Source organism: Mercenaria mercenaria, chromosome 6 (genome assembly GCF_021730395.1).
Source record: "Mercenaria mercenaria strain notata chromosome 6, MADL_Memer_1, whole genome shotgun sequence".
Lineage (NCBI taxonomy): Eukaryota > Metazoa > Mollusca > Bivalvia > Venerida > Veneridae > Mercenaria > Mercenaria mercenaria.
The window spans coordinates 62,461,942-62,522,889 of NC_069366.1; the positions used below are offsets into that span (position 1 = coordinate 62,461,942).

Consider the following 60,948-nt stretch of genomic DNA (forward strand, 5'->3'; position numbering starts at 1 on the left):
AGATGAAATTTGATCATAGATCATAGAAGTAGGCGAACATACGGGGAATATCGGAGATAATAAGATATGAAAGGAGCTAATTCCCCCGCCTTTCATACCTAGAATTATTTTGTAAGAATGTAATTTTGTAAGTGGCGAAAATTGAAAAAGATGAAATTATATCATAGACCATAAAAGAAGGGGAACATACGGGGAAGATAGGAGATAGTAAGAGATGAAATGAGTTAAGTCCCAGGCATTTTCATAGTAAGAGTTATTTTGTAAGAATGTAATTTTGTAAGTGGCGAAATTAAAAAAAAAATGAAATTTTATCGTAGATCATAAAACAAGGGGTATATATGGGGAGGATAGTGAGAAGTTAAGAGGTGAAAGGGGGTTAGTCCCCGCCTTTTAACAGTAAGAATTGTCAGTGGTGATTCGCGAACGAGAAGAAGAAGAAGTCAATGGTGACATCTGAGAAATATGTAATCATCAATAGCATAAGGGGAATATAAGGGAAGTTGGAGCTGGAAGGGCATTAGTCCCCACTCTTCGCAGTAAGGATGTTTTGTAAGAGTATAATTTTGTTAGTGATGAAATGTAAAAATGATGGATACTCATGCATACTTAAAAAAATCTTACAACTCGTGCACATACTGAAAGAGATTGTAAGTAATTCTTAAAATACGTAGGTTCCTGGCAAACTGGACAGAAAATGGGCCGTATATGGTACTTTAGAGCATTTCAATAGTATAAAAACCATATATGGTCATTTAGAGTTAATGCATTCATTTTTTTTTATTATATTGTACCTAGTTTGTCATTATTGTTTATAAATCATGTTTTCTGTACTTGTATATATCTATACAGTGGACTATATTATAAATTGGCTCTGCCAAATATGTCATCCACTATAAATAAAGTCGTTACTTACTCTACTTACTTACTTAGTACAAAGAAGAATAAAATAGTTGCCGATCTATTTATTTTTATAGTTCTTTGCTTAGTATAGCATGTCTTCTTATCAAAAAATATATATATTGACATTTTAATTGTGTCTTCATATAATCTGTTCTGAAAAAAATATCATCCCTTAAAAGTGCTCCTATGAAATAAATTACGTGTATGCAGACATTTTCACAACGAATAAATCTAAAAGCTGGACATTCACACTAAAAATGGTCTAGATCTTTTCTCAATACAATAAGCAATAAAACTAACCCAAAAATATAACTTACACATCCTCGTATGACTCATTATACCAGATTCAATCAACAGCATGGAACTACATTCTGGACTACTTCAGAAAATAAATGTCAAGCTGAGTGTTCAGAGAGATCTACATCTACATCTACGTTGTGCTGCCCAACAATCAATTCTGATTATAACTGGGAGGTGCTTGTCTGGGACAGACTGTTAAAAGATGATAGAGATCTAGATATAATAGCTCTGATTTAAAGTACAGAAAATTTATAAAAGCAACAGTTCCATTCGAAAGTTTTGTCCTAAAATGTGAATGAGAAAATACATTTGACCATTATTTTGGCAAGGCGAATATTCCCTCCACTTCATCAAAGAGAATTAAAGACTACTAACAGTATTTCAGTTATATAACGGCGGGCATCTTGAACCACAATGCACAGAGCTTTGATATTTGGCATGTAATATTGTCTAGTGGACCTCTACCAACAGTGTTCAAATCATGACCGGTCTATACACAATGAAATGTTGATTCTTCAGGTGTATCGGATGAAATATCACTCAATATATAAGCACTTGCTATCAGTCCTTTAAGGGCTTTGATTTGTAAATGTACATGCTTCGTTTTGTCACTCATTGCACATGTATATCAAATTCATAACCAGCAACATATTATATGGTGTAATATGTTTCCAGTATATGTTCACATTCACTACTTTGGTCTTTCCATGCATTTCCACTACTGTCCATGAACAGGCTCAATCAAATAGAGAAAAGTGGAAACTTCACAGGTCGCTCAAACCGAGCCTGCAACATTTTCGTTTTTTGTCGTGTTGAGCGACCTGTGAAGTTTCCACTTTTCTCTATTTTACATGGAAGGCGTGTATTTTATTGCCGAACTGGGGAGTTAGGACAAGTTTTAGGCAGGATGTTTATAAAAGAGTTAACTAGGTAAATATCACAGGTGCTAGACACATAATCAAATATTTTTCTTTATAGGCCTATATATGTATATAAGAAAAATATTTGATTATGTGTCTAGCACCAGTGGTAAATATTGTGATGATAATAAAACCCTATATTTTTGTCACTATTTTTTTTTCTAGGACATAAATATTGCTAAATTTTGGAACATTTCACAAGTACAAATGTTACTTTTGTTTTCCTTTTATTTTTACTTTCCTTTTAATGAACTTAGCTATACCTTACAAATTTATATTTAGATTAAGTACTTTATCGCTGTTCGACAAACTTGGTCGTTAAACAGCTGTTGCAATAATGTTGTTTGTTTGAAATATCCGACTGTTACAGTAAAATAAATTTTCCATTTGCTTGTGTCAAGTACATTTATAAAAAAGTGACACGAACACAAGTTTTGTTTTAAAATATAGTCAGCCCTCCCGTAAAACAGATAATGAACTTTGGATCTTAGACAAAGTATCAAGCAGCATTTTTAGACAAATATGTGAGACTTTTCTATGATACTCGATCACAATAATTACGTTTGTCTGTTATAGGATTTAAAAGTGCTAGCCTGAGTGTTGGCAGGTACCATCTCACCGAAGTGCATTACAGTGCCTTCCCTGTTTTCTGCTCTCCTTTGCTTTTCCTGGTGTGCCTGTTTCTTCATGTTTCTCTGCTCAGTGGTGAGGTTCATGCACTTAAATCATTGTCTAGTAGTCCAGGGATATTGAACTCAAAAATATTTGTCGACGTTGGTCTTTTGAACCTAACACAACTTTAATGGAGGCATATCCGCTTTTGGCTTCGATTCATTCATCAACCGGAAATATGTCATAACCTCCAAGTCGCCCTTTTCAGGACATAATAATGTGATTTTTTTCACTAGCTCTGTATCATGCTATTTACGCTCTGATGCAAGCATAAAATACGAGGATTTCATCTTAAAAATGACAAGGTTTTGTGATCTATTTTTCCAGTCTTCAATTTCCAGTATCCAAGATTTGACAATTTCTTCAACAGATTCTGCAAGATTATTCTTAATCGACTCAGTAAAACTATCCTCCACATCTTCACGGACAGCTAGTACTTTGATAGCAGATTCAAGTGCAGACAATCTGTCTTCTATTTTTGTCTAGCTAGGAATACTAGATTTCTTCAAGTGGGAAAGTGTAGCCCCAATAGACTTAAAATGAAACTTTGTAATTTTACACACCCTACAGAACAGATCTAAATCATTGAGGTTAAGTCTTTTATTTATTTTTTGAAATAATTCTCTACTGCAGAATTTAACATAAAACACGTAACAAATTATGTAATGTTCATTTGTATCCATAAATCTGTCTGTTTTATTTTGTCATGACATTTTGTCAGAAAACAGCTCACAGCTAAGTATCTATCTATCTATCTGCCGTTGACGTCAAACCCCTTGTGGGAACGTAGATGTTTTGAGCGTCAAAATTAAAAAGAGAAAGAATATAGTGATAAAAAATTTAGAGTGGAAGAAACTAAAAATAACTTTGGTGATATTAAAAGGTTAAAACTTAAGTTTGCCAGATAACTAGGGCGAGACCAGTTTCAAGGCTGCAAACTGCAGCACTGAACTGCTCTAGGGTTCATTCTGAATATAGAGGGGACTATTAGGGGATAATACCTATAACTTAGGAAACGGCCGTGTAGCGGAGACAACGGGTAATTGGGGTCAGGTAATTCACGACTGGGATAGCAACCATATCATGCTGAATCTTATAGAAGAATGATAACCAAAAATCTCAGGTAGTGTGATACATTCATACCCGAATATAAATAAAGTTTCTTGTGTCTTGTTTCTTGTACGAAATAAAGGACAATTAGGTTTAGTGGTGTTCAACCTAAACCTAGGATATATCCTTATTTAGTGGCTTGTACCTTTTAGTTGGGTCGAGTAAATCTGTGGACGAAACGGATTTTGCGACAAGCCGTAAACCTTGTCGTAGAGGCTCATGGGAGTGTACAAAATTCAAAATGTCGGCCAGCGAAGGCGAACTCGAGGTAACATGAAATTTTTACCTCGTTTGTGGAAAGATTACATGGTTATTTTTATATCTGTTTGTTAAAGTGAAGTTAAGAAAATCTATGTTGTGCTTAGGTAGAATTTATGCGCACACATCTGAAACATGCCTTTCTGCGATTTGCAAAATTTCAGTTTTGTTCTCGGTTTGCTTATAATTTGACATTGTTTTTTAAAGCAACAAGCACTTTGTTATAGTCGAACTTTTATTTGTCAAAGTTATTATTGTGTGTGGTTGGAAATTATTTGATTCATTAGATGATGTGTAAATATTGAAAAGGCAAAGCCTCTGAGCGAGGAGCTGAAACGACAAAAACTATTCTGCTTAAAAATTCGAGACCTATTCACTGAAAAAGACAAAATTTAGTGTCATTTACTATAAAGTGATATCATACGTTGCAAAATTTATGGAAGCGATTCACGGTGACGTATTACCTGTTTGTGGCGTTCTATGGCTTTATGGTATTTATGACTTTTATCCCATTTTAGGTCATTGCTAATCTTTAAGAAAACATATTTTTTTTACCAACTGGAAATTTCTTGCATTATTTTTGAGTGATGTATATTCGCATCAATGATCGTATCCGCCAACAAAGCATTTCTGTGAGCTGCTTAGGGACACGCACTTGTAAAAAAAAGCAAATGAAATTTTTCAAACATAATTTTTTAAAAATAAAGACACTAGTCTAATGAATAGAGATTGTAATCAAATATAAAATAAAAAAAACAATTTCGACTTGAGAAGTAAACAAAATGGCACCCAAAAGGCGGCGCCCAACGGAAATTTTTCAGTCTCCTTGCCCATTCGCCAATTTTGTTATTGCACAATTGCTGAAGGCGGTACGCCTCGCAATTGCTTAGGCAATTGCTCGCGAGCTATGTCGCTACAACACGACACTGGGATAAGACAGAGTGTGGGCAATATTATCTGTTATAACCATCTTCTCACTCAATGCTATGCATGAGGAGCTGACAGTGACACGTTGGAGGTCACCTTTGTGACCTTTCCACGAATGAATTGACTCGGACTCCATGCTTTCAAGTTTTTTAAAGTGAAACTTGAAGTCCAAAAAATCTTATATTTAGTAGCAATGCAAACTCCGCTAGGTGGCGCTGGCGTAGTGTTTTTCCCGTACTATTTTTGGCTGACCTCATTTTTGGTATCATTTCTTACGGTCGATTTCGCTTATAAAACATGCAAAAAGCTGGGAACCACCGTGCCATATATGGAGAAAAAAGAAGTCCGCAGCGGAAATGGTACCTCTTTGTAAATTATTGGCCAAAAAACATAAACAAATCATTATATAAAGTTTTCATCAAGTCGGAAATTTGTGAAAACGGTGCCTTTCGCGGAAATTTCTGGCTTTAGGAGGTATATCGATCATTGTTCTACTTAAAAAAACATAGTTTCCACGGAAACCACCGTAAAGAGTAGTATTTTGTCATTTTCTGAAGCCTGTGCAGATAGCCAAAACGGCAACTCTTCATGTTCCGAACGTAAAACGCGCACCTGCTACTGACACCGGTACGATTAATTTCATAACATTGAATCGAGTTTGCAGTATTTTATACCATTCAGAATTAGTTGTAAGTGTTTTTACTGGAGTTGTAAATGCAAGTGTACATAAATTACACAATGCAAATAGAAATTAACAAAGTAAACGAGAGAATGCAACAAAATCACGGGTAAAAATTGTCGAGTTGTTTCGTCACCATAAACTTTCGTTCCCATTATGTAACAACTACGCCGTAGTAAATATTTACGCTTTTTACAGCTCTCATGTAGAGTAGAAGCCCGGAACATCATTAGATGTTAAGCGTTGTCGCTTCTTAGGCCCATTTGTATTTGTTTTCCCAATTTGGTACTAAATTATTTTAATTTTGGTTATTATGAATTATCTTTATATTTATTCTATTCCATTTAATTGTCATAATATTGGTATGTCATTCTGACATATATTATATTACTACTATTTACAGTTAAAATTCCTTATAATGGTGTGTTCTTAAAAAGATAAAAAATCACAGCTATTTAGCACAGTCTATACAATATATACTTGTGTATGTACTACCAATTGCGTGTTTGGGCACAGTATCCATCGCTTGAATTAGACTGCGTTACATTTATATAGTAAAAACAAGTTATTTTGGTGTTTGTTTTTGTTGTTGTTTTTTTTTATAATAACATAATTTATCTTCACAGTCATATAGTCTAGATTTTACAAGTTAAGACCATAGCACCTATGCTTGGGTTCAGACTGGCCTGACATTTAAAAATATCTATCAATAAAATTTCTAAAAAGGAACATTGTTCCCTAGAACAGTCTTATCACCCTTTATGTCAATATACAGAACTTTTACTGAAAGGGGCTGTAGCACTTAGCTATGAATTTTGACCGCCCTGACCAGTGCTTATTAGTCCCCTACTGGTTGAAAACCAGTTTTGGGGACTATAGGAATGCTCTTTTCCGTCATTCCGTCATTCCGTCCGCAATTTCGTGTCCGGTCCATAACTCTGTCATCCATGAAGGGATTTTAATATTACTTGGCACAAATGTTCCCCATGATGAGACGACGTGTCATGCGCAAAACCCAGACCCCTAGCTCAAAGGTCAAGGCCACAATAGTAGGTCAAAGGTCAACAGGGCTTTTTTCCTGTCCGGTCCACAACTCTCCCACCCTTGAAGGGATTTTAGTATTACTTGGCACAAATGTTCCCCATGATGAGATGATGTGTCGTGCGCAAATCCCGGACCCCTAGCTCAAAGGGTCAAGGTCACAATTGGGTCAAAGGTCAACAGGGCTTTTTTCCTGTCCGGTCTATAACTCTCCCATCCATGAAGAGATTTTAATATTACTTGGCACAAATGTTCCCCATGAGGAGACGACGTGTCATGCGCAAAACCTGGACCCCTAGCTTAAAGGTCAAGGTCACATTGGAGGTCAAAGGTCAACAAGGTTTTTTTCCTGTCGGTCCATAACTCTCCCATCTATGAAGGGATTTTAATATTACTTGGCACAAATGTACCTCATAATAAGACGATATGTCATGCACAACTTTCAGACCCCTAGCTCAAAGGTCAAGGTCACACTTAGCAGTCAAATGTTAACATAGCATGAACAGGGTCTGTTTCGTGTCCGGTCCATAACTCTGACATTCATTAAGGGATTTTAATATTACTTAGCACAGTGTTCCCATGATGAGACGAGTGTCATGCGCAAATCCCGGACCCTAGCTCAAAGGTCAAGGTCACAATTGGGGTCAAAGGTCAACAGAGTTTTTTTCCTGTCCCGTCATAAACTCTGCCATCCATGAAGGGATTTTAATATTACTTGGCACAAATGTTTCCCATGATGAGACGACATGTCATGCGCAACACCCAGTACCCTAGCTTAAAGGTCAAGGTCACACTTTGAGATCAAAGGTCAAGAGGATTTTTTCCTGTCCGGTCTATAACTTTGTCATGCAAAGCAGGATTTAGATATCAGTTGGCACAAATATTCCCCTGGATGAGACAACATGTCATGCGCAAGAACCAGGTCCCTAGGTCTAAGGTCAAGGTCATATTTAGAAGTCAAAGGTCAAATTCAAGAATGACTTTGTATGGAACATTTCTTCTTCATGCATGGAGGGATTTTGATGTAACTTGGACCAAATGTTCACCACCATGAGGCACCCTTGTTTTTAGAATTACATCCCTTTGTTGTTACTATAAATAGATTTTATTGTAACTTTTTTATTACTGGCAGTAGAGAAAAATCGAGACCACTTTTCTGTGGTACAGCATGCATGTTACATCCAATTTTTAGGTGTATTTTGACCTATCTCTACCTGGTAAAGAGTTTCTTGTGGACTTATATTATTATTATTTTTTTTTTTTTTTTTTTTTTTTTTTTTTTTTTTTAAAGATTAATTTCCCTTTGTTGTTACTATAAATAACTTACATGATAACATTTTTATAATCAGCCAAAAAAATTCAATATGAAAACAACTGTGGGTTTTTATATATGCACATTTTAATCCAAGTGTGTTGTTATAATGTTATAACATATTGTATATGTAGTACAATATTGTTTATACATCATTGACAGATATCAGTTCATTATGTTATACTGCAGTAGAAAAAATTAGGTGCCTTCCAGTAGGGGACTTTGTATTGCATGGCAATACTTCATTCACTTGTTTAGCCTTGATTTGAATTTGAAACTGTTGAGAGTTGGAGCTTCAATTGTACTGGAGGGGAGTGCATTCCATGTGTCAATTACTCTGTGACTGAAAGTATTTTTTCTTGTGTTTGAATTGGCTCTAGGCTTGAATAATTTCTGTGTGTTCCCCCTTGTATTAGTAAGTTCTAACTGTTAGCAATTTGTGGAAGTTTTATCTAGTTCATTCTAGCTTAAACAGTTATAACAACGCATAATACATGGAAGACTATTTAAAATGTTAAATACATCATGTTTTTTACATTTAATTTTACCTTTTCAGTGACAATAAATTGAAAAAATGTTGTTCCCAATCAACACCCCCGCTCAGTCTCATAACACTCTCACTTCAGTGACTGCATGACTCTGTCTGGTATGTGTTATATCATGAATCTAGCATGACCCAGTAATGAAGCCATTTGTGAAATTTACTGAATGTTATGACAAAATAATAAGGTTCCATTAATGTCAAATTGTTAAAATCTTTATCGACTGTTGAAAGGAAAAATGTATTAAGAAATGCTAGAATCAAAATATAGCATGACATAAAGCCATATTAGAATAATCAGTAATACATAATTTTAGTCATTACATTTTCAGCGCTGTTCAACTTGTTCTAGTTGAGTTTTTAATACAATCATTTTTGTTCATGTTACAAAGCATGCATTTTCCATCAGTTCCAGTTAAAACAATTCTTGCAGTCAAACCTGTGCTAAATACCACCCCAGAACAATAGCATCTTTCCAGAAAGACCACTCTGAAAGTCTCCCTGAATATTACTCTTCAGTAAGTTATACTGCATACACAATATATACAACAGCCTGGCTCTTTTAGTAGTTCCCAGGGTGGTCTTTAAAGACAGGTTTGACTGTAAATACATTGGATAAGATTATAATTTTCTCAAGAGTTACTAAATTAACCCCTCTATTGAAAACTGGACTTAAAAACTTAGTTTTGGCTGTGATTGTTTCATCAGATTTTCACACATAAAAAAACACCATAATTTTATATAATTTCCTATGATATTTATTGATAATGCAGCAAATAAAACCTGATCTTAGACAGTATTCCAATGAAAACAACATTCAATAGTTAGTCATAGAGTAACTTTTTTGGGATTTACTTGAATATTTGTGGCCTACTGAAAACACGTTGTCTGATACACTATATTTGTGACCGGAATACGACCAAGGAATAACAGAAAAGGCCTAGGTATATAGACTTTTAGTGCTCTCTTATACTATATATACTACTGGGGTCAAGTATGATTGTTTTTGTGTCAGATTTTTAAATAAATGTCATTGTTTTGGAATCAGGTTGTTTTTCGGGCTAAATTTTTGAAAAACGGCTTTATGAGCCTTAAAACGCCCATATTTGCATGTATATATTTTTTCTAAGTATTGTGGTAACTTTTTTTTTCACTTCCATGTTGTTCTGGGGTACAAACTCTTATGAAAAAATGACATTTTAAGTGTAAAAGTCTGGTTTATAAAAATCTCATTGCATTGCTATATTTAGGCTTTAATAGGCAGAAAACCTGCGTCCGGGAAAACCCTGAAGTAAAATTAAATCATAATTCACTAGTTTATTTAATTTGTTTTCATAGAGAAAACAGTTCACTGCGGTATCTCGCGTTCTGTTTACATCGACACCGGTTGGAGTAACTTCCCTTGATAAATCAGTATCATCGAAGCGCTTTATTATTCTACACAACAACGCTGTTGAATGTTAGTCTGTAAATGATTTGCATTCTATTTGTTTGGCCGGGTAGTGTCGAGTTTACCATCTTCTAGTCAGTCAGGGATTGATTTTATGCTTTGGGAAGGGACTAGTCCAATGCACTGACAACTTGTTTAGGAAGGGACCTAATGGCTTTTGTAAATTTTGGTAGTCTAGTGGGTATCTTATCCTCCACATTTGAAAAATTTATTTGGTTATCTGCTATTGATATGCTACATTGTGTTATATGTCATGTCACATGTTCTTATGGGCCCTGAATTTATCAATAAACTTGAAACTAGTTTATTTCAACACAAATGAAAATTCCCCTTTTCTTAGTTTTTCGTCGTATTTTCCCCCTCCAAAGGGTACCGACCCCCTTCCCCTATAAGTGAAAAAAAATCACTGGGAAACACTTTAACTACTTTTTATGATGAAAATGAGATAAACTGCCTTGATTATAAATATCTATATTTAACGTGAATTGAACACTAATCCTCCATAACGTTATTGGTAACGGCAGTCCAGGTTCGATTTTCAACACTGTCATCTTTTTTTCTTTAAATATGTTAGAAACAAAAATTCCAAATTTGAATAAAAAAAGCGCTGTTATAATTCCCAATTCAACCAGTACTGGACCTTTTCCCAAAATGGAAAAAATGCTGATGTTGACATATTGTTGATTTTTGCCATTTTGAATTGCTTCATTCAGTGTCCGACAAATCCATTGCCTGGAGCCCGTGGGCTACCAGAAATTTTAGTCGGGCTACAAAAAAATTCCCGACGTAAGCTCGCCGGGCAACCATAAATTTAAAGCTTCAGTAGCCCGGTCATTAATTTTGACAATTCACCATGTGAAAAAATTCCAGATTTGACCAGGGGCCCTTTTACAAAAAACCTAGACTAATATGACAGGAATGTGTCTGCGGAACTGGAAACAAACGCAGGTTTATTTTGATGTTTTTAAATTTTTAACTAAACATTGTTTCAGACCCCTTTGATTCTCACATCTCAGTAAGTCGGGTTCGGATAGAGCAAGTTTATACTTTCGGGGTTTAAATTTTTCGGCAACTACAAAAAAATGCTGGGCTACCAGTAAGATTATAAATTTTTCGGACACTGTTCATTGATACAAAATGTTAAATCAATGACACAATGACATCAATTTCTGACAGTTCTTATTTTCTTTCAGCATGTTCAGGCAATTAATTGATCAAAGAAATTATCAATTTCAGGTTGGTGAAATTCTCGGTGAGAGAAAGTCAAGTCGCAGAGGATTAGAGTATTTAGTGAGATGGAAAGACTTTGGTGCTAGTAATGACACATGGGAACCATTGAAAAATCTTTCAAATGCTGCCAGGGCTATAGCCGATTTCCATGCAAAAACTATGGTGAGAATGTGTTGTTTTCCCCTTGCTCTGTTGAATGGTGTCTCATTCCCAAATTTCAAAATAAAAGTATCTTAACATCTGTTTAAACAAGAAATAAACAAACAGTATTTTGTGTAAGGTTAGAAATGGTCCAAAATTTTTATTACCTTTAAAAATATAGTACTCTCTTTAACATTTGACAGCTACTTTAACATATATGATCTGTAACTCTGGAACAGGGGTGTAAAACTCAACTTGCCTGCTCACATTGGCGAGTTAAAAGTGGTTAGGATGAGTGGACCTCTCTGTATACTCAACCGATCGGGCGTGTGCTTTTTACCCCATAACTTTTCCAAAATTAATAGTCAGTTCAAAATTACATATCATTTTTTTATGCCCCCGAAGGGAGGCATATAGTTTTTGAACCGTCTGTCGGTCCGTCGGTCTGTCAGTCTGTCCGCAATTTTCGTGTCTGGTCCATATCTTTGTCATCGATGGATGGATTTTCAAATAACTTGGCATGAATGTGTACCACAGTAAGACGACGTGTCGCGCGCAAGACCCAGGTCCGTAGCTCAAAGGTCAAGGTCACACTTAGACATTAAAGGATAGTGCATTGATGGGCGTGTCCAGTCCATATCTTTGTCATCGATGATGGATTTTGAAATAACTTGGCATGAAGTGTACCACAGTAAGCGACGTGTCGCGCGCAAGATCCAGGTCGTATAAAGGTCAAGGTACCACTTAGACTTTAAAGATGTGCATTGATGGGCTGTCCGTCCATATCTTGTCATCCTGTGGAATTTTGAATAACTGGCATGAAGTGCCTACAGTAAGACGACTGTCGGCGCAGACCCAGGTCCGTAGTCAAAGGTAAGTCACACTTTAGACGTAAAGGATAGTCCTTGAATGGGCGTGTCCGGTACATATCTGTCATCGATGGTGGAATTTTATAATAACTGCTGGTAGCTACAGTATTACCGTGTCTGTGAATCCAGGTGTTTAAAAGTCACACATGTTGATTAAAGCGTGTTTTCAAGATTGCGGTCATTGAGCGGGTGTGGTCATATTTAATTCAACATGGATTAATAATTATCTACAAGAATGGTGCCATAGAGACTGGTCGACGGCAGACAGCTCGTGGTCAAGTCTAACTTAATCGGATAATATTCATTAGCATGGAAAGGCAAGTTGTATCTATGGAGACAGTCTGTTTCAATTCTTTGATCATATAGTTTTAAATCATTTCCATGAACTGTCTAACCAAACACTTATTCAAAATGTTTAATCTACATTGTTTAACAAGCTATAATATTCTAAATATATTATTTATCTACTAATGTATTTTTCTTTTCATTTGCTTTTATTCTCTTTTTAATATCAAAATTATATATGGTCATTTCCAAAACAGGTGTTTTATTTTATTTTATGACTGAAAGTTTTTAAAAAGCTTAAAGTTTCGTATATAAAGAAATCTATGCGAAAATAACACATAAAGGTACAATAGCTCTTTATTTTAGCGTTGGATGGGGCGTGTTCATTGTAACGTTGAGCACGGAAAGAACAAAGAATGCTTTAGTTCATTTGTATCTCAAAGATTCTTCAACTGAAATTTTACGAACGCGCTGAAATACGTGACTGAAATTTACGGGCGCGTAGATTTATTAAAAAGTAATATTTTACGATCGCGCAAATTTATCTATAATATCTTCGAATTGTCATTATTATCGATTAATTCGGCGAATCGGCTTGATATTAAAAATTTCTTACGTTTAGTCTCAAGAAAATGGATGGGGCTTTAGACAAAGCACTCAGCAAATATTTCGTTTCATTTGCTTTCGTAATTGTAGGCGGGACTTAATTTGGCGAATCAGATTGACTGATAATAATTCTTGCGTGGAGGAACACTTGTTTTAAATTATGCCCAGAGGTGTAATTAGGTATCGACACGGTGTATTGTCTTCGTGTTTTGCTAAATATCGGATTATCCATGACACGCTGTGTGTAATATTATTGATCGGTGATAGTCGGCATGATTCTATTGTAACGGTGTTGTTTGATACGATATCCGGTAGTAAAACAGACCGCTATACATGTTTTCCTCGGTTGTTTATTTTACGCAAATTTAAAATTAACTGTGGAATTTTTTTTTCGCCAATTTAATTTTATTTTCGCCAAAAAAGGAATTGGCAAATAGCAGCGGAAACCCTGACAAACTGTGTCTGTAGACGCTTTCAAAATCGATCGCTTACCGATAATGATTGTGCGCTAGACTGTGATTATTATTTTAAACGATGCAATTATTATGCCCCCCTTCGAAGAAGGAGGGGTATATTGTTTTGCAGATGTCGGTCGGTCGGAATGTAGACCAATCAGTTTCCGGATGATAACTCAAGAACGCTTAGGCCTAGGGTCACAAAAGTTGATAGGGAGGTTGGTCATGACCAGCAGATGACCCCTATTGATTTTGAGGTCAGTATGTCAAAGGTCAAGGTCACAGTGACCAGGAACAGTAAAATAGTTTCCGGGCAATAACTCAAGAATGCTTGGGCCTAGTGTCAGGAAAATTGATAGTTAGGTTGGCCATGACCAGCAGATGACCCCTATTGATTTTGAGGTCATTAGGTCAAGGTCACATTGGCCAGGAACAGTTAAACGGTTTCTTCTTGTCCAAAACCATAGGGCCTAGGGCTTTGATATTTGATATGTAGCACAATCTTGTGGTCCTCTACCAAGATTGTTCAGATTATTTCCCTGGGGTCAAATATGCCCCAACCCCTGGGGTTACATGGTTTATATAGACTTATATAGGAAAAAACTTTGAAAAACCTCTTGTCCAAAACCACAGGGCCTAGGGCTTTGATATTTTGTATATGAAATCATCTAGTGGTCCTCTACTAAGATTGTTCAAATTATTCCCCTAGGGTCAAATATGGCTCTGTCCTGGGGGTCACATGGTTTACATAGACATATATAGGGAAAAACTTTGAAAATCTTCTTGTCAAAACCACAAAGCTTTGATATTTTGTAATGTAGCATCATCTAGTGGTTCTCTACCAAGTTTGTTCAAATTATCCCTCTAGGGTCAAATATGGCCCGCCCCAGGGGTCACATGGTTCATATAGACTTATATGGGGAAAAACTTTGAATCTTCATGTCCATAACTTACATCATTCAAATTTGGACCACATGTCTAGTTTTGAGTGGCAAGATGAACCTTGAAATGACCTTTGACCTTGAGCTAGTCTTGAAATTTGGAACATTCAAAAATGGCTCAGTGGATGGGCCAAGATCACTCTGTAATCTCTTGTTAGGTTAATAGGTTAAAGGTCAAGGTCAGATTAAACCAGAATGGTAGAACTTTTGTTTACAGTGAGCATATAATTTCTGTTTCTTGTGCAATTACTGAATGCATCAAGGGGGGCATTTCGTGTTCGACGAGCTCTTGTTTCAAGAAAATCATGTACCGTAAGCCAGTCAAGATTAAATTATTCATCCGAGTTAATGTTACTATCGTCACTATCGTCACTATTTATTTTCCTGTACTTTGTCAAAGCATTATAAACATGATAAAAGTGACAGTATTAGAAATGTCATTAAGTTAGTTGTGGTTTTATTAGGGCAAGTGACTTTTTCACTAAGGGCAAGTAAATTTTACTGGCAACTACTAGTCCTGCAGGGCGAGTGGTGTGGAAAAAAAAATGTCACCCCTGTGACTGTGGAAGCAGTTCTACACTACCTACATTGTCAGTTTTTAGCAAAGTTAAATACATTTGATGAGAACTTTTATTTTAGTAATTATTATCAAATGGTAAAATTTCTAAGTGAAAGCCAAGTAATTATGTGATCCAGCAGTTATTCATCTTACTTATGGGAAAATTGATAGTTTTTTTGTAGCATATCTGAAAATTTACAGTTTTTTTTTTTTGCTGGTGTTTAGTATTCAAAGGTGAAAGTCACAAAGTTTGATTTGATGAAAAATGATTGCAGCTATATCTATAAACAGATATTTAAGTAACATCAGGATCATCAAGCACAATTTTACAGAGTGTTAGCGAGGGTTAAGATTTCAATCAGATATGTGAAGTATGTACAGAACCACAATGTGTACTTGAGGTTTAAGTTTTGCTTTGGTTTCAGTCACAGAAGAAGACTAAGAGACGGAGTAAGTCCCGATCTAGATCCAGAAGTTCCTCAAGAAGGAGACGTTCTAACAGCCGTTCACCAGGCCGAAAATCAACAACAAAAACTACAACAAAGACATCCTCTTCTCCAACAAAGGAAGAGACCAAAACAGAAACAATAACAAGATCTCCTGGAAGATTTGAGAAGACCACAGAAACGCTGACGGTATGTCTCCGCATGTTTCAAAGGAAAAAGTTTTACATGTTTTTTTATCATTTTGGAAGATGGAAATTGTATATAAATTGCAAGTAGACAAGTTGTACAAGGTTTTGTTATTATGGAAATATAAATGTAGGCTTCGGCCTTCATGATGAGATAACAATGCATCTAAATGAAAAATGTGTTTTGTTTGCCAACAAAGCACGCAAAACTAAAAAACTAAAAAATGTATTTATACTAATTGAAAACCACAATTGTTTAATCTTCAACACCTTTGTAAATAAAAGTATGCCCTTCAAGACCTAAATTGGCATGTTTTATCGAGCCCGCTTGCGGTGAGCTTGATACAGTCATCACTTTTGGCAGGTCAATCCATCTGATTTTGTCTGTACCATAACTTTGACATGCATTGACCAATCTGGTTTATATTTGGCATGAATGTTTACCTCAATGAGAAGGAGTGTCCTGCGCAAACCCCATGTTCATATCTCAAAGGTCAAGGTAACAATTGGAGGTCAAAGGTCATATTGAAGTTTGTCTGGAGCATTTCTTCTTCATACATGGTAAGATTTTGATGTAATTTGGCATGAATGTTCACCATTATGAGGAGTGTCATGCGCAAGAATCATGTCCCTAGGTCTAAGGTCAAGGTCTAACTTAGAGGTCAAAGGTGCTGACGGGCTCGACATGAAATGTAGAATGTATTTCTAGTTTGTATTTTTGGCTTCAGTTTTACTCCTATTGCAGTAAAATGGGGACTGAAATATACTGTTAGGAATAGCTGATTGTGGTTTTCATTTACTTTCCAGGAAATTAGTACATTTTGGCAACTGCTTTTATTTTCAGTTATAATGTTGTTAAAATACAAAAAAAACACTAAAGTTTAGTATTAAAACAAAAATGCTTGTCACACTAAATTGACTAAAATGGCCATTTTTAGCTCACCTGTCACAAAGTGACAAGGTGAGCTTTTGTGATCGCGCGGTGTCCGTCGTCCCTCCGTCCGTCCGTCCGTCCGTAAACTTTTGCTTGTGACCACTCTAGAGGTCACATTTTTCATGGAATCTTTATGAAAGTTGGTCAGAATGTTCATCTTGATGATATCTAGGTCAAGTTTGAAACTGGGTCACGTGCCCTCAAAAAATAGGTCAGTAGGTCTAAAAATAGAAAAACCTTGTGACCTCTCTACAGGCCATATATTGCACAAGATCTTCATGAAAATTGGTCAGAACGTTCATCTTGATGATATCTAGGTCAAGTTCGAAACTGGGTCACGTGCCGTCTAAAACTAGGTCAGTAGGTCTAAAAATAGAAAAACCTTGTGACCCCTCTAGAGGCCATATATTTCACAAGATCTTCATGAAAATTGGTCAGAACGTTCACCTTGATGATATCTAGGTCAAGTTCGAAACTGGGTCACGTGCCTTCAAAAACTAGGCCAGTAGGTCTAAAAATAGAAAAACCTTGTGACCTCTCTAGAGGCCATATATTTCACAAGATCTTCATGAAAATTAGTCAGAACGTTCACCTTGATGATATCTAGGTCAGGTTCGAAACTGGGTCATGTGCCATCAAAATCTAGGTCAGTAGTTCAAATAATAGAAAAACCTTGTGACCTCTCTAAAGGCCATATTTTTCATGGGATCTGTATGAAAGTTGGTCTGAATGTTTATCTTGATGATATCTAGGTCAAGTTCGAAACTGGGTCACGTGCCCTCAAAAAATAGGTCAGTAGGTCTAAAAATAGAAAAACCTTGTGACATCTCTAGAGGCCATATATTTCACAAGATCTTCATGAAAATTGGTCAGAATGTTCACTTTGATGATATCTAGGTCAAGTTCGAAACTGGGTCATGTGCGGTCAAAAACAAGGTCAGTAGGTCTAAAAATAGAAAAACCTTGTGACCTCTCTAGAGGCCATATATTTCACAAGATCTTCATGAAAATTGGTCAGAACGTTCACCTTGATGATATCTAGATCAGATTGGAAACTGGGTCACATGCTTCAAAATCTAGGTCAGTAGGTCAAATAATAGAAAAACCTTGTGACCTCTCTAAAGGCCATATTTTTCATGGGATCTGTATGAAAGTTGGTCTGAATGTTCATCTTGATGATATCTAGGTCAAGTTTGAAACTGGGTCACATGCGGTCAAAAACTAGGTCAGTAGGTCTAAAAATAGAAAAACCTTGTGACCTCTCTAGAGGCCAAATATTTCATGAGATCTTCATGAAAATTGGTCAGAATGTTCACCTTGATGATATCAAGGTCAAGTTCGAAAGTGGGTCACATGCCATCAAAAATTAGGTCAGTAGGTCAAATAATAGAAAAACCTTGTGACCTCTCTAGAGGCCATATTTTTCATGGGATCTGTATGATAGTTGGTCTGAATGTTCATCTTGATGATATCTAGGTCAAGTTTGAAAGTGGGTCACTATCATCAAAAACTAGGTCAGTAGGTCAAATAATAGAAAAACCTTGTGACCTCTCTAGAGGCCATATTTTTCACAAGATCTTCATGAAAATTAGTGAGACTGTTCACCTTGATGATATCTAGGTAAAGTTCAAAACAGGATCACGTACCTTCGAAAACTAGGTCAATAGGTCAAATAATAGAAAAACCTTGTGACCTCTCTAGAGACTATATTTTTCAATGGATTTTCATGAAAATTGGTCAGAATTTTTATCTTGATAATATCTGGGTCAAGTTCAAAACTGGGTCACATGAACTCAAAAACTAGGTCACTATGTCAAATAATAGAAAAAACGACGTCATACTCAAAACTGGGTCATGTTGGAAGAGGTGAGCGATTCAGGACCATCATGGTCCTCTTGTTTATTATTGGCCATTGGGAAAAACCGAGACCACTTTTCTGTGGTACAACATGGATGGTACCTCCAATTTTTAGGTGTATTTTGACATATCTGTACCTTGTAAGAATTTTTTTCTTTTTGGTTAAATTTCTTCTCTTTGTTGTTCCTGTCCTTTGTGGACTTAGATATTTTTTCTGAGGACCTTCTTGTCCTCAAGTGCAATGATAACAGGTGAGCGATATAGGGCCATCATGGCCCGCTTGTTTTGTTAATTTCTGAACTTGGTGTGGCCATAACAGATTACTCTTTCATTTGAAGTACATGTAATACTCCTTGAGCATGTTAATTTATAATTATGTATTTAACTTTGTCATTTGGAAATTTGAGATTGGTGGCTTAAAAAAATAATTTCTTGCTCTAGAGTTAAGCCCTTATTGGACTTCGAAAGATTACAACTGCACCAGAACAATATGTATCCAACTCCAGTTTCCATCCAATTTGTGTACATCATCGACATGAAGCACACATGCATATCTGGTGTTATTGATGTGGATCTTGAAATATTACATTTATTTTGGGACATTATGTGCTCAATTTCTTCCTACATTTCTCTGTCCAGTTAAAATGAAACTTGATATATACATCTGATATATGATCATCAGTATGAAGTGAACATGCACATATTTTCAGACTTTCATGTCTGATATTTTCCTCCGGAGATGTAGCCATATGGTGAACTTAATTTATTATTTTGTCAAGCATTTCAGCAGGCATCTCTTACACAATGTTTTGTTGCTCATATAACACGTCAGAGTTTAAAAGGTTTTAGGTATACTTTCCTGATGACAGGCCTAGTCTGTTGCATTTTTGCATAAAGCTCTCTCAGATCTGTTCAAATTGTTCTACATCGGTGCGCACATGTATACACATCTAATAGTAATAGTAATTATTTGGCAGGGATTTTTTACCGTTTAGAAACTGGGGCCCGGGGCCCATTCAGTTGGCAAAAATGGCGCATAAAACCTGAAAATTGGGAAATACAAAAAATAAGTTTTTCCATCACACAAACTTTATTTCAGAATTGTTATTGTTTGATGTCATATTACAAGTCTTTTGTTTTATATTTTTAGCTCACCTGCTTTTGTTATCGCCCTGTGTCCGTCGTCGCCCGTCCGTCGTCGTCAACAATTTGACTGTTAACACTCTAGAGGTCACAATTTTGGCCCAATCCTAATGAAACTTGGTCAGAATGTTACTCAATAAAATCTTGGATGAGTTTGATATTGGGTCATCTGGGGTCAAAAACTAGGTCACCAGGTCAAATCAAAGGAAAAACTTGTTAGAACTCTACAGGTCACAGTTTTGGCCCAATCTTAATGAAAGTTGGTCAGAATGTTACCCTGAATAAAATCTTGGACGAGTTCGATATTGGGTCATCTAGGGTCAAAAACTAGGTTACCAGGCCAAATCAAAGGAAAAGCTTGTTAACACTCTAGAGGTCACAATTTTGACCCAATCTTAATGAAACTTAGTCAGAATGTTACCCTCAATAAAATGTTGGACAAATTTGATATTGGGTCATCTGGGGTCAAAAACTAGGTCACCAGGTCAAATCAAAGGAAAAGCTTGTTAACACTGTAGAGGCAACATTTATGACTTTATCTTCATGAAACTTGGTCAGAATGTTAATCTTGATGATCTCAAGGTCTAGTTTAAAGCAGGGTCATGTAGGATCAAAAACTAGGTCACCAGGTCAAATCAAAGCAAAAGCTAGTTATCACTGTAGAGGGCCACATTTATGACCATATCTTAATGAAACTTGGTCAGAATGTTAATCTTGATGATCTATAGGTCACTTTCAAATCTGGGTCATGTGGGGTCAAAAACTAGGTCATTAGGTGAAATGGAAGGAAAAGCTTGTTAACAGTCTAGAGGTCACAATTTTAGCACAATCTTAATGAAACTTGGTCAGAATGTTAACCTCAATAAAATCTTGGATGATTTTGACATAGGGTCATCTGGGGTCAAAAACTAGGTCACCGGGTCAAATCAAAGGAAAAGCTTGTTAACACTGTAGAGGCCACATTTATTACTGTATCTTCATGAAACTTACTCAGAACGTTAATCTTGATGATCTTTAAGTCAAGTTCGTATCTGGGTCATGTGGGGTCAAAAACAAGGTCACTAGGTCAAATCAAAGGAAAAGCTAGTTAACACTCTAGATGCCACATTTATTACTGTATCTTCATGAAACTTAGTCAGAATGTTAATGTTGATGATCTTTAGGTCAGGTTCGAATCTGGGCCATGTAGGGTCAAAAACTAGGTCACTGGGCCAAATCAAAGGAAAAGCTATTTAACTCTTTAGAGGCCACATTTATGACCATATCTTAATGAAACTTGGTCAGAATGTTAATCTTGATGATCCATAGGCAAATAGATCAGGTGAGCGATACAGGGCCTTCATGGCCCTCTTGTTTGTCTTTTGAAAGTGTCTACTAAATTTTCTGGTATTTCTTCAGCGAGAAACTCGCAGACACTCAACGGTCACTAAAATTTTGGGAAATTTAAACCTAAGAATTGGGAAGATAAGCAAATTTTTGCAGTTGGGATGGGCCCATATTCGGCCCCAAAATCAGCCTTAAAAAATCCCTGTTTGGGTTCATTAAATTTCTTGATGGGTATTAACTGAACTACTGGGTACGTTTCTCAAGCAGAAACTTAAGTGATTCTGTTACTTAATTTTCTCTTTTACTTCCCAGAGATCCATACTTACCCCAAGTTCTACACAGCGCAGTACATATTTGACTAGAACATCAGAGGTGAAGACAACCACAACCAATCGTGACCTAGAACCAGTCAAACCAGCCAAGTCTGCAGACTGTGGATGGCTTCAAGTATGCTGCGTTCCGATGCAGAAGATGAAGGAATGTTGTGCGGGTCTTGTTAGGTCGGATTATCCAGCTATTGTAGTGTGTGCAACCATTGCAATTATTTTCCTCAGCTTTGTATTGGAGAAAAACGTAGAGTAAGTACTTCAGTGGGCTGGTTCCAAGAATATGAATTCAAGGTTAGAGACCAGTCTGGGAATTAAGCCTTGCTGTTGGTCGATTTTAAAATCGTGCTCAGCAACAACCAATCATACGCTGAAGTTTTTAGACTGGTTTTAGACCCTGGCTTCCTAGACAAAAAATTAGCTCATGGAGAAAAGACTGATTGTTATGTAACAGACTTTTAAAGTAGCTCTTCTGGGTGCACAGTAGGTAGAGTGGAAAGCTATAGCTGGAGATGTAACAAGTTAGATGCTTGGGTGAACAGTTTCTGTGACCGTAGAATATGTTATGTCTGGTACAGAATCAAGGAAGACTGATAAAAAGTTAAAACATATGCTGGTACTTGTTCATTGTTTAAGGTTTTATATGCTCAAATTTATTAAATATACCTTTAATTATGAATAACTTAATAAAACAAACATGTTACAAATGTCAGCTTTAAATCTTTTTAAAGTGTGTGGTATTTAATAGTTTTGGAGAAAAAATGCTCAAAAAAAACATATTGTTTGTTATTGTAATAAGATTGATTTTTTATTTTATTTCAGTTTCGAAAAAGTTTGGGCTGCAATTGTTGCATTTTTCACTGGGATATGGGCTTGGCTGACACAGCTTGTCTCAAAGTAGCATTTGACAGATTTATTTGTGCATACAACAGCTAAAAGGCAGCAGTTAATCTCAGACAAACCATTGACCCATTTGGTCATCACTATCAGTCTAACACAATATATGTGTATATGATGTGTATGTAGCCGGAGTAAGACTGTATAAATGTCAGGAAGTTTGCACATATACTGGGCTTTATTTTATCTCTTTATTATGACTTTATTATAGGGCAAGCCCTTGGCTGTAGTTCTGTAAGTACATCCGCAATTAAAAAAGTGCCTTATTTTGCCTGGCATTTTTAGAATGTCTTAAAAATTCCCTGCCCCCCATTTTAATGCCATGCCTTGGCTTTCCTACCGGTCAGGTACATCTAAAACTGGTTATTGGTTGAAATTGCCTTTATTATTGAATACTGTGCAAAAAAGGTACCGATTTTTATTAGGGCACAAAGATTTGTCCACATTTTGTTAACTAAAACATTAAAGGAAAAAACCTTCCAGGTGTGCTTTTGGTGCAAAAGTCTGGCAACTTTCATATTGTGACAATATTGATCAATGTTTAGGAGCTTGCATACAATAGTTAGGTATATGTGTCTGCCATGTGACAAGTGAAATGACCAACTGATGAGACACAGTTAGCCACAGGGTACTGCACAGGGAAAATCATTGTTTTACTTTTTACCATGCAACATTAAGTTTATTTATAGTGTTGTTTATGACATTTTTAATGAAATACATTTTTAGATTCACAATTGACAGATAATTATAAAGTGCAATCTATATTTAGTCTTGCTGTGTGAATAATATTACAAGGAACTTGCTAATGATTTTATGTAGACATTAATTGAACAGTGATGTTTAATTTATTCTTTTAAAAACCTTTTACTAGTGTTTCTACGGTAATTACGGTACTATCAATAAAATATTTTATTACCCATAAGATATATGAATTGCATATAGGAGACATATTTTGTAAATCATTTAAATTTTTTATACTTGCGATGACAGCAGCTTTGTCATTTTATATACAAAGTGCGTTGGTTTACTGCTAGTAATCTGTGTTGAAACTGTAAAGGTCATTTGAACTGTATCAAAATGTCCCCTTTTTTGCTAAAAATATGAATATATATGTTTGCTTTTTTTTCATACATTTTAATGAGTCAGCATTTTAAACAGATCTCGCAATTTTTTTATAAATTTCTCAAAACAAGAAAGATAACAGTGGAGAGTTGCAATTGATACCCATTTCTGGTCGGTATCATGCATTTCACTGTTTTCATCCCTGCATGGTATGTGATCATAAAATAAGTTACTCATTTGCAATTCACCCTCACTGTTGACTGTCTTGTATTGTATAGAAATATGTAATTTTGCAACAAATCAAAACAAGTATTTTGCTTAACTACGCAATATTGTCATTGGCTAGCTTCTCTCGTTCAGTATTGTTTGGTTATTTTTTGTGCATTATCATTTCTTAAGGAAAAGTGCTCAAAAAAAAAAAATTTGTGTATTAGAATTTGACTTTTTGCATTTTTGCTCTTTTTTTTTTTTTTTTTTTTTTCCTGCCAACTGCTTTGATGAACACTATTTGCTTTTCACCTTCATCTTGTATGTTTTGGATTTGTATTTGAAAGAGCACTTAATACCTTTATAATAGGAATCCTTTAAAAGTAATGAAGTTTCATTTGTGACAAAAGATGTAATGACTTTTGACATAACATCGTGTTACCTAGACATGAAATATTTCGAACTACGAGCACATGAATGAGACATTATTTGAACAGTGATTGGGTTCATTGGTAGATATTTTTGGTTATTACAAAAGTGTAGATATTTTTTATTTGTTGTATGCTTGCATGAAATCTTGTATTGCACATTTTAGCTGGAAACATTCTGCTCTGCTACTGCTTTTACAGCACTTGCTTGAATTAAAGTTTTTGATTTTAACATTTTATGTGCATTTGTGTGTATGTGTCAGATAAGTAATGAATTTATATACATGTATCATCATGAATTTCATTAGATTTATTCATAATACAAGACGTCACGTTAATAGGAACCATCACCTGTCCCTCATTGATGTGAGTTCAAAACCTGGCTCAAGGTGTAGCATTCTTCAAGTGTGGAAGCAGTTCGTCCAGCTGGCTTATGAAAGGTTGCTGGTTCTACCTTGGGGTCTGCACTTGCAGTAATTAATGCCAAAAGAGGCACCTTGGGTCTTCCTCCACCATTATAAGCTGGAAAAGTCACTATGGCCTACATTGTGTTGATTTGACTAAATCCAACAAAAACAAAATGAACTGTCTATGTGATGATTCTATTTAATGTGACGAGGCTTGTAAACAAAATACAGCAAGGAACCAAAAGGAGCAATAGCGGAATCTCAGGTTAAGAAAATGTCTGTAAATTTCAGTACAATGATGGTTTTTCTGTTTTAATGTTGTTAAAAAACCCACCCCTCATTGTTTTGTTGTCATGGAAAATCCCACTCACATTACCATTTCATATTTTGGGGTGCAGTATTTCTTCATTGATTCATTATTGTATCAACATTATTTTTGTAACCTTATCAATGTGTACATGTTTTAGTAGAAGTAGAAATGAAATAAACATACTCAAAATGTCACTTCTTTATTTTTGGTAGATGATTGAAAAATGCTAATATAATAGAACCCTACAATAAGACCACCTTATTAAGACAACCCTGCTAATAAGATCACCCATTTCAGTCCCAATTGAGTAAGACACTTTTTGGCATTTCACATCTTTTTAGCTAAGCTACATGTATATGGAGGGCTATCCTACTCAACCTGGCGTTACACTATGTTCCACAGCCATATCTTGGTTAAAGATTTGGTGCACTTTCTTTTTAGTTAAACTATTCAAAGAATGGTAGAGCTATTTGACTCGCTCATGATCCTGATTTGGTTAAGTCTTTGTATGTAAGCTGGTATCTCAGTAACCACTTGTGGGAATGGATTGAAACTTCACACACTTGTTCACTGTGATAAACTGACTTGCATTGCACAGGTTCCATAACTCTATTTTGCTTTTTTACTAAATTATGCCCCTTTTTTGACTAAGAAATGTTTGGTTAAGGTTTTGTAACTATGTAATCTGGTATCCTAAAGTCAGTTGAAAATTGTCAGAGTCAAAAATAATAATTAAGATGAAATTAAGAGATACACATAAAGTTTCATTATCAAACTCAACTGAAACTGAAATTAACCGAGCCCAATCGTTATCCAGTAAAGCATGATATCGGATCAAATGGTGCGGATTGGTGACTTTGGGTAAGAAAATTATATTTTTCTGTCATTTGAAAATCATCGTCGAGGACGGTATATAGCGCAAGATGTGCTCCGAGTATTATGAAATACTCGTTGCAATTCACTTTTTAGCTCACCTGAGCGCAAAGTGCTCAAGGTGAGCTTTTGTGATTGCCCTGGGTCCGTCGTTGTCCGTCCGTCGTCAACAATTTGACTGTTAACACTCTAGAGGTCACAGTTTTGGCCTAATCTTGATGAAACTTGGTCAGAATGTTACCCTCATAAAAATCTTGGACGAGTTCGATATTGGGTCATCTGGGGTCAAAAACTAGGTCACCAGGTCAGATCAAAGGAAAAGCTTGTTAACACTCTAGGGGTCACAATTTTGGCCCAATCTTAATGATACTTGGTCAGAATGTTACCCACAATAAAATCTTGAATGAATTCGATATTGGGTCATCTGGGGTCAAAAACTAGGTCACCAAGTCAAATCAAAGGAAAAGCTTGTTAACACTGTAGAGGCCACATTTATGACCATAGAGGTCACAGTTTTGGCCTAATCTTGATGAAACTTGGTCAGAATGTTACCCTCATAAAAATCTTGGACAAGTTCGATATTGGGTCATCTGGGGTCAAAAACTAGGTCACCAGGTCAGATCAAAGGAAAAGCTTGTTAACACTCTAGAGGTCACAATTTTGGCCCAATCTTAATGAAACTTGGTCAGAATGTTACACTTAATAAAATCTTGGAAGAGTTCGATATTGGGTCATCTGGGGTCAAAAACTAGATCACCGGGTCAAATCAAAGGAAAAGCTTGTTAACACTCTAGAGGTCACAATTTTGACCCAATCTTAATGAAACTTGGTCAGAATGTTAATCTTGATGATCTATAGGTCATGTTCGAATCTGGGTCATGTGGGGTCAAAAACTAGATCACCAGGTCAAATCAAAGGAATAGTTAACACTTTAGAGGCCACATTTATGACCATATCTTAATGAAACTATCTTGATGATCTTTAGGTCGATAGGTCAGGTGAGCGATACAGGGCCTTCATGGCCCTCTTGTTTTAATTACTTTGGAAAACCATGCGAAAATAGCAGGTAAACAACGCCACGGCTCAGAAAACATTATTTTAGTACGTTTTTCCGTGAAAACACAAAATTACCACTTCCACAATATCACTGACACATTTCTGTAACATGTTTTATTATAAATGATGAATTATATTTCTTGGAAGACCAATGTAAGGCGATTCATGACCGTGCTGGTCAGTAACGCAGGGGACACAGGATCAGCGACTGCAAAATACAGTAACATAGGAGCTTGGCGTTTTCTTCTGTGTTCGTTTTCATCAATTTATAAAGGAAACATATCTTTATGCATTGATTTATCTATCAAAACAGTGATAAGTAGTGGCATACAGAGAATAACACGATCAAAAAGGTGTTTAATGTTCCACTCTGATAAGAGTCATGCCACCATAATTATGTTGCTACAAAATTGAAGTATATGGAAATTGAATAGATGAACAAACGGTATATGGTTCTAATTTATCCATGACTGATTCTTAAGGTATACAATTATAATGGTTGTAATGAAAAAGCGTGCCACATTGTGGACATCATTGGGTTCTGTGTTCCATGAAGGTTTACATCAGCTTGCCAGCACTGTATGATTTATAACATCTGTTACACTGGAGAATTTTATCTTTGTGTCTTTTCATATGTCCCTTCAGATTTGATTTTGTTGGGCATGTTTGATATAGCATATGTTACATGAAGCCATAATAATGACGACTCATCCGATTGCTTTGATTAAATTTAGTACTCCTATACATTGTATATAGTTTCGGTTATTATAACCCTGGCACGGAGGTATTCAATTCACCTCTAACAAAGAGGTGGAGCTAGTGTTTACAAGCCGTGATTTTTCGGCGTGCGTATTAAGCACGATTTTATTACCTTATGGTGCCTAAATAATGTACCAATCGGACTGCTCGGTAAGGTATTCTAGGTATTTTCAGCCATAATGGGAGATTTTGTAAGAGTGGCGCTGACTGGAGGAAAGGCTGTAAATGCGTTCGTCATCTATAAACTCTGTAAGTACAGCACCATCGGGTTGTCTGCGTTCCACTTGAACAGGTGTGTGTTACCAAATATTCATCCGCTTATCCAGGGAATCATGTCGCTAAATTCCAACCACCTTGTGTTGTCAATGTGGATATTTCTTATTTTCGTCTTTCATACAAGGAAAATACAATGGTCTACATTATCGTAAAATTGTTAAATAGATAAATCTAGCGAAAATCTCAAAGTAAGCAGTAAATTGTTGGTAATATATCAAGGTACTATTTTTTTTTCTTGAGACGGATTAAACAGCAGGTGATGGATCATTTCCTTAAGTTTTGTTTTTACAAAAAGGTTATTTGTTTTATACAGTCATTAACTCTTACCCTGCATTACAGCAACAATTTCTAACCAGTGCAAATTTGATGATAAGCTGAAGTAGGGTAAGGGTTCATGTCGCTTCCAACAATTCCAGTTATAAAGTATAGAACGTATTTCAATATTGTTTGCTTACTGTTACCATCTTTTAAGCACCAAAGGCTCAAAGATATATATATCTTGTGATCGTTTGGTGTCTGTCATGTGTCCCTCCACAATTTCTAAACACAGTCTTCTTCAGAACTACTGTCCTCATTTATACAAAACTTCACAGAGGCCCCTTTCAACATTGCCAAAAGATTTAAAATACAAGTTTCTGCCCATATATAACTTGTGCTTCAGTTACATTGCGCCGACCATCTTTTTTAAAGATATTTCTTGTTGAGAGAATAACTTGCAAAGCAGTAGTATGATAATCTATTTTTTTTAGACAAATTGAATTATTTCTTCTCAAGAATTGCTAATCCCGTTATTCTTCAGTAAAGATATTGTCGATTTTACTACTGAATAAAGATCGTAGCGAAAAGTCTGTGATTGTCATCAAGGACCCAAAAGCTTTTGCCTTACTTATAGTCTGAAAAAGGAAAATTTACATACTAGTCTAAAGGAGGTAAAATCAAAAGAGTGAAAACCATCTAAGAATTGTCGCGTAACTGGGAACCAGTTCTTACTTGAGGAATTCTTAAAGGTATACGTGCGTGTTCAGTTTTTGACATTTTGGTAGAAACGCATTAAATTAATATATGTGCTAAGGTGAGAAATAAAATTACAATGTGGAATGAAAAGTAGTTCCAAGGAACAGCATTTTAACTCTATCTCGGGAAAAATCTCTCGAAAATGGCTTTCTCGTCATCGTGCTTATAATTTGAAACGGAGCTGGCTTTTATCTGTACATATTTTTTTACTTTATGTAGAAAATATAGACAACAGGATTTAATGCATATTTTTTCTGTTTTAAACATTTTGACCACAGTGCAACGGAATTACTGCCCTTAAAGAAATAGTATTTCATGTAGTTTCAGAAGACTGATTAACTTATGAAAACAACAAATTGCTGCTTAGACTAGAACGGTAACAGGAGAAAATACTTATCGCTGTTTTTGAAAGATAAATGAATAACTGTATGTTTCCCTTAGAAATTGATGAAAACGACCACAGAAGTAAACCTGAAGCTCCTGCGTTACTGCATTTTGCAGTCGCTGATCCTTTAGCTCCTGCGTTACTGATCAGTTCCGTCATGAATCGCCTTATATATTGGCTTTTCAAAACATTCATCTTCTATAGCACCAACTTGTTTCATGATTGTATCAGGAACAACACGGAATTAGAAATATTGTATGTTTATCAAAGAACATACTGGAAATAACGCTTTTTCTGAGTCATGGCATTGTTTACCCGCTATTTTCACATGGTTTTCCGAAGTAATTGAGAAAAAATGCATAGATTTGCTGGAAAACAAATAGCAACGAGTATTCCATAATGTTCAGAGCACATATTGCGCTGTAATTAATATTATCTAAATAACTGAAAAAGACAATTTTCTTACCAAAACCGCTCCATTTAATCCGAGATAATGCGTTACTGATCCGGGTTTTCAAGGTAACGATTGGACTCGGTTATATTGCTTTTTTTTTTTTGCGAACACAGAGCTCGAGACATACAGACACTAAATAGAACAAGAGGGCCAAGATAGCCCTAGGTCGCTCACCTGAGAAACACACCAAAACAAACCATAACAGTGTAAACATGTTTGACCTAGTGATTTCATGGAACAAAATATTCTGACCAATTATTATTAAAATTGGAGCAAAAAGTATAAATAAGTATTTTCTTTGATTTGACCTAGTTTTTGACCCCAGATGACCCATATTTGAACTTGACCTAGATTTCATCAAGGCTATCATTCTGACCAAATTTCTTGAAGATCAATTGAAAAGTACAGCCTCTATCGCCTACATAAGGTTTTTCTTTGATTTGACCTAGTTTTTGACCCCAGACTACCCATATTCGAACTTGAGCTAGATTTTATCAAGGCAACCATTCTGACCAAATTTTATGAAAATCCAGTGTAAAATGCAGTCCCTATAGCATACAAAATGTATTTCCTTGATTTGACCTAGTGACCTAGTTTTTAAACCCAGATGACCCATATTCGAACTTGACCTAGATTTCATCAAGGCTATAATTCTGACAAAATTTCATGAAGATCAGTTGAAAAATACAGCCTCTATCACATACAAAATGTTTTTCTTTGATTTAACCTAGTGACCTATTTTTTGACCCAGATGATCCATATTCGAACTTGATCTAGATTTCATCAAGAAAATCATTCAGACCAAATTTCATGAAGATTAATGGAAAAATACAGCCTCTATCGCATACAGAAGGGTTTTTATACGCCTGAAGGGACGTATTATGTTATGATGCTGGTGTCCGTCTGTCCGTTAGCAATTTCGTGTCCGCTCTGTAACTCTTGAACCCCTTGAAGGATTTCAAGGAAACTTTAAACAAATGTTCACCACACGGAGACGATGTGCAGAGCGCATGTTTTGGATGTCTCGCTTCAAGGTCAAGGTCACAGGAGTCAAAGGTCATATTAGTTTGTTTCGTGTCCGCTCTGTAACTCTTGAACCCCATGAAGGATTTCAAAGAAACTTGACACAAATGTTCACCACACCAAGACAACTTGCAGAGCGCATGTTCCGGATGACTTGCTTCAAGGTCAAGGTAACACTTTGGGGTCAAAAGTCATAATCAGTTTGTTTCGTATCCGCTCTGTAACTCTTGAACTGCTGGAAGGATTTCAAAGAAACTTGGCAGAAATGTTCACCACATTGTAACGATGTGCAGAGCGCATGTTCCGGATGACTCACTTCAAGGTCAAGGTCACACTTAAGGGTCAAAAGTCATATATGACTTTGCTTTGTGTAGATTGCTCTGCATTGCAGTGCTCTTGTTTTTTATTTGACAGATCTCTTTTTTGTACTTACAATAATGTTTTTGGAATTACTTCCCTTTTATGTTACTATAAATAGCTTATTTTGAAATTTTTTTATTATTGGCCGTAGGGAAAAACCGAGACCACTTTTCTGTGGTACAACATGGATGATACCTCCAATTTTAAGGTGTATTTTTACATACCTGTACCTGATAAGGATTTTTTTGTAGACTTTGAATATTTTTTTGTGGACTTAGATTTGTTTTTTGAAGTTTTCCTTTTGTTGTTCCAGTCCTTTGGGGCTACAACAGTCAAGTTCTTAAAATTTTGCTCCCATCCTATGATGTAAGCCTTCGGGCATATATTGCCCTGCTTGGCGGCGTTCTTGTTTTTTATTTGACCTAGTGACCTAATTTTTGACACCAGATGACCCATTTTCAAATTCAACGTAGATTTTATCAAGGCAATCATTCTGATCAAATTTCATGAAGATCATTTGAAAAATACAGCCTCTATCCCATACACAAGGTTTTTCTTTGATTTGACCTAGTGCCCTACTTTTTGACCCCAGATGACCCATTTTCGAACTCGGCCTAGATTTCATCAAGGTTATCATTTTGACTTAATTTCAGGAAGTTCAATTGAAAAAATACAGCCTTTATCACATATACAAGCTTTTCCTTTCATTTGACCTAGTGACCTACTTTTTGACCCCAGATGACCCATTTTCAAATTTGACATAGATTTCATTAAGGCAATCATTCTGACCAAAATTCATGAAGATTAATCGAAAAATACAGCGTCTATCGCATACACAAGGTTTTTTATGATTTGACTTAGTGACCTAGTTTTTGACCCCAGATGACTCATTTTCAAACCCGGCCTAGATTTCAACAAGGTAATCATTCTGACCAAAATTCATGAAGATTAATTGAAAAATACAGCCTCTATCGCATACACAAGGTTTTTCTTTGATTTGACCTAGTGACCTAGTTTTTGATCCCAGATGACCCGTTTTCAAACTCGGTCTAGATTTCATCAAGGTAATCATTCTGATTAAAATTCATGAAGATTAATTGGAAAATACAGTCTCTATCGCATACACAAGGTTTTTCTTTGATTTGACCTAGTTACCTAGTTTTTGACCCCAGATGACCCATTTTCAAACTCGGCCTAGATTTCATCAAGGTTATCAATCTGACCAAATTTCATGAAGATCAGTTGAAAAATACAGCCTCTATCACATACACAAACTAAATGTTGACAGACGACAGACAGACACTCACCTGAGCACCTGAGGAGCTAAAAATGGCGTGAAAAAAATGGTAGTCGCATAATGGCGGATATAAATTTTTTTGTGAACACAGAGCTCGAGGCATATAGACACTAAATAGAAAAATAGTCCGAAAAAAATAAAATGGTAGTCGCATAATGGCGGATACAAATGGTCCTTTTTTTTCGCTCTGTACTGTAGAGCTACTGTATTTTCCTTATTTTCTTAAAACCATTAGCGTAATCATAACCTGCCTTTTTTTTTTGCTGAAATCACATGCCAGATCTATGCTTGACATGAAGGTAGATCTAGCATTTTCAGAACGAAATAACAACATAACAATTTTTTTATGGACACTTAGATCATACACCACCAGTATAATTTGGGGTCTCATTTTTTAGCTGATTTTGCAGTTTGTGACTGAAATTATTTTTCTTGCATCAAACATGATCCCCACTTTTCTTTTGATTTTTATTTAACACTGACAATATTCTTCAAGAAAATTTAGGTTTATAATAGAATCTACAGACATTTGATGTGTGCTGCGGCCATTGGAAATAGGTCACTTTTATGGCATACAGACACTAAATAGAAAAATGTCGCGAAAAAAAATGGTAGTCGCATAATGGCGGACACAAATAGTCCTCAGCTTTTTGGCTCTGTAGAGCTATTTTCCTTATTTTCTTCGCAATTGTTTTGCTAAAATCACATGACAGATCTATGATTGACATGTAGGTAGCATTTTCATAATGAAATAACAATTTGACAACATTTTTCATGGAAACTTAGATCATACACCACTAGTATAATTTGGGATCTCATTTTTTAGCTGATTTTGCAGTTTGTGTGTTTGACTGAAATTATTTTTCTTGCATCAAACATGACCCCCACTTTTCTTTTGATTTTTCTTTAGCACTAACAATATTCTTCAAGAAAATGTAGGTTACAGACATTTAAAATGAGTCCTGGTGTGTGCTGCGGCCATTGGAAATAGGTCAATTTTATATAGAATAAAGAACAAAAACTATTTAGTGTGTTATAAGCTATAAATAGAACAACAACTATTTAGTGTGTTATAACCTCGAATACCTTGCTTTTTTTCACTTACCTCCCTTGAAAAGAGATCTTCAAATTGAAGAACAAACAGCTGTGTAACCTTCCTAAAAAATAAACAGATAAAATAGATATAAACATGAAAATAATGTAGGTTTGTATCATTAATCATTGCAGTCTGTTTCACCTAAAACATTTTGTCAGAGAAAAGAAGGTTTAGGCTGTAGTGATAGTGTCATAGGGCTGATAGGGTACACCAAAGAAGTATAAAATACTTTATTTTTATAGCTCTTTTGGTACACTACTCACTAGCTATCTTGTTTAGCAATACAAACACGGGAAAGGTAACCAGTGGTAACAGTTAAACTCTTGCAAACCCATGATTAATGATTTCCAAAAAAATTATGTTAAAAACAAACAAAAAATTGCTCACATTCGCCTTTTAAACTGATCTAATTGTGTTGCATGGAGGGTATAGTAAATACTGTATAATTTTTAGAATGGGGAAAGTGTGCATGCAGACTGTTTTCCAAAGAGAAAGTAGACAAGCTTTTAACTGTCCTGAGTGGCTGCTTTTTAATTTCTGACATTTTCAGCCACCGTCACGATATAAAACAAACGTTATGCGTCTGATTAGTTTGATTAAAGAGAAAGTACAATTTCAGTAAAAGGAGAAATTTTCAGCATGTCAGTTTTGTACCGTAATAGGAGCGGAAAAATGTGCAGCCCGATACAGGACTCGAACCTGCAACCTTCTGCTTGCAAGTCAGATGCTGTACCAACTGAGCTAATCAGACAATCGATATCATAGACTAATTATATACATTATAATTATACACACTGCTACATTCCTCCCTCTTTTTTTTCACAGACAAACTCAGATTCTTTTGACTAACCCAGCCATTGCTTCACCCTAGCTCTAGGATTCCAAGGCTAGTCACCACACTCACGGCACCAATGTAATAGGAGCGGAAAAAAGTGCAGCCCGATAAAGGACTCGAACCTGTGACCTTCTGCTCGCAAGTCAGATGCTCTACCAACTGAGCTAATCGGACAATCGATATCATAGACTAATTATATACATTATATACACACTGCTACAGTACCATACCTGTCTTGAAAATAACAAACATTACCAAATATATCATTTGACGGCAAAAAGTGAGAATATGAGGAACCCTGAGAATACGAGATACATGTATTTACCTGTAGGATGATTTTGGGTTCTGTAGTAAAGACTAGGTCCTTTTTAAGCAGGCCCATAGGAAGCATTTTCAGATTGGGGGTTGGGGGGGCCACACATTTTGAAAATTAGCCAACCTATAACAGATCCAGATCAAATGAATGCAGTGTAGTATAAAAATCCTCACCTTCTTCTGAGCTTGGAACCGAAAAGGAAACTTTTTTTTTTTTAGTTTAAGATGGGCTAAGCACTATGTACTACTGTGCTAAGCTGCATACTGAAGCACAGTGCATGCTTAGCCATCTAAAACAGTTACAAAACTGCAGTTCACAGCTAAAATTGACTTGCTGTCAAAAAAGTGCTAAGATAATTTCCATAATTGTCAAATTATTATGGGGGTGGGGGCGGCTTCCCTGCTCCACCAAGATACAAGATACAAGAAACTTTATTTAACGTCGGATACATATATAACAAAAACATTAGCTTAAAGCTATTTCCCGACAAACATATGTAAAAATAATATAACTATTAAAAAAGGCTGTAAAAGAAAAGTACATGGTTAAAGCATAGCATAAAAAAAAAAAAGATAAGCATATTGTATTGGGACATGCAAGTAAAAATACAAGTCTATGGGCATAAATAAGGAATTAGTAGTTGACAGTCGGGTATGTGACAAGTGTGAGACAGAAAACCTAATTCCCCAAGTAAAGTACTTATCCCAACCTACCGAAAGAAAGATGTAGAGAGGGAAAAGGGGCCTGAGAGGGTCATACACAGTGCCACACCCGCCTCTGTCATCTACAATGTTATCACAATAAAAACAGATTGGCATCATGCATGAAAGAGAGAGAAAAAAAGATATATATAAAAAAATATATATTAAGAATATACTAAATTATGACTTATATTACTATTTAAATGTAAGTACTTAGTTAAAATGAAAAACTATTGTTAAGATAATGAGTAAATGGATAGATGAAGTAGTGATAAAAAGTTTAAGATATGCTTCACCTGGTTTTGCCAGCTGTATGGCCAGTCCACACGCGCTGAAACTCCACCAGGCGACAGCACAAAAAAGAATAAAAACCAAAAAACATGGAAGCAGACAAACAAATTAAACTGATAAATGCAAAAAAAAAAGTCTTTAGCTGAGGACGAAACTAAGAAGCACACAAATAAATAAAGCAACACAACAAGCCGAACAGCTCCTGTTCCTATGGCCATGTTAAGCCCCTCTTCTTGCAGACTTTATTTATGACCTTGAATTGGGGTAAAAGTTAAACTTGATTCATTTTTAGCTTGACTATTCCAAGAATTGTAGAGCTATTGGACTCGTCCCTGTCGTGTCTCGATTTGTTTAAGTTTTTAGCTCACCTGAGCATGAAGTGCTCAAGGTGAGCTTTTTTGATCGCCCTGTGTCCGTTGTCCGTCTCGTCCGTCCATCTGCCCGTCCGTCCGTCATCAACAATTTGACTGTTAACACTCTAGAGCTCACAATTTTGGCCCAATCTTAATGAAACTTGGTCAGATTGTTACCCTCATAAAAATCTTGGATGAGTTCGATATTGGGTCATCTGGGGTTAAAAACTAGGTCACCAGGTCAAATGAAAGGAAAAGCTTGTTAACACTCTAGAGGTCACAATTTTGGCCCAATCTTAATGAAACTTGGTCAGAATGTTACCCTTAATAAAATCTTGGATGAGTTTGATATTGGGTCATCTGAGGTTAAAAACTAGGTCACTGGGTCAAATCAAAGGAAAAGCTTGTTAACACTCTAGAGGTCACAATTTTGACCCTATCTTAATGAAACTTTGTCAGAATGTTACCCTTAATAAAATCTTGGACGAATTTAATATTGGGTCATCTGGGGTTAAAAACTAGGTCACCAGGTTAGATCAAAGGAAAAGCTTGTTAACACTCTAGAGGTCACAATTTTGGCCCAATCTTAATGAAACTTGGTCAGAATGTTACCCTCAATAAAATCTTGGATGAATTTGATATTGGGTCATCTGGGTTCAAAAACTAGGTCACCAGGACAAATCAAAGGAAAAGATTGTTAACACTATAGAGGCCACATTTATGACTGTATCTTCATAAAAATTGGTCAGAATGTTACTCATGATGATCTTAAAGTCCAGTTTGAATCTGGGTTATGTAGGGTCAAAAACTTGGTCACCAGGTCAAATCAAAGGAAAAGCTAGTTAACACTCTAAGAGGCCACATTTATGACCATATCTTAATGAACTTGGTCAGAATGTTAATCTTGATGATCTATAGGTCATTTTCAAATCTGGGTCAGGTGGGATCAAAAACTAGGTCACCGGATCAAATCAAAGGAAAAGCTAGTTAACACTCTAGAGGCCACATTTATGACTGTATCTTCATGAAACTTAGTCAGAATGTTAATCTTTATGTTCTTTAGGTCAAGTTCGAATCTGGGTCATGTGGGGTCAAAAACTAGGTCACCGGGTCAAATCAAAGGAAAAGCTAGTTAACACTCTAGAGTCCACATTTATGACTGTATCTTCATGAAACTTAGTCAGAATGTCAATCTTGATGATCTTTAGGTCAAGTTCGAACCTGAGTCATATGGGGTCAAAAATTAGATCACCAGGTCAAATCAAAGGAAAAGTTAGTTAACACTTTAGAGGCCACATTTATGACCATATCTTAATGAAACTATCTTGATGATCTTTAGGTCAATAGGTCAGGTGAGCGATACAGGGCCTTCATGGCCCTCTTGTTGTATGTAAGTTGGTATCTCAGTAACCACTTGTGGGAATGGATTGAAACTTCACACACTTATTCACTCTGATAAACTGACTTACACTGCACAGGTTCCATAACTCTATTTTGCTTTTTTTAACAAAATTATTGCCCCTTTTTCCCCTTTTTCGGCTTTGAAATTTTTGGTTAAGGTTTTGTATGTAAGCTGGTACCCTGAAATCCCGAAAATAAGCCGTGGCTTATTTTAAATTTTCGTAAGGATTTGGTGGCTTATTTTCAAGACCGGCTTATTTTTGAGTCCAGCGAACTTTCGAATACATATATCCAGTAACGATTTAAAAACCGGCGTATTTTCGAGTATCATTTTCTTTTTCATACCGGTATTTGATTTTTAGTAAAAACATCGACGCCAGTAAATACTTATACTTCTGACATAATGACCCATAGAAAAAGTTTTGTCTGGCCTAACAAACAAAACACACCTATGTTTCAATCGCCAAACCGTGAACGGGTATGAGTAACTTACATAATACGTGACAAACTCTGCAGTGTGTTATCAATTTTACAGTTTTATAGGCCTTCTTATATAGCGGTAAAATTACATGTACAATGGTGTTTTACAAGTTGTAAAAATGGAAATGCCAAAACAAAATGTTAGGAGCTATACGAGGGAATTTAAACTGAAAGTTGTGTCTCAACACAAAACGTTGTCAGTTGGAAATATTAAAAATAAAGTAATAGACACAGCCCAACATTTTAACATAGAAGAAACTAATGTTAGACGTTGGCTGAAAGCTCAGGCGGACATTAAAAACTCGCCAAAAGGTTCTAAAAGTACTGGTTCGGGACGGAGAGCTTTATTTCCAGACATGGAATCTCAGTTGCATCACGAATTTCTTGAAATTAGACAAGAAGGACTGAAAACAAAAGCTTGGTGGTTCAAATCCCGTGGAAAGGAACTTTGATACAACAAGAGCTGTCACTAATGGTGACAAATGCCCCCGCAGCACCTTGCCCTTTGACCTGGTGACCTTTACCTTTGACCTGGTGACCCCAAAGTCAGTAGGGGTTGTGTACTCAATAAGTTCTATCAGCATGTGAAGTTTGAAGGTCCTGGGTGCAGTGGTTCGCGAGAAAAGTGCCTTCGTGCAAAAAGTTAACATTGTGACGAACGAACGAACTAACGGACGGACAGTTGAAAACTAATATGCCTCCCTTCGGGGGCATAAAAAGGCGAATGGCTTATTTTTGAGTATGGCTTATTTATGAGCCCTTTTTGCCTGTAGTGAAATGGTGGCTTATTATCGAAACCGGCTTATTTTCGGGATTTCAGGGTATCTCAGTACCCACTAATGGGAATGGATTGAAACTTCACACACTTGTTCACTTTCATCATCTAACATGCACTAAGCAGGTCTGATAACTATACTTTGCTTTTTTTTTCAAAATTATGCCCCTTTTTTCACTTAGCAGTTTTTGGTTAAGTTTTTTATGTAAGCTGGTATCTCAGTATCCACTAATGGGAATGGATTGAAGCTTCACACGCTTGTTCACTGTCATGGTCTGACTTGTACTGAGTAGGTCCCATAACTATACTTGGCTTTTTTTCAAATTATGCCCGTTTTTTGACTTAGCAGTTTTTTGTTAAGTTTTTGTATGTAAACTGGTAACTCAGTATCCACTAATGGGAAAGGATCGAAACTTCACACTCTTGTTCACCGTCAAGATATGACATATAGTAAAAAGGTTCAATAATTCTACTTTGCATTTGTACAAAAGTATGCCACTTTTTCAACTTAGCAGTTCTTGCTTAAATTCTTATATGTAAGCTGGTATCTCAGTACCCACTAATAGGAAAGGATTGAAACTGCACAAACTTGTCCACCGTCATGAGCTAATAAACACTGTGCAGGTCCCATAACCCTGTTTTCCATTTTTAGCTCATCTGATTTTTTGAAAAAAAATGATGAGTTATTTCATCACTTGAGCGGTTGTCGGCGTCGGCGTCGGCGTCGGCGTCTGCGTCGGCGTTGCCTGGTTAAGTTTTATGTTTAGGTCAGCTTTTCTCCTAAACTATCAAAGCTATTGCTTTGAAACTTGGAATACTTGTTCACCATCATAAGCTGACCCTGTATAGCAAGAAACATAACTCCATCTTGCATTTTGCAAGATTTATGGCCCCTTTTGTACTTAGAAAATATCAGATTTCTTGGTTAAGTTTTATGTTTAGGTCAACTTTTCTCCTAAACTATCAAAGCTATTGCTTTGAAACTTGGAATACTTGTTCACCATCATAAGCAGACCCTGTACATCAAGAAACATAACTCCATCTTGCTTTTTGCAAGATTTATTGCCCCTTTTGGACTTAGAAAATCAGTTTTCTTGGTTAAGTTTTATGTTTAGGTCAGCTTTTATCCTAAACTATCAAAGCTATTGCTTTAAAACTTGCAACACTTGTTCACCATCATAAGTTGACCCTGTACAGCAAGAAACATAACTCCATCCTGCTTTTTGCAAGATTTATGGCCCCTTTTGGACTTAGAAAATATCAGATTTCTTGGTTAAGTTTTATGTTTAGGTCAACTTTTTCTCTTAAACTATCAAAGCTTTTGCTTTGAAACTTGCAACACTTGTTGACCATCATAAGCTGACCCTGTACAGCATGCAACATAACTCCATCCTGCTTTTTGCAATAATTATTGCCCTTTTTGGACTTAGAAAATAATTTTCTTGGTTGAGTATTATGTTTAAGTCAACTTTTCTCATAAACTATCAAAGCTATTGCTTTAAAACTTGCAACAGTTTTTCACCATCATAAGTGGACACTGAACCTCAAGAAACATAACTCTAACCTGCTTTTTGCAAGAATGATGGCCCTTTTTAGACTTAGAAAATCATGGGTAGGACAATATTTCTATTACACAAAAAAAAATCAGATGAGCGTCAGCACCCGCAAGGCGGTGCTCTTGTTAGCTCATCTGATTTTTTGAAAAAAAATGATGAGTTATTGTCATCACTTGAGCGGTTGTTGGCGTCGGCGTCGGCGTCGGCGTTGCCTGGTTAAGTTTTATGTTTAGGTCAGCTTTTCTCCTAAACTATCAAAGCTATTGCTTTGAAACTTGGAAGACTTGTTCACCATCATAAGCTGACCCTGTATAGCAAGAAACATAACTCCATCTTGCTTTTTGCAAGATTTATGGCCCTTTTTGTACTTAGAAAATATCAGATTTCTTGGTTAAGTTTTATGTTTAGGTCAACTTTTCTCCTAAACTATCAAAGCTATTGCTTTGAAACTTGGAATACTTGTTCACCATCATAAGCAGACCCTGTACATCAAGAAACATAACTCCATCTTGCTTTTTGCAAGAATTATTGCCCCTTTTGGACTTAGAAAATCAGTTTTCTTGGTTAAGTTTTATGTTTAGGTCAACTTTTCTCCTAAACTATCAAAGCTATTGCTTTGAAACTTGCAACACTTGTTCACCATCATAAGCTGACCCTGTACAGCAAGAAACATAACTCCATCCTGCGTTTTGCAAGATTTATGGCCCCTTTTGGACTTAGAAAATATCAGATTTCTTGGTTAAGTTTTATGTTTAGGTCAACTTTTTCTCTTAAACTATCAAAGCTATTGCTTTGAAACTTGCAACACTTGTTCACCATCATAAGCTGACCCTGTACAGCAAGCAACATAACTCCATCCTGCTTTTTGCAATAATTATTGCCCCTTTTGGACTTAGAAAATCATTTTCTTGGTTGAGTATTATGTTTAAGTCAACTTTTCTCATAAACTATCAAAGCTATTGCTTTAAAACTTGCAACAGTTTTTCACAATCATAATTGGACACTGTACATCAAGAAACATAACTCTATCCTGCTTTTTGCAAGAATGATGATCCTTTTTAGACTTAGAAAATCATGGGTAGGACAATATTTCTATTATACAAAAAAATCAGATGAGCGTCAGCACCCGCAAGGCGGTGCTCTTGTTAGCTCATCTGATTTTTTGAAAAAAAATGATGAGTTATTGTCATCACTTGAGCGGGTGTCGGCGTCGGCGTCGGCGTTGCCTGGTTAAGTTTTATGTTTAGGTCAGCTTTTCTCCTAAACTATCAAAGCTATTGCTTTGAAACTTGGAATACTTGTTCACCATCATAAGCTGACCCTGTATAGCAAGAAACATAACTCCATCTTGCATTTTGCAAGATTTATGGCCCCTTTTGTACTTAGAAAATATCAGATTTCTTGGTTAAGTTTTATGTTTAGGTCAACTTTTCTCCTAAACTATCAAAACTATTGCTTTGAAACTTGGAATACTTGTTCACCATCATAAGCTGACCCTGTACATCAAGAAGCATAACTCCATCTTGCTTTTTGCAAGATTTATTGCCCCTTTTGGACTTAGAAAATCAGTTTTCTTGGTTAAGTTTTATGTTTAGGTCAGGTTTTATCCTAAACTATCAAAGCTATTGCTTTAAAACTTGCAACACTTGTTCACCATCATAAGTTGACCCTGTACAGCAAGAAACATAACTCCATCCTGCTTTTTGCAAGATTTATGGCCCCTTTTGGACTTAGAAAATATCAGATTTCTTGGTTAAGTTTTATGTTTAGGTCAACTTTTTCTCTTAAACTACCTAAGCTATTGTTTTGAAACTTGCAACACTTGTTCACCATCATAAGCTGACTCTGTACAGCAAGCAACATAACTCCATCGTGCTTTTTGCAATAATTATTGCCCCTTTTGGACTTAGAAAATCATTTTCTTGGTTGAGTATTATGTTTAAGTCAACTTTTCTCATAAACTATCAAAGCTATTGCTTTAAAACTTGCAACAGTTTTTCACCATCATAAGTGGACACTGTACATCAAGAAACATAACTCTATTCTGCTTTTTGCAAGAATGATGGCCCTTTTTAGACTTAGAAAATCATGGGTAGGGCAATATTTCTAGTACACAAAAAAAATCAGATGAGCGTCAGCACCCGCAAGGCGGTGCTCTTGTTACAAAATTATGCCCCTTTTTGACTTTTGTAATCATTCAATTGACAAGGTTGTTGAATAGTCGAGTATTACGCATTTTTCACAATAACTGCAGCGGGGGCGGGGGGAATATATATATCTAGTGGTTGAAATTTCAACTGAAGAAAGCTAGGGTCCTCTACCAACGGAAGAGCTAATTTGTTTACTTCTGAAGGTCGGGTATATTTTTGAGGCCCAAACAAGGGGTCACCAAATCACGTTGTTTTAAGGTCACTGTCTAACAGTATCATTTACCAGGACAGCAAATTGCAGTTATTCCCCCCCCCCCCCCCCCCCCCCCCCCATATCAGTGGACTGAATATTGGACCCGTTCACAATTGCAATATTGTTTTTACTTTTAATAAGCTACATATTTTCTTCTTTTTACTTGTGTATAATATATATGACTTTACATGCAAAAAAAAAAAAAATGAAAGAAAGCAACTTACTTCAGTTTTTAGCTGGTCTCTATGAAGTATACGGAGAGCTATCCTGCTCGACTCTGGCGTCTTTCCGCGTCCACACCTTATTTAAAGTTTTAATGCCCTTCCTCTTTTTTCTCTTTATCTTTGTAATTATTTGATGGATTTGCTTCGAACATAAAATAGTTATTCCTCATCATCACTCACATCATCTGGCACAAGGCCCATAAGTCTTGCACAGATATTTCATGTATTATCCCCCCTTTTTACTTATAATCTCAGGTTATAGTTTTAATGCACTTTACTCTATCTCTGATATGACTAAAAGGATTTGATTCAAACTTAAATCTTCGCCCATTTTATATTACACAAGGTCCAACTCTGGCACCAAATTTTGATGAATTATGCCCTTTTTACTTAGAATTTTAGTTTAATTGATGAATTATGCCCTTTTTACTTAGAATTTTAGTTTAATTTTGAAGCATTTTCACTATATCTAAGTTATTACAGAAGGGATTAGATTTAGACTTAAATCATCTTCCACGTCATATGACATAAGGGTTATAACTTTAGCACCAGTATTTCATGAATTATGCTCCATTTTTATATAAAATTTCAGACAAAAGTTTTGAAACACTTTTACTCTATATCTGTTATTACCAAACAGATTTAATTCAAATTTGAAACTGTTGTTCCACATGGTTGCCCACTTCGTACAACACAATGTTCATGGTACTTGCACCAGAATGCTATGAGTTATGCCCCCTTTTTGTGCCCCCACCATGAGTGGTAGGGGCATATAGATTTGCTGTTGTCCGTGCGTGTGTCCGTCTGCCTAGCTCAAAAAGTGTTAGATATAAATTGATGAAACCTTGCATGAGTCTTTATCATGATATGAACTTGTGCACCTCCTATTTTTTGTCTGGCTCCGCCCCCTAATTTTAGAGTTATGGCCCCTGAAATAGTCAAAAATGCACATTTTCACCTTGTGACACGCCTAGCTCAAAAAGTATTTGATATAGATTCATGAAACCTTGCTTGAGTCTTAATCATGATATGAACTTGCGCACCTACTATTTTCAGTCTAGGTCTGCGCCCTATTTCTAGAGTTATGGCCCCTGAAATAGTCAAAAATGCACATTTTCACCTTATGACACGCCTAGCTCAAAAAGTATTTGATACAAATTGATGAAACCTTGCATGAGATTTTATCATGATATTAACTTGCGCACCTACTATTTTTTATTTGCAGTTATGGCTCCAGAAATAGTCAAAAAATGCACATTTTCTCCTAATTATGTGCCTCACTCAGAAAGTATTTAATTTAAATTCATGAAACGTTGCTTGAGTCTTTATCATAATGTGACCTTGCACACTTAGCATTCTTCTTGAGAATTTTAGCGTTTATTACAGAGTTATGGCCCTTGAAATAGCCAAAATAGTGGATTTTTTGTTTGTGATGCTCATAGCTCAAAAAGTATATGGTATAGAATAATGAATCCTTTTCATAATTTTTTTTTAGGTTATACACCATTAAGACTGCAAACATTTGAACTATTTCCCCTTATTTGTGACAACTGTACCAGTGGGGGGGGGGGCACCCTGTGTCCTACAGACACATTCTAGTTACTAGAATTTCAGGTTCCAGTTTTGATGCACTTCTGCTTGATCTCATTTATTCTGATTCAAACTTGAAACAGTTGCTCCACATTATCAGCCACGTGATAATTGACACGATGTCATGATGCATTTTTTTCAGAAATTTCCATGAATTATGTCCCTTTTTATACTTATTGAATGTTTTGATAAACTTTTCTGTCTCTGTTATTACTAAATACATTTGACACAGACTTAAGCTGTTGTTAAATATCTTCATCCACATTGGAGTGCTCCAGTTTCCTCAGATGTGTCCAGTTTCACTATCCAGCATCAAAATAGTCAAGCCAGCTGTCTCCTGTGACAGCTCTTGTTTGCTTTTGTTTATCCACCATATCACCCACAACATATGACACAAGATGCATAACCCTGACACCAATATTTTATGAATTATGCCCCCTTTTTATTTAAGACTTATTCTTACTTAGTGTTTTGATACACTTTATCTTTATATCTCTTATAACTAAATGTTTGACACAAACTCATGTTATTGTGCAATATCTCCATCTACCATTGGAGTCATTAAACACTCCAGCTCCAGCTCCATCTTCCTCAGATGTGCCCAGTTTCACTATCCAGCATCGTAATAGTCAAGCGTGATGTCTCCTGTGACAGCTCTTGTTTATTTCTTTGTGCACAAAAAACAAGGGGGAAAAACAACCAAGTGGGGGGAGGGGGGGACCAACCGGGTTTTTTTCCCTAGGGGAAAATCTGACCCTTACACAGGTATGAAATGTTTAAAGTGTATGAGTCCAAAGAAATCCATGTTTACTTTAAATACATCGGTGCATTTCATGCACAAATGGACATTGAAAAAATGTGATTTTTATATTATAGATCTATTAACAATTTTTTTTTCTCTTGCCATGTGACTTAATTGGAAATTGTACATGCACAGGTCACATTGGTTTATCATGAGTGTTTTGTTTTGTTTCAGAAGTGAGATGTGACTGTCTTGGTACTGCTGTTAAAATTGCCTGCTCATTATTGTGTACTGGTAGAAAGTTTAACTGATACCTTACTGTGAAAAAGAGGGAAAATGTTCACTAAATTGGTAAGTTAAGCTTATACAGTCATGTCAATAGAGGATATTTGTTAGTTTCGATTGAATATGGAATATATCTCACTGAGAAGTGAAAAAATGTCAAATATTTTCCAGAGCACGTAGCACGAGTGAAAATGTAAACATTTTCTCACTTCAAGGTGAGATATATTCACGAAAAACAAACAGATTTTGTTTTTATTTTATGCTCAATTACGTTGAGATGTGCATTTTGCAACAGTGTTTAATCTCAGCGTGGGAAACAGACATGTGAAACAGACATGACATCCGATGTGTTATAACATTAGAAAGACGCACACAACATACAGTTCCATTTTATTTTATTTTTTGCTGCATAACATTATGAAATTCTCATTAAGTAAAATAATTTGAATCGAGAAATATACTATAAAGAACAAAGTGCGACTACAATTTTCATCCTGTTTTAAGCAAATAATTTAAAATTCATACACAATCTTTGATGGGGCGGAGCTTTATCTCTCACAGTGTGAAAATATAGATTTCATATTTTCACAGTGTGAGTGATGAGATATAAAAATATTCAACTTATAGAATACAGTTTTTCATGAAATAGCATAAAAGAAATCCTGTTTACACATATAATATTTATATAGGCATTGTAATGCTGAAAGTACTCAAATAGTTTAAGCACCTTCAGATTTAACTACAAGTACGTGTTCTTTTTCCCAGGTAAACTGAAACTTTCTTTTCACAATTTACATGCATGTGTTATATATATTTGAGCTTTGCCATGAGAAACCCAACTAAGTGCATATGTGCATCTGCACAGTTTGGTCAGGATCAATGCTGTTCGCTTTCAAAGCTTATTGCAATTAGAGAAACCATTAGTGAACAGCCTGGATCCTGACCAGACCTCGAGGATGCGCAGGCTGGTCTGGATCAATGCTGGTCGCAAGCACACTATGTTGGTTTACTCATGGTGCCGTTCATTTCAGTTACAGTTATCATGTTAAATGTCAGTCACTTGACTTGAAGAATGGCTTTGCTGTCTAACTAGAACTAACTTATTGTTTTGAAAGAAATCCACTAAGTTTTCTTGCAAAGAGATAAGCAAAATAAGGATAGATCAAAGATGTATGTATTTAATTTCAGTTGGTGTTTGCTGTTGGTGTGTATGTTGGTCTGTATTTGGACCAGCACTACCAGGTAGGTTTAAAGTAAAAATATTTAAAGAAGTACATCTACAATAATAAGTTCTCAGTTTTTACCTGAGATTGATAATTGTTTTCTGTGACTAAAACAACTTTAGTGAAATTGTCCAATTTGGCTTAATCACCACATTGATCTTTTTATACGCCCAAAGGGACGTGTTATGTTATGAGGCCGGTGTCCATCTGTCTGTCTGTCCGTTAGCAATTTCATGTCCTCTCTGTTACACTGGAACGCCTTAAAGGATTTCAAAGAAACTTGCCACAAATGATCACCACATCAAGACAATGTGCTGAGCGCATGTTTTGGATGGCTTGCTTCAAGATGAAGGTCAAACAGAGGGGTCAAAGGTCATAGGACTTTGTTTTGTGTCCACTCTGTAACTCATGAACTGCTTAAAAGATTTCAGAGAAACTTGACACAAACGTTCACCACATCGAGACGACATGTAGAGGGCTTGTTTCGGATGGCTTAACTTTTGTTGTATCTTTAAACTTTAGCCCAATTTTGCCTTTGCGACCAGTGCAGACCAAGATAAATCTGGACATCTGAGCAGACTGATCATTGTCTGCACTGTCCACTATTACATATGATAACTTTTTCAAATTTCACTTCATACTGGTAAATTGCTCTGGGACAACTTCTCATTCTGTGGCTTCACATACATGTACCTAAATTTGCTGTCTTGCTTATATATATACCAGGGAATTGCCTTGATTTGCTGTCATGCTTATTATATATATGCCTGGAAATTGCTTTGATGAAGCATTTCTATATTTTCACCAAAAACCCTGGAGAGGAAACTACCATTTTGCATTTGAAAAGAAAATACAGGTGCAGTGTTTCATGATTTATCTAGGAAACAAGAAGTTGATTCTTTGCTGTGAAAATGTTGTCTCCTTTATCATTTCTCAAGAATATTTTCATGGGCTGAACCTTTAGCCTGCTGGCAACAAGCAGTTATGCCTTTGCGACCAGTGCAGACCAAGATCAGCCTGCACGGATATAGTCTGCACTGTTCACTATTCGGTCTGTAGATTCTCGGTGAACAATCTTATGAATAATAAATGGTATAGCCCAAAATTGAATGATGGACTTGTCCATTTTAGAAATATAACAGGATAAAGGTTAATTTCCGTTTGCATATGCTGCGTATTATTTTATAAAAATATTTGATTTCTCTTCCAGGTTCCAAAAGTTGATGATCCTCAGGCATTGTGGGATAAGGTGAAAGACTTATCAGAAAAATACAAGAAAGACAAGTGATAGAACTGATATATAAAAGCATCTGTTGTATACTTCATCTCATGGAATTTGATCATATTCTTTTATCATTTCATGGCATTGTTTTATGTCATACACTTTCTAGTGTTGCTGTGTTACACACTGGCTCATAGTGAGTTATAGAATTTGGAGATGGATTTTTTATTATAATCTTTGCTGTTACTAGAACAAGTAACTGGAAATGTTGAATTTTATATTTTGTTTTTAATGCAAGGACAGAATGATAGGAAGATGCAGTAAAGGATTCCAGTTTGTTATAAAGCATTTTAACATGGCTTTATTTGTCAGCTAAACAGCTAAGGAGAAAGCCAAGCATTGTATATTCTCCAATAAAGTAAACTACGGTTGACATGTTGACATTATGACATCAAATTGTTGCAAATCTACAGGTTTTTTACTACTGGGATAAATAAAGTTTAGCATAATTTTTTATCAACATACTTTAATAAGCTTGTTGGAATGAAAATAAGACTGTGATATATCATCTGATTTTCTATAGTTTCTTACTTAGATGCTTGGATATTAAACTCTAATATGCACCTGGTTCAGTTCCTATGTACCAGAATCTGCACCATGGTAAAGTAGACAAAAAACACACAAAGACCTGGACTATTTGATATATCACAGATTTAGCAGAGAGAATGCTTCTACAAGCAGCAAAATCATTCCATGACATTCACTGCTCATACCTGTATAACCCTTACTTAGATTGTTTTCTATATTTAACAAGGACCATATGAAACTCATTTTTCCACATGTTAAGTGCGTAAAACCTGTGACATAAAAGATCCAGGCTTCAAAGTTATAATATCAGAGTTTGTAGACCTGTCTCATGCAACAATTTCATTGGTCAGTTTCAAATTTTGACTTGGGAGTTGGGTGTGGAACAGCCAGTCAGATCCAGCAGTTTTGAGACTGTCTGCAAACACTGCCTAATAGCTTTGGACTCCTGAAAGTGTCTGAAATTGGACCATTCCCCTGCTAAATTAATGGCATTTTACTAGATGACTCATCCATATGAATACCTGGTGGCAAAATATAATAAAAGATAGTCACTTATTATTGGCTGTCAGTCATATTGTTTATACATGTACTAGTAGAATGAATTTTTAACCTATTCACTATGTCGCCTGTATGCGATTGTTTCTTCTTTATTTAATAAAAAATTTAACTGTTTGATACTCGATATTATATTTACTGTTAGAATTATAGTCAAATTAATAGAAATGTATTGTTAGGAAAAATGCCATCCTAGTAATTGCATGATTAATCAGTGCAAATTGAATTAATTTATTAAAGGTTTTGTGTATACTCAGTATACACATTACTATATTTGCAGTTCTTTATACATGTAATGACTTGACATCTGTGCACATGAGGATGAGATATTTGTAAGGTTGAAAGTGTCATGAGTGATCTTTTCATTAACAAATAACATATCATAGGTGGATCTAATTACATGTTGAATAAATATTTGAAAATAGAAGTTTTTTTCTTCTTTGAAATAATTGATTATGAATTGATTTACATTATTACAATGCATGAAGGAAGTAAATATCAACATTAAATTATGTAAGGACAGTCCATGGGGTCATTGAGGAGTAGGGGAGGGATGTGAAGGGTCTGGCAAACTTACATTTCTGTAGCCTCATTTTAGAAGAAATTTTCTGCTTGCTTCCCATGCAAAGCACAGACCAGTAATATTTATGTCTCCTACATGTAGTGGGGGTTACATGTGGGGGAGACATTGATTTAGTGCTGTCTGTTAGTCTGCTTGTCCATCTGTCACAAAGTTTGTCCACGCAACGGATGCATTTACACAAGACTTCACAAGAGTGATTGCTGCCAAGCATTATTGTGCATATCGTTGGTGTTTTCTGGTTTGTAATTTTCAGTGGAGTTACAGCCCTTCTTTTGTCAAATTTTATGATGTTTTTGTCACTTCTCTTATATTATTGGGGGGATTTCCACCAAACCTTATAAGAGTGATCAGTGCCAAGCTGTACTGTGCATATTTTCAGCATTTTGCCATTTGATGATTTTAGTGGAGTGGCCTTTGGTTCATCCAATTTTATGATATTTGGTACCATTTCTCATATGTTATTGGGCAGATTTCTACCAAACCTTACAGGAGTTGTATTGGTCTGGTTCAGTGATTTTCAGCAGAGTTATGGCCCTTCATTTGTCATAATTTACTTTGTCCTGGGATCTGCTCTGATACAACCATGAGAAATTAAACCAAACTTTGATCATTTCCAAGCCTACATAGTTGTGCATATCATGGGCATGTTCCGGTTCCTTGTTTTTCATTAGAGTTATAGCCCTCGAGTCATCAAAGTTTATAATGTTTTAGCTTCTTCTCTTATATGATTTTAAAGTAGTGGATTTCAACCAAGCCTTACAGGAGTGATCGATGCCAAGTCTTATTATGCCTATTATTGGCATGTTTTGGTTCAGTTATTTTTAAGGGGAGTTATGAAATTTGATCAAAATGATTTTCTTAATGAAGTCCAGGTCAGTTTTGAATATGGGTCATCTGGGGTCAAAAACTAGATCACCCAGTCAAATGGAAGAAAAACCTTGTGCATGCAATAGGGACTGCATTTTTCACTGGATTAATGAAATAAATTTGATCAGATTGTTTGTCATATGTTTCTCAGGTGAGCGACCTAGGACCATTGATCCTCTTATTCATTCTTATTTATTTATGTTTGTTTTTGTTTTTGTGTGTGTGTGTGTGGGTGGGGGGGGGATGGTGGGGGGAGGGGGAAATTCTGGTATAGTAGTATAATAGCTGATGCTTTCAAATTTTGAACAATGACTTTGTACCACTTGCAGAAGATCCTTAATGATTCTGGTGTCAGGTTTCGGCTATAGGCTACAGGGATTATATACCCCCCACAAGCATTTTTTTCTTGATGATCTCAAGGTCAAGATCGAAATTGGGTCATGTGGGATCAAATACTTGGTCAGTAGGCCAGATCATAGGAAAAGCTTGTGAACACTCGAGAGGCCACAGTTGTGACACAATCTTTATGAAACTTGGTCAGAATGTTTGTCTTGTTGATCTCTAATTCAAGTTCAGATCTGGGTCAGGTGAGCTGTTCAAATCAAAGGAAAAGCTTGTGAACACTTAGAGGCCACAGTTGTGACCAATCTTTGGCCAGAATGTTTGTCTTAATGATCTCTATATCAGATTGGAAACTGGTCTTGTGGGGTCAGAAACTAGACCAGATCAAAGGAAAATCTTGTAAAACACTAGTCCACAGTTCATGACCCTATCTTCATGAACTTGGTCAAAAGGATGATCTTGATGATCTTTAGCCCATGTTTGAATCTGGATCATCTGGGATCAAAAACTAGGTCACATACTAAAATCAAAGAAAAACATTGTGCATGCAATAGGGGCAGCATTTTTCATTTGATGTGCATGAAACTTGGTCAGAATGTTTTTCTGCATGAAATCTAGGATGATTTTTTTATCTGGATCATGTGTCAAAAACTAAGTCATCAGGTCAAATCAATGAATTAGTTTGTTTACAACCCTAGGGGGGAGCGGGGGGAATAGTTTTTATTCTATCTTCATAAAACTTGGTCATAATGTTTGTTATCATCAAGTCTTGGATGAATTTGAATCTGGGTCACGTGGGGTCTAAAACTAGGTCACTATGTCAAATCAAAGGAAAAGCTTTTTAACACTACAGGCCACGTTTTGCTCCAATCTTCCCGAGACTTTGTCAGAATGTTTGTTTTCATTAAATTTTGAACAAATTCAAATCTGGGTAATGTGAGGTAAAAAACTAGGTCACTAGGTAAAATCGAAGAAAATGCTTGTTTACACTCAAGAGGCAACGTTTTTTGTCCAATCTTAATAAAAATTGGTCAGAATATTTGCCACCATGAAATCACAAGGTAAATCATGTTATGATGTGTTACTCAGGTGAGCGACCCAGGGCCATCTTGACCCTCTTGTTTTTTCCCTTTCAGGTATCTTAGTATCCCCTCCCCTGCTGCACCTCAGCATACCCCACCCTTTACTTTCAGAAGAGTTTCTAGACATTTTATGTTAGCATCCCTTCCCTTATCCGCATCCTAGACACGAAAACTCCTCTCCTGTCCTCCACCCCACCCTCAAGCCCCCGCTTCCTCTTCACCCCTGATCTTGCAAACTGGCGTATTATGCCACGTTAGGCGGAATTCCTGTTGCTCAAATGTAAGTCAGATATACATCAGTTGGAAATTCGAAGTATGCTTTCCCCAGAAACCCCAGAAATTCTATCCATTCACCTAGAAATAAATTCTGGACCCGCTCCTTTGCATATAGCAATTAGCTTCGCTAACTCCAACTCGCAGTTTCCTTGCCAAAAAGGTGACTAGGTTACAAAATGAAACCTGAATACAGAGAGGTGGTGCAACAGTTTAATGTGAATACAAAGACTCCAAGACAGCGCTTCTGTTTTATTTCTTTTAGGTATGTGGATGTTATATCCTGTCACATGTTGAAGACAATTATTATAAGTACTCATTCCGATTGTCTACAGCCTTTGCAGGGATTCAAGACTCATTCCCGATTTCGTAGACCTCTTTTGTAACGAAATTAAGGACATTTAATAGAAATGTAAGAATAATAAGAACGAAATAGAATTGATTAATTAATGCAAATAATATTTTACCAACAATTCCGTTTACAGTTGGGAAAATAGATAAAGGATCTATGTATTACTAATTTGGAATAAAGTCCTCCAAACTAGTAGTTGTGCATACACACAACTGCCTAGTGTTAATATCATTATTCAGTGACTGACTGTCCCTTGTTCTCGGCAATAATTGACTGGTCTTTGTTCTCTCTACCAACGTTGAGAGTATATATTACAATGGCTACCATCCGTCTGGTTACATTTTTCAGACTGTCCTCTACGTTCCAAGACAGTACCGCTGACGAAGCTTTGTCACTTAAATCAACAGGTATTGACGTATAATCCACGTCCGAGTTTTGCTCCCCAGAACTGTTGGAACTTCCTACCATACGGCTAATTTCTGAGATGCAGCTGTTCCCGGAACAGCCAAGTTGATCTATTTTTCCATTAGAAATATCTTGATTACCGTAAGCGCTAAAATCTTCACCGCGTCGCTTCTTACCTACAACGTCATCACTTGTGGCAGTAGTCTTGTCTTTGACTTCAGTGTCTCTTTCCAGATCTACTTGTAACTTGTACATAACGGCTAATAGCAGTTGGATATCATCTGCTTCACTTTCCTTGAACCCAAACGACTTGATCGCATCGCAGAAAACTTGTTTGACACCCTCTTTATCTATTAGGTGCCACAGCATTTTGATGTCAGTGATTTCAGCATGCTTGGACGCCATCTTTGCTAACAAAAAGTTGAAGAATACTTTCACGTGGTCCAAGATGTCGCGAACTTTGTTATCTCCTTCTATGATACTCTCTAGAATGTCCCAACTCTGAAAAGCAGTTTTAAAGCAAGAATGATGAAAACCCGACTCTGAAAATACTTTCTTTGGCAATGACGCTTATTTATACAGAACTGCTTTGTTTTTCAAATACAAGTCTTTGAGATAACTAAACTTAAGATTTTTGAAAAAGCAACAGTGGGATAAGTTGCTTTTTACCAGAAAAGCAAAATCATTACTTATAGAGTAGGATCCAGAACGAATGCCACTGCATTCATGACACTTTAATTAATTCATAGTTGTATCATTAAAAATGTAGAATTCTTAGTTGCGCATTAAATCATTTCTCATTATACAGGTTTCTTTTTTTAAATAGAGTAATTCTATCGCCTTTGGTGACGTCATCGCAAATTCTAGCATAAAACTGCTGTTCTTGTCACTTTTCGGGGGTGTTTTAACAGGAGAGAAAACGTGTGTAACAGAGAGATTCTCGCGCTCGCGTGCTGTTATAACACCTTTTTATATATGCACGTTCTGTGGCAAAGCGTAAACGTCATTCGGCCCCAAAACGGATAATTCAAAACGACATGACGTCAACGTGAAAAAAGTAATGACGTTGAGTGATATTGTATTAAGGAGGTAGGTTACCTTGTTACAAGGGTAAATTCAAGTTAGTTTAACCGCAGCATTTGTTTGTATTTCGTGTAATATGAAGTTTTACCTGCTACAATCTCAATTTCGTTTGTCTCTGTCCCTTCAAAGTCAATTTTTATCCAGGTTTGAAGAACATGACCCTCTAAAGGTATTTCATATTGAAAGAAGAAGGAAAGTACAGATATTTAACACTTTTCAGTGTATTTTAGTTTCATTGATGTCCGTAGAAGTCTGCGTAATTGATAATTTTACTAGTATGCACGTTAGCTTTCTAATATAAGCTTTAAATGTATATGTCGCGGCGCTCGTGTTTCCATGGTAACGCATTTTCTCTCATTTTTAAACAATTATGTATAAAAATAGGGGTTTTCGACGGCTTAAGTGTCATTCTGTTAATGACCAACATGGAATATTTGGGAAATATTATAAGCAAAATACCAAGCACTTTACATGGTACCCTATTTTTCTTAAAGTTTACAGTAACCATGGCAACAGAGATGGTTAAAATAGCTTTTATCTTGCTTTTTTATCGTAATTTCTTATAAAAAAATATTGAATAAGATTATCTTTCTAGTTAATGTAGCTTTAAAACATATTATTTCTAACGTAAATTATATTTTCTTGTTATTTGCATTGATTCAAACAAATTTCACAGCTTAGAATACATGCGGCAGTACCCCTCGTCTGGCATTTTTCATGGAAAAATCGTTCAGCATGCTGTTATCATTCTCATGGATATTGTTGAAATGAAAATAAAAAGCCGAAGCTGTGTTTCTTAAATAGACCAGTGTCAACGCTTTTGAATTTTACATTTAGATACATAGGTCACAGGCTTCGTTTCCATGGTAACATCAATTAAATTCAAGGAACCACATTTTTCTACTGAAATTTGAACAATTTTAGATCTTAGTTTTAGTAGATAAGTAACAAATTATCAACGGAACCTGAAAAATAGGTATTACCAATCAAGCTGCTAGATTTTTTATTTGAAATTGGCCGTTACAAGAAACCTTTCATCCGACTATATTCCAGATTACATTGGTTACCATCATCCATTTCTTACAATCCGCATAACGTTTCAATATAACTACATAAAAGAAGCAAAATATTGATGATTATTCAGAGCAAAAGATTCATAACAAATATTTCAGCAAATATTTGTTATTTGAAGATAGTTAAAATAAAGAAAATGCACAGACTTACGTACTTTCAAGATAAAAGCTATTAATTTTGCGCGGTAACTGACACGTAATGTCATGACGTCAATGACGTCATTTTAAGGCAACATTGTTTTGAAGCGTTTCTGCCGCAACTGATTCATTATTTCTACATTATTAAACCATAAAGTATCAGATCGGAGGCAGGTTCATGATTTTTTTCAAGAGAATGAATACACAAACACATTTAATTTGTCGTAAACGTCTTCGTAAATCGTCACGTTAGCATCCGGTTAGACATGCGCACATACAAATATGAAGGTAACCTACCTCCTTAATTTATCAGTTTTTACGTGTTTTATGCAAGAATAGCGTTAGCACATGTTCATTTCGTGTTATAACATCTGCAGAATCGTTCGTGGTACGTTGGTACCCTCGCCCTAACGGGCTCGGGCACCAACCAATCCATCGGGATTCTACAGATGTTATAACACGAATAAACTTGAGTTCCCTACAATAAAAGTCGCTTTGAAGTGCTACTCGATTTTTTCAGTGACGTGTGGCGTTCGTCGGTACAATGCCTTCCATAAATGTCGATATGTCGAGAAGCATGAAGTATACTAGTATATTCTTACGATTTTTTCAGAAGGTATTGATAATAAACCAAGGTATGTAGTTTTCTTTTCGCTGTTAAAACACGTTTTTTCATACCATTGACATCACAAAGCACATCTGATAGGTCAATGTTATATCAAAATAAAATATTGTTGCATGATAAAGGCATTGTTCCGGTCAAGAAAAATTACAGTATTGCCCAGTTGGTTATCACAACCTGAGCGCCCCTTATCTGATACATTCATGGCACTGAACCAAAATTGTGACTGCGGTGTTTTTATCGTGCGATTTGTGATATAATAATCATTTGATTTTCCTTAAGTATTTTGGTATCAACAAGACAGCATTAAGCTGACTTTTAAAATTGAATGAACATTACCATATTAGGTCGATGTCTGACTGAGTTTATTGTGAAAAAATCAGATCAAATTAAGTTCGCAGTAAATTTTTGAAGCATAAACGATTTTGTTTTGGTAGAACGCACTTTAGCGGTCCCCGGAAATTTACAATGCGCATGCACCGCAAGTTTGACTGTAGGGGAAAAGCGGGGGTGTTGGGCATCAGCCCGAAACATATTGATCTGAAAATAAATTGACGCTTATAACTTTCTTTTTTAAGGCATTTTAAACTTCAATTATTGTAGGGACCGCTTAAGTGCAAGTGCTCTTTTTTCAATTTCAAAATATATTAATGCGTTTTGAATTTACCCCAAAAAACAGATATTGATGTGTACTTTCGTCCTGTTGATGGATTGTTAGAACACTCTCAGACTCTTAGTTACAATAAAAGCTGCATTTTTCTTACTTTTAGGTTCGTAATACCCGAAAATGCTCTCATTTCGCCTCAAAGTCTGCCACTAGTTCGTATGTTTAAATCCAAAATGCTCTTACAAACTGCACCCAACCACGAGAGGCTTTTTGAAAATAAAATAAAAGATTACTTTTTTTTTTTATTTTGCTGGATCAAGCAGAGGCTGGCGATTTGTAAGTCATCATTTACCCACTGAACTTACAACAGTTCTGACACATGCACAAATGCGTCGACTGCAGAGGAATAAAATGGGCCTTACCCTCGACTCTGTTTCAGTTTTGTCGACGTACCGTTTCACCGCATTCGCTAGATCTCTTGCTGCCATCATTATGTTGCTGAATTCTACCTCTAAGTTGGATGCCCTTTCTTCCAAATTGCTGAGCTTTGTACTGATATCAAGCTCAGCCTTTAGGAGGCTTCCCTGTTGTACTGTTGACGACATTTTTTTTCAAATATTTCAATGACGTCAGACACGTCAACAACGTAGGGAAATGCGGGATTTTCTGCGGAGATTCATTTCGTTTGAAGCCTGACGTTGCAAGTGTTTAGAATATAACATGCCTTTTCTGTCATAGGAGGACATAAATTTGTACTGTTTCAAAGGTTAAGGGATTGAGCAAACAACAGTATGCTAGGCTTATACTTTTACAAAAGACGTTACTAATCAGATGCCCCGGCTCAATAATAGTTCGAGATAACCTTGTTTTTAGAGAATGAATATTTCACTGACATTGTAATGCAAGTCTTGACTGTCTATCTTTTTTTTAATCGGTTGGGTGATCTTGAACAATATTGTAAGAAACTGACACTAATTACACGGACAAATGCAGCGGACAAGTGGATGTGGAGGATGAGCAAATTAAACTCAGAATCTTCGTCTTACATTGGCCCAGCGCTACGAAGTCAGGGATCGTGATTCTCGTACTCAAATTACAATCATTCGGAAAAGAGTTCTGTGTTATGTATGCTTTACATTTGGCACGCTAAAGAATCAGAGAAGCTTCTAGACATTGGAATGCTTCCCGCCTCTTGCTATCTTCTCGAGGGATTGAATGTAGGACGTTTTGGCTAGCGGACGTTTTGGCCTGGGCTCTTTTGGCGTAGGATGTTTTGGCCAGGTAAGTTTTTTGGGTAGGATGTTTTGGCCAAATCAAATTCTATTTCCATAACATGCAAAATATGGTTTGGCTATTCATATGTTATAGTATAATTGATCATTGGGGTTGTTAGAAATAATTTTTAGAAAAATTGATTTAACAAGATTTTGTGAAGATTTATTTCCAGTTGCTTTAATCATTGCAATCAATTAATTTATTATTGTCATAGTTGCATGTATTGATCACAAAGAAATTTTTATTTTGTTTGTTGTTGTTGTTGTTTTTCAGTTGATATAGAATAGAATAGCATGAGTTGGTTTTATTATCCAATATGAGTTGAATTTGTTCAATTATACTATATAGAATTATTCAGAATAATCTCCAGACCATATTTTGCATGTCATGGAACCACCATTTATTTTTGGCCAAAATGTCCTATCCAGAGAATTTGCCTGGCCAAAACGTCCTAGGCCAAAACATCCTAGGCAAAAACGTCCGTGGCCAAAACGTCCGTCCACCCGAGGGTTTTGGGTGGGAGTGGGACTTAAATAATCTATCCAGCTTATTCAAATTGTACCCCTAAAAATTATGAATACTTGTCTCATGATTCTAGTGGACTTGTTGATTTACCAGAAGTTAGTGCAGAGCACTTTCAAGGCAATGCGTGACAACTTTCATTTAAGGACCCACTACAGAGTAAGTGTATTATTTGTGACACCATTTTTTATTTTTCCAGGAAGTGAACTCTAGAAAAAGTCAAATAAGCTTGAAGCTTTTATCTCGGTCGAGGTAAATTGCTATTTGGACTAAACTAGAATATAAATGTGTGCACGCGGACTTGCTGTTTGGCATGGGGTGAAACCATTGTGTAAGTCCGAGGCCTTGCATGGCAAATTTACACGCAATGTATTTTATTATTATTCAATGTTAATTTATCAAAAACTAATACAGCAGGCACTGGCTACCGGTATACTATATAACTTCTGTATATACATCACTTGGATTGTATATGTATCTTACATGGACTGTGAAACAAATTAACATAACTTGAAAATATCCATGGCGAGGATTTTGTTTTTCTCTAAACGGGCAACATCTGTGTCATTTACAGTTAGAAACTGTTTTGCTGTACATCAGGTGAATGGCTAAGGTTTTCTAGTTGCAAATCATGATTACTGAATGTCTTCAACCTTTTAGTGACCACAACTTCCTGCACATGGTTTCTGAGGAGATGCTGTTTGAAGAAACGTAAGGACGGACTGACGACTGATAGTGAGTGATCAAAACAGCTTAACCCGAGTGACCTAAAAACAAAATGATCTTCATAAATTCTTGTAATAGGACGGAGTATTACCAGGTAAGTACCATGCAGATAATAATATCTGGAAAATCCTTGTTTTTAAGTAATATTCGTGCAGACACAAACACTTAAACGACTTATTCAGCCTGTTTTTGATGGTGGAAGAAGACCAGATGCTCCTGCTGGTCTTGTTTCAGGTTTGAGAGAGCATCTTAATTAAACTGCCAGGAAGTTTGTAGAATTGAGTCATATAAAAAGAAACAATGAATTTTTACATATTTCATTTCATATTTAGTACATTCTTTTTTTCAACAGAGATAGCTTAAATATAGTAAAGAATCTTTTATAATCATTTACTAATAGATATAAATATGTATGACAGTATATTCTTTCAACAATTTACATTGCAGGTGTAAACATGTGAAAAAGCCTGCTACAAGAAAGCTGCAAAGAAGTAAAGTATAAACCAATTAATTTGGTTTAATCTGAGTTAAAACAACAAAAAATGATTGTCTGGTATACTACAGGATTTGTTTTCTGAAATTTTTTTACAAAGTTTAAAAAATCTGCTATAGGCTTCAGCAACATAAAGAAATTTGATGAAAATTACAAGGTTTATATAGAGGAACTGCCTACACTACAAATAATCTTTTTCAATGTAATGTCTGGCATATATGACTAGACTTACCCTATGACTATCAACCATTTCATATTAAAGATAAGATCAGGGGAGACAACTATGACATTACTTCCCTGTATCAATATCACAGTGATTATACATTCCTTTAACATATGTTGTATTTCTGATGTTATATTTTGAAAATTGGATATAAGCATGGTGCATAGTTAATTCTTTCCATAACTTTGTTTGTAGCATGTTTATTCTATTGAGATTTTGCTTGTCTTTATATGCTTGGTACATGCAAAGTTTCATTACATTTCCTGTTGATTCATTTTAAAAGTCTAAATTTAAGACTTGAAAAAATATGAATATGGACTCATTAATCTGTGATACATTAAATAGTTTTAAATCTAGCGATAAAAGATTGTAACCTAATGAAATCTTCAAATATCTTCCAGAATTTTTATTTTTTTCTGACAATGTTTACTAACATATGAATATTTCAGATAATAGTTTTCAAAATTCAAATTCAAATAATTATGTCATTTCCAAAAAAAAACAAAAACAGAATAAGATGTAAAATATATTTAACACGTCTCAGAAATGACAAATGAAGTGAAATCCAGCACCGAGAATTTAGGAAAACTCATGCTGATTATTTCATTCATAATTTCATTTAACATCACATCAACACAATTATAGATCATGTGGTGACTTTCCAGCTTTTCATGGTGGAAGTAGACTCCTAGCATTATTTCAGGTATGGGCAGGCACCTGGGTACCTGGGTAGAACCACCAACCTTCCTTAAGGAGGTAGGTTACCTTCATATTTGTATGTGCGCATGTCCAACCAGAAGCTAACGTGACGATTTATGATGACGTTTACGACAACTACTGTGTTTGTATATTAATTCTTCTGAAAACAAATCATGAACTTGTCTTCGATCTGATGCTTTATGGTAGATCTATAATTATGCAGAAATAATGAATAAATTCCTGCAGAAACGCTTCAAAACAATTTTGCCTTAAAGTGACGTCATGACGTTACGTGACAGCTACCGCGCAAAATTAATAGCTTTTATCTTGAAAGTACGTAATTCTGTACATTTTCTTTGTTTTAACTATTTTCAAATAACCTTTATTTGCTGAAATATTTTTATGAGTCTTTTGCTCTAAATAATAATAATCAGTATTGTGCTTCTTTTATGTAGTTATATTGAAATGTTATGCGGAATGTAAGAAAATGGATGATGGAAACCAATGTTATTTGTAATATAATTGGGTGAAAGATTACTTGTTACGGCCATTTTCAAATAAAAAGTCTAGCAGTTTGATTTGTAATACCTATTTTTCAGGTTCCGTTGATAATTTGTTACTTATATACTAAAACTAAGATCTAAAATTGTTCAAATTTCAGTAGAAAATTGTGGTTTCTTGAATTGAATTGATGTTACCATGGAAACGAAGCCCGTGACCTACGTA

General features: G+C 35.8%; 2 protein-coding genes and 2 long non-coding RNA genes across 6 annotated transcripts; 3 read left to right on the forward strand and 1 right to left on the reverse strand.

The window, feature by feature from the left end:
• Nucleotides 1–4,080: 4,080 nt before the first annotated feature.
• On the forward strand, nt 4,081–24,918 carry LOC123548716 (chromodomain Y-like protein). Of its 2 annotated transcripts, none has more exons than XM_045336221.2 (5): nt 4,081–4,170; nt 11,347–11,502; nt 15,622–15,831; nt 21,400–21,665; nt 22,236–24,918. In XM_045336221.2, the coding sequence occupies exons 1-5, from the start codon at nt 4,144–4,146 to the stop codon at nt 22,312–22,314; spliced, it is 738 nt and encodes a 245-aa protein (XP_045192156.2). In that variant the 5' UTR covers nt 4,081–4,143; the 3' UTR covers nt 22,315–24,918. The 2 variants fall into 2 exon arrangements, with proteins under 2 accessions (XP_045192156.2, XP_045192155.2); XM_045336220.2 differs by having other exon boundaries at nt 4,139–4,211.
• An 8,393-nt stretch (nt 24,919–33,311) lies between these two features.
• Nucleotides 33,312–49,284, forward strand: LOC123548715 (uncharacterized). The gene is made up of 4 exons (XR_006685946.2): nt 33,312–33,425; nt 45,219–45,335; nt 46,458–46,511; nt 47,703–49,284. It is a non-coding gene; the product is annotated as an uncharacterized LOC123548715 (long non-coding RNA).
• Nucleotides 49,285–52,241: 2,957 nt separating this feature from the next.
• LOC123548713 (uncharacterized) lies at nt 52,242–56,909 on the reverse strand. Its single transcript, XM_045336219.2, has 2 exons — nt 56,707–56,909; nt 52,242–53,262 (listed from the first exon to the last, which is right to left on the reverse strand). Exons 1-2 carry the CDS (start codon nt 56,887–56,889, stop codon nt 52,588–52,590), a joined length of 858 nt encoding a protein of 285 aa, XP_045192154.2. The 5' UTR covers nt 56,890–56,909; the 3' UTR covers nt 52,242–52,587.
• A 41-nt stretch (nt 56,910–56,950) lies between these two features.
• LOC123548714 (uncharacterized) lies at nt 56,951–59,541 on the forward strand. 2 transcript variants are annotated; one of them, XR_006685944.2, is made up of 3 exons: nt 56,951–57,565; nt 58,742–58,901; nt 59,255–59,541. It is a non-coding gene; the product is annotated as an uncharacterized LOC123548714 (long non-coding RNA). The 2 variants fall into 2 exon arrangements; XR_006685945.2 differs by lacking the exon at nt 56,951–57,565 and adding an exon at nt 58,063–58,240.
• Nucleotides 59,542–60,948: the final 1,407 nt, after the last annotated feature.

Excerpts from the sequence above, each read along its gene's own strand:
- LOC123548713 (XM_045336219.2), bottom strand. The coding sequence starts at position 56,889 with ATGTCGTCAACAGTACAACAGGGAAGCCTCCTAAAGGCTGAGCTTGAT. Across the intron at positions 53,263-56,706 it reads AAACTGAAACAGAGTCGAGG|AGTTGGGACATTCTAGAGAG; the intron begins GTAAGGCCCATT and ends ACTGCTTTTCAG.
- LOC123548716 (XM_045336220.2), top strand. The coding sequence starts at position 4,176 with ATGAAATTTTTACCTCGTTTGTGGAAAGATTACATG. Across the intron at positions 15,832-21,399 it reads AGACCACAGAAACGCTGACG|AGATCCATACTTACCCCAAG; the intron begins GTATGTCTCCGC and ends TTTACTTCCCAG. Across the intron at positions 21,666-22,235 it reads GTATTGGAGAAAAACGTAGA|TTTCGAAAAAGTTTGGGCTG; the intron begins GTAAGTACTTCA and ends ATTTTATTTCAG.